The 60,948-nt window shown below is 35.3% G+C and overlaps 1 protein-coding gene across 2 annotated transcripts; it reads left to right on the forward strand.

The window, feature by feature from the left end:
- The first annotated feature begins 28,869 nt into the window (after window positions 1–28,869).
- On the forward strand, window positions 28,870–53,281 carry nrtn (neurturin). Of its 2 annotated transcripts, XM_051122070.1 has the most exons (3): window positions 28,870–30,096; window positions 49,625–49,898; window positions 51,357–53,281. In XM_051122070.1, the coding sequence occupies exons 2-3, from the start codon at window positions 49,652–49,654 to the stop codon at window positions 51,782–51,784; spliced, it is 675 nt and encodes a 224-aa protein (XP_050978027.1). In that variant the 5' UTR covers window positions 28,870–30,096; window positions 49,625–49,651; the 3' UTR covers window positions 51,785–53,281. The 2 variants fall into 2 exon arrangements, with proteins under 2 accessions (XP_050978027.1, XP_050978028.1); XM_051122071.1 differs by lacking the exon at window positions 28,870–30,096 and having other exon boundaries at window positions 49,569–49,898.
- The last annotated feature ends 7,667 nt before the right edge of the window (window positions 53,282–60,948 follow it).

Below are 60,948 nucleotides of genomic sequence, written 5' to 3' on the forward strand. Positions count from 1 at the left end.
CCAAGGAGATCGGGTCTGGACGTGCCCAAAACAGCTCCGGCCGATCCCTCTAGGCTGGATGATTGGTTTCTGGGGGGGCTCCCGCGGCACCGCCGCGCTCTCCCCAGTGCCTTTCTTCCCGGAGGTGCATGAGGAGCTGGTGAGGACTTGGCGAGCCCCGCACTCTTCTCGTCCACGTCCCAGCTCCTCTCCCCGCCGCCTCTCTCGACGGCGGTGCAGCCCGGGGTTATGAGGCGGTCCCTCAGGTCGAGCGCGCTGTCGCGGTGCATCTATGCCCGCCCGGCGCTGCCACCTGGCGGGATCGGCCCCATCTCCCCTCCAGGGCGTGTGAGTTCTCGTCCGCTCTCGCGGGCCGGACTTATCACGCCGCTGGACAGGCTGCCACCGCCTTGCACGCTATGGCCACCTTACAGGTGTACCAGGCCAAGGTGTTGAAACACCTGCACGAGAGGGGTTCTGACCAGGGTGCAATGGAGGAACTCCGCGCCGCCACCGACTTCGCCCTCCGGGCTACGAAGGTGACGGCGCGTTCCCTTGGTCAGGTGATGTCCACCATAGTGGTCCAGGAGCGACATCTATGGCTGACCCTGGCCCAGATGGCAGATGTCGACAAATCACGGTTTCTCGACGCTCCTATCTCCCAGGGCGGCCTATTCGGCGACACCGTCGAGGACTTCGCCCAGCAGTTCTCGGCGGTTCAAAAGCAGACGGAGACGATTAAACACATTCTGCCCCGCCGCGACATTCCAACCATGTCCGCAGGGCCCCAACCTCCGCCTGCTCGTCGCCGAGGGTGCCCCCCCGCGGCTTCCAAACAACCAGCTCCGTCCCCTGCTAAGGTACATGACACCAGATTGGCAGCCCGACGTCGAGCTGGCCGTGGGAGAGCGGCGCCGCCCGCGTCTCAGGGACCCGTCACCCGCAAAAGATCTGCGAAGCGTCCCTGACGTGCGCAACCCGGAGGTGGAGAGAATCGCTCTTTGGGGGATGACAACATCAACGTCCCCACTCCCGGTGGAGGGCCGGGAGCTGTCACAGGAAGAGTCAATTCTCTCACCTCCGGGGTTCAGGCCCCGAGTTCCCTCTTTGAGCAGCGCCCCAGAAGTGTCTCCTCGGATTCGGACTCGGAGCCTGATGTCGCCAGCGCGGGAACCAGGGAAGAAGGTAAGCGCTGCCCAGTGCAGTCTGACTTTTCTCCAGGACGTTCTTCCTTCTGGGATCAGTCCCCTTCCCCTTCCCCCCCAGGCTGCCCCACTGCGGTCACGTCGGTCAACGTCCCTTTGATACCCCTGGCGACCAGGCTGGGAGCCTGGCTTCAGCTTCCCAGCCCCTCGCGGTGGTTGATTCGGACGGTACGTCTCGGCTATGCGATTCAGTTCGCCAGGCGTCCGCCCAGGTACAGAGGCGTCCTTTCCACTTCTGTCCATTCGGACACACATGCCGCTGTGCTTCGTGCGGAGGTTGCAGTCCTACTGGCGAAGGACGCAATCGAGCCTGTCCCTCCAGCCGAGATGAAGTCAGGGTTTTACAGTCCTTACTTCATCGTGCCCAAAAAGAGCGGTGGGTTAAGACCCATCCTGGATCTTCGAGCCCTGAATCGGTCCCTTCTCAGGCTGCCGTTCAAGATGCTCACGACGAAGCGCATGCTAACATGCATTCGTCCCCAGGATTGGTTCGCAGCCATCGACCTGAAGGACGCGTACTTTCACGTCTCGATCCTGCCTCGACACAGACCCTTCCTACGGTTTGCTTTCGAGGGTCGAGCGTATCAGTACAAAGTGCTTCCATTTGGCCTCTCCCTCTCTCCCCGCGTCTTTACAAAAGTCGCGGAGGCTGCCCTGTCCCCTCTTTGGCAGACAGGCATTCGCATCCTCAACTATCTCGACGACTGGCTTCTCATAGCTCACTCGCGAGATCTGTTGTGCGAACAGAGGGACTTGGTGCTCCGGCACCTCAGCCATCTGGGCCTTCAGGTCAACCGAGAGAAGAGCAAACTCTCCCCAGTGCAGAGGATCTCTTTTCTCGGTGTGGAGCTGGACTCGGTCAGTATGACAGCCCGCCTCACCAACAGGCGCGCGCAGTCAGTGCTGAAGTGTCTGGAGTCATTCAGACACAAAACAGCGGTCCCTCTCAAAACATTTCAGAGGCTCCTGGGGCATATGGCAGCCGCAGCCGCAGTGACGCCGCTCAGCCTGCTTCATATGAGGCCGCTTCAGCGCTGGTTACACGATCGAGTCCCGAGATGGGCATGGCACCGTGGCACACTCCGGATTGGCGTTTCCCCGCAGTGTCGCCGCCTGTTCAGCCCGTGGTCAGACTCGGCCTTCCTTCAGGCCGGAGTCCCCCTGGGACAAGTCTCCAGGCATCTTGTGGTATACACGGATGCCTCTTCCACGGGTTGGGGTGCTGTATGCAACGGGCAAGCAGCATCGGGCTCCTGGACAGGACCTCGACTGCAATGGCATATCAATTGCCTAGAGTTGTTGGCTGTGCTTCTGGCCCTTCGTCGCTTCCGACCGACGTTGCGTCACAAGCACGTGCTTGTTTGTACCAACAGCACAGCGACTGTAGCCTACATCAACCGTCAGGGTGGTCTACGCTCCCGTCGCATGTCACAACTCGCCCGCCATCTGCTCCTATGGAGTCAAACGTGGCTGAAATCACTACGTGCCGTTCACATTCCAGGAGAACTCAACCGTGCAGCCGACCAGCTCTCACGGCAGTCCACCCATCCTGGAGAATGGCGACTCCACCCCGAGACAGTCCAGCTAATTTGGAGCCATTTCGGGGGAGGCCCAGATAGATCTGTTTGCTTCCCCCGAATCCTCCCACTGCCAGCGGTTCTACTCCCTCAACGAGGCTCCCAACAGCCTCGGCAGGGACGCACTGGCACACAGCTGGCCTCCGGGGCCAAGTACGCCTTTCCCCCAGTGAGCCTCCTTGCACAGACACTGTGCAAGAGCAGGGAGGACGAGGAGCAGGTTCTGCTGGTTGCGCCATACTGGCCCACCCGGACCTGGTTTCCAGAACTCATTTCCCTCGCGGCAGCCCCTCCCTGGAAAATCCCCTTGAGGAGAGACCTTCTTTCTCAGGGGATGGGCACAATTTGGCACCCACGCCCCGATCTGTGGAACCTGCACGTCTGGTTCCTGGACGGGACGCGTCAGACCTCTCCGGCCTTCCACAGGCCGTGATAGAAACTATCACTCAGTCCAGAGCCCCCTTTACAAGGCAGGCTTATGCGCTGAGATGGGGTCTGTTCGTCGACTGGTGCTCCTCTCGCGGGGAGGACCCACAGAGATGTACGATTGCAGTAGTGCTTTCTTTCCTGCAAGAAAAGTTGGAGCGCAGGCTGTCCCCTTCAACTCTCAAAGTGTTCGTTGCTGCCATTGCAGCATACCACGAGGCAGTGGATGGAACATCCCTAGGTAAGCACCAACTCATCGTGAGGTTCCTGAGGGGTGCGGGAAGGGTTAATCCCCCCCCAGGCCGCACCCCATACCCTCTTGGGACCTCTCCGTCGCCCTCCAGGGCCTGCGGGAGGCCCCATTTGAGCCACTTGTGTCAGTTGAGCTAAAATATCTGTCGCTTAAGACAGCGCTCCTGACCGCACTGGCCTCCATCAAGAGGGTAGGGGACCTACAAGCTTTCTCTGTCGACGAAGCGTGCCTAGAATTCGGGCCCGGCGATTCTCATGTCATCCTGAGACCCCGGCCTGGTTATGTGCCCAAGGTTCCCACCACGCCTTTCCGCGATCAGGTGGTGAACCTGCAAGCTCTGCCCCTGGAGGAGGCAGACCCAGCCTCTGCGCTGCTGTGTCCAGTTCGCGCTCTGCGTATATACGTGGACCGCACTCGGCACTTCAGACGCACCGAGCAGCTCTTCGTCTGCTTTGGAGGTCAGCAGAAAGGGAATGCTGTCTCCAAACAGAGGTTGGCCCATTGGGTGGTAGATGCCATCTCCCTGTCGTACCAAAACCAGGGAGAGCCATGCCCCTTAGGTGTTCGTGCCCACTCCACACGGAGTGTTGCCTTATCCTATGCGTTGGCTCATGGCGCCTCACTAGCAGATATCTGTAGAGCTGCGGGTTGGGCGACACCTAATACCTTCGCCAGGTTCTACAACCTTCGCGTAGAGGCCGTATCCTCCCGTGTCTTAACATAGACATCACAGGCGAGCGGGAGTCCGGCTGGTGTCGGCTTGCTGCGCCATTCCTAATGGATCCGTGCGCTATTTCCCTCAGTTGTTTCCTCCGGCGAACCTGGGTCCTCCATGCCCCGCAGTCAGGCCTAGTGCGGAGTAGTGCTTGTCTGTGCTCCGGTTGGGTCTCCTTCGCCCAGCAGGTTGTGGCAACATGTTTCAGTATTTTTCCACGGTCAGCCAGAAGGCCGATGTTTCCCTCATATATCCCTAAAATCTATGGATATATTGAATTTCTTGTGTTCCACATGTAGAGATTTCATGTGCTCCGCCCCCCCAACTCCTGCTTCAGTACAACTGGCATCCCTGTGGGGCCCCCTATTGGCCCCCAGGGCGTTGGGAAGGTTACGCTCATATCCGTCTGCTGACACGTCCGCCTGTCGGCACGCGGTGTGTTGCGTAACGCGACGTCTGGTTCGTGGCCTGTTCCATGGGTCTGTTCCCATATGTAACGTCGTAGTGAAACGACTGAAGGGGAACGTCTAGGTTACGTACGTAACCCTCGTTCCCTGAAGGAGGGAACGGAGACGTTACATCCCCTGCCACGACCTGACGTCGCGCTGACGCCGGGCTGCAGCTCGGCTCCTCAGCAAAAGCCTGAATGAGTGGTTGCACGCCGCCTTCTTATATACCCGTATATACGGGGGAGTGGCTCGGCATGCAAATACCACTCGCCAATGTTCATGAATGTTCATTGGCCTTTTGAATAAGGCTTGGAGATGATTGGACTCTCAAGCGAGTTCCCATATGTAACGTCTCCGTTCCCTCCTTCAGGGAACGAGGGTTACGTACGTAACCTAGACGTTTCTCCGGTAGTAGGCGGAACTAATGTGCAAACAGCAATCTCATTGGCTGGCGCTCACCTATTATCGTCCCTGTTTTGATTACAGCAAATCAGTTCGAGCGAACGCAGACAACGTGACTAATATTCATGAACCCAGCAGCTCATTAAACCTTAGTGTGTTTAATATTGTTATTAATAGTAGAATTCGTGGTAGAAACAAGACGTTCGTAGAAACACTAAATTATAAACAATATCACCACCAGTCCTAAGTTCAGTCAACATGACAAACATGCATTCATACATGGTTATTCTAATTACTAAAGTTCTAATGGCTAAAGTTGAATGCTAATTATAATTATAATATTATATCAGATATTTAATATTAGTCTGGTGAGTAAACTAAAAATTTAATTAATTTCATTAAAATTTCATTCATTTAACATATTTAATATTGGGGTCATCCAAGTTATTTAATATATATATATTTTTTTTTAAAAAGCAACACAATAGTTACTTTCCCTGGTAATTAGTTATTTTTGTAATGATGTAACTCTGTTACTAACTCAGTTACTATTTGTGAGAAGTAACTAGTAACTATAACTAATTACTTTTCAAAGTAACATTCCCAACACTGCCCACAACAACATTAAAATAGTGTAGATTAGTGTACACTGTTTTATATTTATTTTATAGTTATATTAAATTAGATTTTTTTAAAGTAACGCAATAGTTACTTTGCCTGGTAATTAGTTACTTTTATAATGATGTAACTCAGTTACTATTTGTGAGAAGTAACTAGTAACTATAACTAATTACTTTTTTAAAGGTACGTGCCCAACACTGGTAACTATATATAGAAATTGATTTCTAAATATAAACATTCCACTGACAAATATTCCCAGAACAAACAACTATTCGTCTCCACTGTATAAACATAAAACATAAAATACATGTTCTTCATATTTAAGCCCTCTTCCTCTATCTCTCACTCGCATGCAAACATGTTGGTTACTGAAAAATTATAGCTTATTTGGAAAGTTACTTTAGTCTTGTTGGTGAGCATTGTGAACTGGAGTTCAGCGAAATGCCATGCTGTAACAGTATTTATTTTTAACATTTTAATCATTAACCTACATGAAATGGGCTTTTACTGATTCGTAAAAGTAATGAAAAATGAAAAGTTTGGATGTTTACTTCAATAGAGTAAGCTGACATCATTGCTCAATGCACAAGTACAGTATGTACGTTGTGGTGAGTTCTTGTTGTAGCCACAAGGTGGAGCTGGTAAACCATTGTTTTTTTTAAGAGGCAAAAGCTCTACTATAATTTAGCTTACATGACTCAGATAATTACTTGCATAATTCACCATCTCATATGCATAAATAAATTCATATTTTGGAATCTGAAACCATTACAAACATATTCCTGAAAGACATCACACAGGGCCCCCCAAGTTAATCTGTTTGAGAAGTTTAGTTCATATTAGGGGTCTGGGCCTCAAATGGATTTGTTTTAGCAGTTTCCATTTGTTCTATTCATGGAGTATTTATAATCACTGCTTTCTGGGGTGGTCTCATCTGGCACGGAGACATGTGGCAAACTCATAGCTGGAAATCCAACAGTAGTGCCTGAGAATCTCCTCATATACATGTGAGGTATTACCAGCACAGCTCTATTATCACCGCAGTGAAGACTTTTCCAAGGTGTTGGATTTTTATTAGAGACCCGTTGAGTTCACTGGAGCGTATTTACAGGTGATTAGCACAGCGGTTACTGGGAGGCTTTTAAATAATTAATGAGATGTGAGAAACATCTGTTTTCAGTTTATTTGGTTTCGGCAGTTGGAACAAGCAGGGAAAACACAAGAATCTTGGAAATTGATTTGTTTGCTTTGGCGTTTTCCCTGTTGACAACCACAGACAAACAAGAAAGTGTCAATTATATCCACGGGGCTAAAAGCCAAACGGTGTAATTAGCAGACGTGTCCTCATCTGGACCTTCAGTCTTCTAACCATTTAGTCACGACACTGAAATTTCAAAACAAATTATGTAAAGATCAGCAAACCTGTACAGACTGTACAGAAAAAAATATTTATATATTTATAATATTATTTTAGATACTGTTATAGTTTATATTAAAGTTTTTTGTTTTTATATGTTCTGTTTCTTTATTATTTTATTTTCATTTCATTTATTTTCATTCGGTTTTAGTTAGAAATAAGAATTATTACCTTTTTATAATTTTATAGAGTTGTTTATTTAGTTTTAGTTACACACACTGAGTTCGAGAGCGTAATTTGAGAAAGTTTGAGAAAGTAAGATTTTTAATGTTTTTGAAAGAAGCCTCTTCTTATTTATTTGTTTGTTTGAAATCTGTGATAATTTTTTTAGGATTTCATAAATAAAAAGTAAAAAAGAAGAATATATATATATATATATATATATATATATATATATATATATATATATATATATATATATATATATATATATATATATATATATATATTTTTTTTTTTTTAAGTAATAATAATAATTATTATTATATTTTAATTTAGAAATATATATATATTTTTTTTTTAACAATATACACTACTGTTTAAAAGTCTGCAGTCATTATTTTATTTTATTTTATTTTATTTTATTTTTATACCTTTATCCAGCAAGGATGTGTTAATTTGATAAAAAGCGATAGTAAGGACTTAAATTGTTTGAAATTATTTCTATTTTTAATAAATGTTGTTCATTTAAACATCAAAGAATCCTGAAAAATATCACAGGCCCCAAAAGGTCCCAAGGATCATGTAACAAGTAATGGCTGATAAAAATTCAGCTTTGCATCACAGAAATAAATTATATTTTAAGGTATTTCAAAAAAATAAATTAATTAATAATAAAATTAAATTAAATTAAATTAAATTAAAAATAATATTTCACAATATTACAGTTTTTTTTCTGTATTTTTGATTAAATAAATATCATATCTTGAAATGAGCTGTGTGGTAACAGTAAATGAAAGCATGAATTAAATTCGTCAGAGCTGAAAATAAAGATAAAACACAAAAGAAATGTTGAGAGGCCTGTCAGACCAGCTTCCGCTCATGGGACTAATTATGGTTGTTATGTGAAATTTGGCTGATGGTTACATCATGTGACTAAACTAATGAGCTGGAAATTGTTGAGTTCCAGTTTTTTATTGAGCATATTACAGTTCCAGCAGAATTCAGACCAGTGAAGTGCATTTCTCAAGAGTCAAAGACCAATGAGGGTTTTAAAGGTGAAGTGTGTGATGTTTTAAGTTAAATGCTTTCTCCCAGGATGCTTTTTGAAGCCAGATGGTGTAGTTACGACATCTTCCACCAGGGGTTTTCAAACTGTTTGATGTCAAGGACCCCTAAATATAATGATCCCTCCATCAACTATCCCTTTTCAACACACTCTCATGGCAATATGTAACTATTTCACTCTTTTTTCTTCTTTTTGTTTTTTTTTTTTGTTTGTTTGTTTTTTTTTTGGCAAGTCGGTGGTGAATTTGTATGAACTTGTATGATCTCATTTGTTGATCTGTTTTCATACAATCTGCTTATTTCTGACTGGAAGTTATTTTAGGGGTGAATCATCAATGGGAAATAGTTTTCTCATGAGATCAGGTTGCCTTTTCCTATACAGAGGTAACTTTTCGTGTACCAGTTTATACAGTTTGAGAAAAATAGTAAATGTAATTAAGGTAACTGACATAAAAATTTCAAATCTTCATAAAGTTTTGTTAAAAATAATTCAAATTTATTTAATATTTATGTTCATTTGTATTAAGCATTCATTCGTTTATTTATTTATTGGTTGGTTGGTTTGGCAATTCACCAGGGGTAAAATGGCACTACACTTTGTAAAGTATATGCTATAGCGCTGGAACAATATATTATTTGAAAAAATAGAAAAATGCTAGACTTAAAAGTAGATATACAATGATTTACAACATTCATATATTTTCACTGAAAATTTTCACTTATACAGAGGGCAAAATATATTTTAAAATGCTTTTAAGAAATATATATTTATATTTATAAAATATATTTTCAAAAATTTACAAAAAAGGACAAAAATATATTGGTTCAAAACATATTTAAGCAAATATGTTTTTTTAATATTTTAAAATATATATATATAAGAAATATGTATTTAATATTTTATATTAATTTAGGTAATTAGGTAGTTGACACTTATATTGTTCTGATGCAAAACAAACAAACAACAACATTCAACCCCAAGTACTTTATAAAAACAAATTAATAAATAATAAATACAAAAAAAAAATATATAAATAAAATAAGTAAATTGGATTTTTGATATTTCGATTTGTTTCTATTATTATTATTATGATTATTATTATTATTATTACTTTGACAGCTGTAGTTTTTGTAATAATATTGCATTTTATAACAATGATAATAATTAAATAATTAAAATAATTACCCTTGACACAGATAATAATTAAATAATAGTAAATAAAAGTTAAAAACTTAAAACAATATGTTTTAACTCATTTCCCTAACTTTCTGCTTTCTTAAAATTTGTTGGAAATAATAAGATTAATTGTGATTATATTATTATTATTATTATTATTATTATTACAATATTATTGCAAAAAAAAACTACACATGTCAAAGTAATAATAATAATAATAATAATAATAATAATAACAATAATAATTTTAATACAAAAAGTACAATCACAATTTTTTTCTTTTTTTTTTTTTGAGCAAGCAGAAAATTAGGGAAATGTGTTGAAACATTGTTTGTTTTAAGCTTTTAACTTTTACTTACTATGTCCAAAATTTGGGGATAGTCTTTGGGAGAGCTTCAAAAAAATCATTTATGCAGTTTAGTTTTAGCACCTTAAAGGGGTCATCGGATGCAAAGTTCACTTTTACATGTTGTTTTAACATTAGTGTGTGTTGGCAGTGTATGTACAAATCTACCCTATAATGATAAAAATCCAAGCAGTGGTTTTTAATTAATATGTAAAAATAATATCCCCTTTTTCAAATCGAGCCATTCTCAGATCCCTGTCGGTGTGGTGTCACACTGACAGAGGCCGCTCCCACGATAATTGATTGACTTGAGCTTTTACCTCAGACCCGCCTTAAATCAGCTGTAACAGTCCAACCTCCATTGTTTCGATGCCGGAGCACGGATGTAAATTAAACAAGAATATCTCTGACTGAGCGATTGAGGTGTTGTGTTGCTGGATGTAATTATGAATGTAGTGGTCGTCATTTACTCCCGACATCTGAGCCGCTGAAGATGCAGTGGATTACGTTTGTTTGTGAATGGAATGCGCCTCTCGATCTACATATTTGTGATCCATAACGTGCTAGTTAGCAGGTTTAGCGGCTAAATGTGGCTAAATGCGGCTAAAGTAAACAGGCTCGTCACTCCACAGAGAGAAGAGAGGGGCGGGGCGAGCAGAGCTCATTAACATTTAAAGCAACCTCGACCAGAACAGTATGATTTTTGCAGAGCTGATTTTGACAAGGTAAAAAGAGTGTTGTTTTACATAACCATTGAGAATTTTAACCATTGAGAAGTATATTATAGACTTTTCATTAAGACCCTAAAGAATCATATCAACTTGTGGAAAATGGGCATCCGATGACCCCTTTAAAGGTGCAGAAATGATCGGTTCACCCCGATACAAAAAGCCGTCTATAATATGAAGTACATAGCTCCTGCAGTTTCTTCTGGCCTCTTCCTTTCTAATGAGTTTGCAGGAAAAAGAAGCTGACGTGAACTTTCTTCTGCCACTCTGCTTGTATTGATTAGCTCGCTGGCTCGATTTCCTTCCGATCGAAAGCATAAGTTGAAATAGCGGTTCATCTTCGTCAGGAGTGCTGAATTTCAAATCAAAATGCTACTTGGTTTGGCCCAAGAAAGAAAAAAACAATTACTAAAGGCTGTATCCATATCCTGGTGCGTTCATATGGCAGCCACTGCATCAGTAGATTCGAGAAAACAGCTCGCTCAGCATTTTAACTACAGAAACGCCTTCGGTCTCAGCGGAAGCCCAAAAACAGTTAGCATCGACCCAGCGCTCATGTGCGTCAGGGGCATCATTCTTCTGTGTCAAGGGTCCGATTCTGCAGTTCCTGACTGCAACAAACCCCTCTGTGATAAATGTGTGGATCAGAAGAGAAAGAGTGGCACTCACAGAGCTGTATTCTTCATAAAAAAGCATGCAGCAGACAATCTCTTCAACTCTGACCTAAGATTTATGCCGTCGGCTTTAATGGATGAGATCTTTCAGAAATGTTTCTGATATCAGAGCCTGTTAAAAGCCTCTCTCCATTAGAGCTGGCATGCTGATAAGGCACTCAAGGGCCTGTTGGACGGCACATGCTTTGTTATAATGGCAGGACTTTTATTTGGCCGGGTCCTTAAAGTCCTAGATGTGACTTTAATGAAATGTGTGTTGATAAACAATGAAGATTTATAGCTGCTTATGTCTGCTGGTGATGGTTCAGAGTGGGTGTGTGATGGACAGAGTTATTGATGTCCTCTATCTAGTTACTCTAATGGACATTATGAACTAGATGCCCAGTGTAATGACGTCCAGAGCGTACATTTAATGAAACCATCAACTATAATCATTTTCATTTGGAATAACTTGCCACTTAGAATTCCTTATTTGTAAGTTCATTACTGTAACATTTCAGTTTGCTTTTACAAGCTTAGCTGTGAGACAGAATTATTTTATATATATTTATTTATACTATGGGGCCATTGAATTTTTGAATCTGATTAGCTGACGAACGTTCTAAGGTGTGCGATTATTTTCAAGGAAACGCACGGCGAATGTAGTTCCAGGCAGCTCTTGACCGCATTACATGTCCATATCACTTCGCCACACGATTTTATTTATTTCAAAGGTCCTTACAGCCTAAAACAACAAAATAACCAAAAACCACAATGACACTGGCCAAACAAATACAGTAAACAATAGGATAAAAACTACAGATTATTTCCATTTCTTTTTTTTTTTTTTTTTTAGAAAAATTAAGTTTTATTATGTATGGAAAGCACATACTCTATTTCTCCCACTCTCTCTCCCTTACAGACTCACACATAGGGCTATTCGATTCCGAAAATGTTGGAATCGAGTCCGATACCGATTCCTGGTTCTGGAATCGATGAGATATGATTAGATTCCAAGAATCAATTCCTCACTGATTCTTTTTCGATTCTTGTTTTTTTTTTTTTTTTTTTTTTTTTAGAGTGGAGGAACCTAATTTCGCCATGAGTCTAAGGTCTTAGAAAGTAGCCTTATCATAATACAAAGCTTTATTTTTAACAATTATGATACATTTCTGTATTTAAATTGTAATTTTGTCTTAGCGCACAGCACAGCAGTGGACATGCGTTTATTGCATGAATTGAGCAAGGCACAATTCAGCTGAATCATCGATATACTTCATACTTTAACGGTATGCTTTACGCAAGATTAACAAACTGTACACTAAAACAAAATAACCAGAAAATTAAAAACAACACTGATATATATCCCTGATAGCACACGTACATCTCAGAGACATGTATTTGACATCTGCATTTACATTTGCAAGACGTATTTTTTACGTAGTTTGCTCATCTGCAATACATTTATAGGACGTTTCCTATCAGCTGTCCAATAGACGTCTATTAGATGTCTTTAAGATGTTTATGATTTAGAATGTATGTAAAACTGAAATCAGATGTCTGCCAGACGTTTGTACACAGCAGATGCTTACCAGATCAAGAGATCTTTAACAGACATCTTGCAGATGTACGTGTGCTATCTGGGTAAGCTTGTGGTTTATCTGTCAATCACATTTTATTTAAGATGAAAATAGGATCAAGACCCTCGATCACATCATGATCTATTCTGTTGTGCAGTGCTCAAAACTGTGGACAATATAAGGCCGTTCCACTGTAAAATAACTTCTGAATCGTTTTTGAACTGAACAATCCAAAAACCTTTTCGTGGAAACGAATCAGACTTTTAATCACTATTAGCGAGCAAGGCTGCATCCTCAAACTCAAACGAGCTCAGTACCAACTCTTTGCTTCACTGTTTATTAACTTTTGTTTGCAAAATCTAAACCATGTTGTCAAAAAATTAATGATATTTATAGGAGGATAATTCATGATATTTGCAAAAAGACATGTACATGTATTCACGGTGTAAGGAAAATATGTTTTTGTTTTATATACATTTAAATATATATTCAAAGTCATACAATAGAAAAAAAAAATTCTTCTGTAATATTTTTGTCTAGTTTATTGTTACAAGACAAAATCCGTCCCACTCTTAAATTACGATAGATTTCTGATAATTATTTACAATATTACGTCTTGTTTTCTCAAAAATAAAATAAAAGATATGATAAAAGAGATTTATTTTTTACGGAAAACAAGACTTATTATCTTCGTCTTTTTTGTTTGTTTTGTTTTGTTTTTTACTACAGTAAATATAACCTGATTAAAAATATATATCAATATTTGTACTGGAAAACAAGACAAAAATACTAATAAAGTTATATACACTACCGTTCAAAAGTTTGGGGTCAGTAAGACTTGTAATAGTCTTTAAAGAAGTCTCTTATGCTCATCAAGGCTGCACTTATTTGATTAAAAATATAGAAAAAAACAGTAATATTGCAAAATGTTTTTACAATATAAAATAATGTTTTTTATTTTAACATACTTTAAAATAGAATTTATTCCTGTGATGAAAAGCTGAATTTTTATCAGCTGTTACTCCAGTTACTCCACTCAAGTGTCACATGATCCTTCAGAAATCATTCTAATATGCGGATTTATTATTAGAATGATCAGTGTTGCATAATATCAACAGTTGTGCTGCCAAATATTTTTTGGAACCTGTGATTTTTTTTTTTCAGGATTCTTTCATGAATAACAAGTTTAAAAAGTACAGTGTTTATTCAAAATATAAATATTTTATAACAATGTAAATTATTTATTATTAACTTTTAATAAACTTTTAATTATTAACTTAATACATCCTTGGTGAATAAAAGTATTAATTTCTTAAAAAAAAAAAAAGAAACAATAAAAATGTACTGACCCCAATCTTTTGAACGGTAGTGTATGTATATATATATATATATACATATATATATATATATATATATATATATATATATATATATATATACACCAAAGTAAAAAAAAACAAACAAATCTATCAATCAATATTTGTACTGGAAAACATGACAAAACACATTTTTTAAACCTTATTTTACCAAAGTAAATGTAACCTGATTAAGTAAGACCTCATTTATGTTTATTTAATACCAGTGTTTTAAATGACTCAGTAGACAGCACTGTGGGCAAGCTAAGATAAGAAAGCACAGTTACTATAAATACCAGCCTAAATTGACCATTCATTAAATTTAGACCATTCTGTTAGCTAAAAGAAAACATATTATCATTTTAATATAACCTCAGGAACTCGAGCGTTCGCACTATAGTAAACATTAGCATACTTGCGGCATTTGTGAATTTATCTTAGCCTGTGTTGTCTTGTTTTACTTACTTTAGGGTTTAGTGTTATGCTACCATTGATTTACGATGCTTTTAATTACACTGCTTGTCCAAAGGACCGAAATAATCCACATCTCAGCGTAAAAGATGAGTTTGTTTAGTGGGAGATAAACTCAGAGTGAGAAATATATGAAGTTGGTCTTTAGCTAATAAAAATCTAAACCGAGCCAGTCCCACAGCTGAATAATTTACGGTGTGCTGAGTGGAGGGAATCCAATACACTGAAACCAAACTTCTCAAATTTGACCACTCGCAATCCCCACCCTAATGAACGCACACATCCTCGCACACAAACATCTGGGATGCAACGTCTGCAGAAAACGATGAGGCAGAAGTCCCCACGGGTGATATTATGGCTTTTTAAAGGACTCGTTTCTCAAACCTCGACATCGAAAAATGGATCATTTGTATATATTGAGTCCTGAAAGTGAACTTTCTTCTCTCTCTGTACTTTAACCTTTCTGCAAAATGATATTCAGTATATCAGATATAAATGATTCAGTGCAGGGAAGTCACCTTTTCAGGGTGATTTTCAGTCGAATATAATTGGATTCTATTTTGGCTGCTTGGCAGCATGAGCTTGTGCTTACTCTGAAAAAGCCAAGAGGATCTTTTCTGTGTATGTAAATATTACGGTGAATTGAGAAACATAGTATAAATCTCAGAATATTTGTCAATTAACGGGAGCGGGAATATGGTACAAAATGTTCCTGAAGCAGAGCAGATGTTCGTTTTCAGTTCTTCTTTATAATCGCCACACTGGTGTCCAAAAATGGTTTTAAAGATTCATTTGGTCTGAAGAAATGCCTTAATAAAACCGGCTAGCATTGAGATAATTATAAATCTGTCATCATATTCTCAAGTGACAAAGCAATTCCATAATACCAAAAACATCTGTTTCGTGCTGTTCACAATAGGACTAACACACAGACTGTTTGACCCTTCGAGCAACACAATATCACTATAAATCTGACTTTATCTCTGAAGACGCCTCAAGTCTGTTAAAGATGAATAGCTGAAGAACATCTTTAGATATAATCAGGATATCCTGAGAAAGTTCTCATGGTTTTGTATGATAAGCTGTACATCACGCTCCATTTATTTCTTTTGGATAGGTTTATATGTATATATAATACTGAAAAAAATACTAGGGAACAAAAAGTACAAAATTCAGTTTGAAACGTTTTCAGTAAAAATTGCTAGTAAATTTCACAAATAATTACAAAGAAATGGCAAGGAACACACTAAATTAAACATGAAATTTTGAAGTAGAAAAGCTTGAAAAAAAAAAATGAAGAAACCACTACAACATTATCATCAGTTTTTATATTTATAGGCATGTGTAGTAAAACTACTGATGATATTCCTTCTAAATTACAATTAAAAGACTGTCATTTAAAGCATTTATTTGGTCAAAATAACAAAAAAATGCCATATTTTCAGACCTCAAATAATGTGAAGAAAACAAGTTTTTATTATATATTATATATTTTAAAAAAAAAAAGTGTGTGTGTATACTGTAAAAAGTTTTCACCAGTTTCAACTTAAAAACTTAAAATATTAAGTCAACTATAAAGTGATATATCAACATATCAACAAAAATAAGTAGATACTTTTAAGTTGATTTAACTTATACATTTTAAGGCAGCTGCTAAAATTAAGTTTTTAAGCTGAAACTTGTAAAAACTTTTTACAGTATAGACGTACAACAGGTCTTTCTGGTCCTCGAGTCTGACTGGCTGAGCAGTATTCGCTTACAGTATTTCTCACAGCGAGTGTCATGGCGGACACCCAAATCCACTATAATTTTATAAATAATACTGTTTTTGCATTATGGAATGTAGGCTTAAGAGTTTTTTTAGGCGACAATGTACTTGTTTAGACTTCAAATATGCGGTTTGTTAATAAAGATAACATCTATTTGAAAATTTGCTTCAACATTTTCGGAGATATGAGCTCAGCGGCCATTCAGTGCTCATGAACCTGCCGAGAGCAGCCTCACCTCAGCCAGATCTTCTGGAATTTACGGCTGGCTGTGATGTCTCTATAGTGGTTAAATATGAGATATAATTTGTTTGGGGTAAATCTAACGGCTTTACGCAAAAAGCAACTAAACGTTCCTTCGTTACTAGTTTGAAAATTTATGTTTTCGAATTAGTAATGGAGGCTTGGGCTGTTAAACTGTCAATTTACACACTCATGTATGCATTTGAAATGTTTACAAGTATGTATTTATTATAATTTTTATAGAATTTATATTTTATATAAATAAAAATACTTTGTACATAAATAACATATTTCTCTTAAATATATACATGAATGTTCTTGATTAATCGATTAATCGTTTGCCAGCCCTAATATATATACACATTGTAAAACACATTGTACACACATTGTTAAATATATAGTGAAGCTCAATAAATTATATATATATATATATATATATATATACCAAATACATGTCAAAACGTATGTCAGAGGCAAGAAAATACATTTCCAATCAGCCTAGATTCCTTTTTAAACAACACAGTGCTAATGTTTTACTTCAGAGGCGTTCACAAAAGACCAGTCTTTATATGTTCCACATATCAGTCAAGTCCAGTCAAGCCAAGCCAAGCTTGTTGTTGATGTTCACTTTCATGTTTTGTGTCTTGTCATGGGTGGAGGGTGAACCAGCTCCTGGGTAAGGCCAATAATCTGTTAACTACGCACAAACATCACAACCCCATCTTTTTAGGCAAGTACTGGATATGGGTGTGATGTCATAAACTATTTTTAATACGACTCAATGTATTGTGAGTCATTTAATGTGGCTCAAGTTTGTATCAAAACAAGTTACTAATCTTAACACTTTTATTTTTACAGTTATTCTAATAGCGAATAAATTATACAGAGAAAATGAGCAAAGAACATTTACATCTGATCAAAACTTCAGCGTTTAGGTGATGACTCATCTGAATGTCTCTGATTGGCCACTGCATTCATAAAATCAACAGAATGTGATTGGTTATAATGCGCAACGCTGTAAAAATGTGTAAAAAGAAATATGATGGAACAATCGGATATGTGGATAGTTTAATTTAGCCTTCACCAGCCTTACACATGCTCTAGGATTCAATACAGCTTGTTTCACGCTTTGGATTATCACCATTGTGACAAACTACACCTGGGTTTACTACACCATTGTCCTTATCTGCTCCATTGCAAGATACGCTACAGGTCCTTGTTTTTATAGTCCACTTTAGATATTCTACTTACTATCAGATAATATCTGATATCTTTAATATCTTTAATTTGATGGTTCTCCAACAAACATTCTACTAACTATAAGTAACCTAACTTTCCATATATGTCAAATAACTCTTATTAGACTATTAGTAGGCTGTAAGGTTAGAGTTAGTGGAATAAGTAATACTCTAATGACTGCTAGTTGACGTGTAGATGCAAAGTTACTTAGATTCAACAATATCAAAAGTGGTCTATTGAAATGCAGCGTTACTTTCATTTTTTTGCCTCAGAGTTAAAAAAAAAAAAAAAAAGGACAATTGTAAATTTATAAAGTGCCATTCAAAAGTTTGGGATCAGTATGATTTTTAATGTTTTTAAGTTTCTTATGCTTATCAAGGCTGCTTTTATTTGATCAAAAACACAGAAAATGTTATGTTGTGAAATATTAATACGATGTAAAATCTTATTAAAATCTAATTTATTCTGTCATTCATTTCTCCAGTCACATGATCCTTTAGAAATTATTCTAATATGCTGATTTATTATCAGTGTTGGAAACAGATGTGCTGCTTAATATTTTTTGGGACCTGTGACATATATTTTATATATATCTATAAAATGATTCTTTAATTAATAAAAAGTTTAAAAGAGCATTTATTCAAAATAGAGAACTTTTCAAACACTACCATTCAAAAGTTTGGGGTCAGTACATTTTTATTGTTTCTTTCTTTTTTTTTTTTTTTATTTAAGAAATTAATACTTTTATTCACCAAGGATGTATTAAGTTAATAATTAAAAGTTTATTAAAAGTTAATAATAAATAATTTACATTGTTCTAAAATATTTATATTTTGAATAAACACTGTACTTTTTAAACTTGTTATTCATGAAAGAATCCTGAAAAAAAAAATCACAGGTTCCAAAAAATATTTGGCAGCACAACTGTTGATATTATCCAACATTGATCATTCTAATAATAAATCCGCATATTAGAATGATTTCTGAAGGATCATGTGACACTTAAGACTGGAGTAACAGCTGATAAAAATTCAGCTTTTCATCACAGGAATAAATTCTATTTTAAAGTATGTTAAAATAAATAACATTATTTTACATTGTAAAAACATTTTGCAATATTACTGTTTTTTTTCTATATTTTTAATCAAATAAATGCAGCCTTGATGAGCATAAGAGACTTCTTTAAAGACTATTACAAGTCTTACTGACCCCAAACTTTTGAACGGTAGTGTATATATATATATATATATACAGTACTGTGCAAAAGTCTTAGGCCACTAGTATTTTCATCAGCTAAAAAATGGTTTAAAGTCAGTTAAAGTCGGTCTTTTGCTGTAGTGTATCAGTAGGGAAATATCAGTTTACATTTCTAAACATTCATTTTGCCATTAATTGTAATAATCCAGTGAGATTTTTGTGTGGAGCACAGGCTGTTGTCAGACTCCTTGTGCAAACAAAAATCTCACTAGATTATTACAATTAATGGCAAACAGAATGTTTGGAAATGTAAACCGATATTTTTTACTGACACACTACAGCAAAAGATAGAAATAACTTACTTTAAATATATATATATATATATATATTGAATAAATGTTGTGTTTTTTTTTCTTTTCTTTTTTTTTCTCTTTTTCATCAAAGAATCCTGAAAACAGTATGACAGGTTCCAAAAAGATATTAAGCAACACAACTGTTTCCAACACTGATAATTCTAATAATAAATCAACATATTAAAATGATTTTTGAAGGTTCATATGACACTTAAGATTGGAATAACAGCTAATGAAAACTCAACTTTGCATCACAGGAATAAATTATATTTTAAAGAGCATTAAAAAAGAAACCGTTACTTTATATTGTAATAACATTTCGCAATATTACTGTTTTTTTCTGTATTTTTGACCAAATAAATGCAGCCTTGATGAGCATAATCGACTTCTTTAAAAAATCATTACTGATCCCAAATTTTTAAACGACAGTGTATCTCACAATTGCAACTTTATTATAATTTAATATCTTAGAATGTGGAAACAGGCTTTTAAAGTTCTATCTGTGCGTTATTTTTTTGTTTTTTCATCATGACATGACCCTTAGAAACAGCATCATTTTGTGCAGAGATCGTATTTAATTATGTATTTTATTTTACAATGATGTTTGTTTTAACTAAACTAGAAACAATGTGAGCACAGAGCTCGATGAACATTTATGGAGACGTTTAAATAGGCAGTAAAATAGCCTCCCACTAACAAATGACACTATAAGCAGAACAATTACTGTTGTAAAGTAAATGAAAATGAGGGCTAATTAACTGGAAATTGTATGACATGCTCTCTTTTCCTCGTTATAGAGAATTTTCTCACCATATTTAAGAAAAGAGAGTGACATCTTAAAGGGATAGTAACCTGAAAATGAAAATCACTCACCCTCAAGTTGCTTTCTTCTGCTGGATGCAAAAGACATTTTGAGAATAAATACTATGGAAGTAAATAGGGACTAGAAACTGTTCACATTCTTCAGAATATCTTCTTTTATATTCAACTGAAGAAAAAAACTCACACAGGACCAACAGTAAATAAAGACTAGATTTTTGGGGTGAACTGTTCCTTTAAATATAAGTAAATGGATGTTTTCTTGGCATATTGCTAGGATGATTCTGCATCTTTTGTTGTGTTTCCAGCTAATTCTGGATTGAATGTTGCAATACATGCTCAGCAGCTTTCTCTCTCCTGTACACACATCTCGCAAACATTTTCAGAGTCTAATGGTAACGCTTATATCATTAGCAGGTCATACACACACTCATGGCGGCGACTCAATGTTCCATTTTTCTGAGCGCAGATGTTGAGTCCTGCACAGCTGTGAGGCCGCTCTCATGCTTTACTGCTGTGTTTACACCACTACGGCCCACTTCATAGCCTCACCTGCTCCCTGTCCTCTGGCCAGCGCTCAATCTGACCTCCCATTAGAGAGAGGGAGGTCCGTCTCTTCATCTTAATAATGGATGATAAACTGACGGCGGTGATTAAGAGTGTTGGAATGTGAAATTGTTCAGTTCTGCTCAGGCCTCCCGCTACAGCGGCTCTTTTACAGCTTTTGCTGTCCAAAAAAAAAATGGAACAAAAGTTTGGCCTCTTGTGTTTTCTGTGTTTCGAATCACAGTGCTTTTATTTCCTAGAAATCCAAACACAACGTGACACAAAGAAGACTGTGGGGGTCATTCTGCGAGTGCCTCGTCCAGTTCATTTTAGAGAATTTTTAAAGTATTTGTTTGTAAAATTTTAAACAATCTATCAGTAAAAAATATGTTTAAACACCGTGGCATCTTAAACTAAATATTTACATTTTTTAATATTTTTGGGTATGCTTTCAAAGGTAGACTCAGCAAATATATTTATGACTAAATCTAAAAAAAAAAATGTTTAAGTTAAGTGTTTAACATTAATTAATAAACTTAATGCAATGCATATTTTGCAGTCATATGAATGACTGGTAAGAAACAGGTCAGATTTCTGCACTCAAACATATCATAGTTTATTGTTCCCTATAATTGTTAATTGTAAAAACAAATAATATGAACATAGTTAAAATATAGCAATAGCTGTGGAACAAGGAAAATGAAATTAACTAAAATATATGAGATGAAAATATTTTGTATTTATTGATGATAAATATATTATTATTGTGCATTTAAAATGCATTAATTTAATTAATAGTATTATAGAAATCGGACATGTTTCATATATACGCATACCAATAATTTTATTAGTTTATGTTAAAACTGTGCAAATAGAATTGATGAGAATTTTATATGCTTTGCAAATACATAAATTCTAAAGTTAGGCCTAAATATGTTTTTTAACAGCAATGTCAACATTTTTACAATTTAACTTGACATTACCAGCCTGAAGATTATAAATAAGCAAAGAATTTAATGCTGATATGTCAAGCAATTATATGTGATTTATGTGTTGTTTGCAAATATTTTTATATTATAAATTCTACACTTATTTTTTTTATTTTATTTATTTATTTACTTAAATGAATAAATTTAGTTTGTTAAATTTATAAATAAAATAAAATATACATTATATTTGTATTTTAAATAAATGTATATTTTAAAATTATTTATATTCATAAATTCTAAATTTAGACCTTTTTTCTTACAACAAGGTTGACATATGTCAAGCAATATTCAGTATAATATATATATATACATATATATATATATATATATATATATATATATATAATTGTATATTTATATTTTACATTTATTTATATTTATAAATTCTAAATGTAGGCCTAAATATCTAAATATGTTTTTAAACAACAAGGTCGACATATGTCAAGCAATATTCAGTATAATGTATATATATATATATATATATATATATATATATATATATATTCTAAATTTATTTATTTAAATGTATGTGGAATTTTATATTTATATTTTACATTTATTTATATTTATAAATTCTACACGCATAAATAATTTTATATTCTAAATTCTGAATTTATTTATATATAAATGTATACTTATATTTACAGTTGTAAATATAAAAAAATACGTTATATTTGCGAATGTATATAAATAAATGTATATACATTCATAAATATATTATATTTAATGTATTTATATTCATAAATTCTAAATAATAATTGTATTTATATTCATAAATTCTCAATTTAGGCCTAAATGTTTTTCAAACAGTAAGGTTGACATTTTAATTTAATTGAACATTACCAGCCTTAAGATTATAAAAGAGCAAAGAATTTAATGTTGATATGTCAAGCAATATTCAATATAATGAAATATTATTATTATTATAATTATTATTAAGTGATTCATGTGTTGGTTGCAAATATTTTATATAGAAGGACTAGTTTAACCAAAAAAAAAAAAAAAAAAAAAAAAAAAAAAGAATCTGTCACTATTTACTCACCCTCAAGTTCTTCCAAACCTGTATGAGTTTCTTTCTTCTGTTGAACACAAAAGAAGATATTTTGAAGAATGTGTTAGTCCCCATTCACTTCCATTGTAGGAAAAAATTACTATGGAATTCAATGGCTTCCAGCAACTTTCTGGTTACCAACATTCTTCAAAATATCTTCTTTTTTTAACATTTTTTAACATATTCATTTTTGGGTGAACTGTCCCTTTAAATAGCCACCAAAGGAGAAAGTTTATTTTTAGATCCAACATCTTGAGACCACACAGAAGTTGTTTTTAGATTCAAATTGAGATTAAGTTCACCCATACAATCCATAATTGCTTTTCTGCTACAAGTCTTCCGTGAGGTGCGGGCTTAAATTGAAATTGTTATTTGGTGAAAATCTCATACACTTTCATGTGTTCATATGGCAAGTCAGGGTTTGACGTCAACGATCCATGACCATCACTGATGTTAAAACCGGTGCAACACGTCTTGACACGTGTAAATTTCTTACAGCTCCTTGACACAAAGAAATCCAAACAAACTAATCCAAATCAAGTGGCTTCCGATATAGAATATCATCAAATGGAACATGTTTATGGAGTTTGACATTCAATCCCAAGCAAATCCAATGGGTTTTGCGCAACATGAGGATTTTTCATTTCAGAACTATTTGTTTAATTTGGAAATGGATTCCTTTAGTCTATAAAAGGGAAACATCTGTGGATCCTATATGTGTCTGATATCCATAAACAGGTCAGTGATGTTCCCGCACACACAGCACTCCCAGTACCACAACCAACCCACAGCTTTACAAGAATTTCTGAATGGACACGACTCACAATGGCCTGCGTCGACCAAAATGGTTTAACGCCACTCCCCGGAGATCAGTCATCGGGCTAAATTAGTTTCTATGGGAACTGTTATGAACAACCGAGTCTCTCTGTATAGATTGTATCCGATAAATAATGATCTAAACATGTTGAATCAAGACTCCTCTGGGAGAGAGTGCTGACTTAATCCACCTACATATACCATGTCTGGAGTGTCTTATAGCGTAGACCTTAAACATTTTAGGGATTTGACTTTCCCTGTGTCAAGGTTCAGAGGCTGTCATTCACCCTGACATTATGATTTTTGTGGCTTCAGGAAGCTTAGAGTATATCCACACAGTTGCAACGCCCCTCATTAGGCTGTACACATCCTTCACCCCTGTGTGCTTGTTTATTTAATTATTTCATACAGTGCAACAAATGTATTTTCTTATTAGTATTAGTCTTGTTTTTCTTTACAAATATCTAAACATTCTTCAAATCAAGATATGTTTAAGATTTATGATGTCAACTTAAAATAATTTGTAACCTGGCTGCCTTAAAATTTTAAGTTCAGTCAACTCAAAAAAAAAAGTTTATTCAACCTGAAATGTTAAATTATACTAAGTGACAACTTAGATATTTGAGTTGAATCAACTTCAAATTTTAAGGCAGCTGGGTTACTTACCCATCTGTTAAGTTTAGCAAAAACAAATATCTAAGTTGTCACTTAGTACAACTTAACATTTCAAGTTTAATAAACTTATTTTAGTTGACTGAACTTAAAATTTCAAGGCAGCAGGGTAACAAATTATTTTAAGCTGACTCAACAAATTGTGCTTTTTATATTTTTAAGGTGTATGCTTAAAACAGGTCAAATATCTGTCAGCAGAGGAAGAAAAAATGTAATTCAATCAGTTAATAAAGGGAAAAGATGATAATTTATGTTGTTTTAAACATAAACTCATTTCATTTGAATATTTTTTGTCTTTTTTCAGAAAAGACTTAAAATATTAAGCAATTTAAGGGTTCTTTTATATTTTGTATGTAATGTTTGATATTTATACTGAAAAACAAGACAAACCTTTTTTTTCAGTCCAATGCTTTTAACTACAAGTAAAACTGTACTCACTCTATGTGACATATTTGATTAAATTTGAATACCCTCTTTCCATATTTCCTCTGGTTTTCTTTCACAGTAAGCAGGGAAAATATGGAAAAAGTGTTCAGATTCATTGATGCATTAATGGTAAGATTTGTTTTTCTGATGTAGCTTAAAGAAAATGTATAGCTAACATGTCACAAATTTGCATATTACTACTTACAGTCTCCTGCACTGTAAACAATAAAAAACACAATTTGTTGAGTCAGCTTAAAATAATTTGTTACCCTGCTGCCTTAAAATTTTAAGTTCAGTCAATTTAAATAAGTTTAGTCAACCTAAAATGTTACGTTGTATTAAGTAACAACTTAGATATCTGTGTTTGCTAAACTTAACAGATGGGTAAGTAACCCAGCTGCCTTAAAATTTTAAGTTGATTCAACTTAAATATCCAAGTTGTCACTTAGTATAACTTAACATTTCAAGTTGAATAAACTTTTTTTTTGAGTTGACTGAACTTAAAATGTTAAGGCAGCCAGGTTACAAATTATTTTAAGTTGACTCAACAAATTGTTTTTTACAGTGTGGAAATAATGCAGAATCTTACATATTAAATAACAAAATATTAAATATTAAAAGTATTTTTTTAAATCTGTTTTTCAATGTTTAAATTTAATTTTAAATCCTTTATTATGGGCTATTCTGGACTGTGTTCACCTTATTTTTAACGTGAGATAACTTTAATGTGCAATTAAGGTTTTGTCGCTTTGAGTTATTTTAGCTGTAATAAATTAAAATTGTACTGAATGTAATTCACCTTGACAGTCACCACTGATAAACTACTCCTAAATGTACTGTAACTTTAATTTTCTGTGAAGCTGCTTTGCAGCGAGTTGTATTGAGAAAAGCATTATATAAACAAATGTGAATTGAACTAAACTGTACTAAAACAGGCTGTTATGCTGCTTGATTTTGGCATTTGTTATGTTAAGTTATTATTTGAATCACAAACAGTATTTGTATACTGTAAAAATTATTTAATCAATGAAAATAATAATCAAGTTTTTTCTACTTCAGAAGTTCATGTTTAATTCAGTGTGTTACTGTTTCTTTGCAACTGTTTGTGATATTACTAGCAATTTCTGAATGGAAATGGTTTCTACAGAAGTTATTTCACAGTACCACAATTTTACCATTTACTGAACTTTGTTATTCATCTAGTTATTTACCTATAGCAGCAGTTATAGGAAGTCTTGTACATTCATGGGAAATTCGTGGGAAAAACACTAAACAAAAGGTCGTTCTCACATGTTCCAGATTAGTGATATGACTTCAGCAGAATTTAAGCATTTCCTGATAACTTAAAAAGGTTTTACCAGTTAGGGGAGATGCATACTTTCTCTTAAATGAGAATTTCCTTATATGTAAGTTGCTTTGAATGAAAACATTTGGCAAGTTATCAAATGTGAATGTAAATTAGATTAATTAAAAAGATCTTTTTTAAAGAGGTTTTGAAAAGATGGTAAATAGCTTGGTTTAAGTATGTAATATGAAAGATGAAAAGGGAAGTAATTCGGGGCAGCTTTTTAGAGATTACAGGTAAATTTATAGCAAAAATACACACATTGTGTGTTCTCTCTCTCTCTCTCTCTCTCTCTCTCTCTTTCTCTTTTTTTTTTTTTTTTTTTTTTTTCATGCTCAGATAACTATCTGCTGGCCATAACTATCTACCTCATATAAATAATGAAATAAATAACAATAATAATAATAATAATAAAATAAAATAAATGTCAAATCGTTTGATTTATTGGAGCTGTGAGACTTTGGAAATGCACATGCAATAATATGATACTGATATATTATATAATATATACAAAATATAATACAAAGGTTGACAAAAAATGACTTTTTTACTTTTTTTTTGTAAAATGTTCATACTTAATATAATAGTAACTAACATTAAAAATAGCACATGTTCAAAGAGAGTTTTGACAGATCAAGACAAATGAAGATGAACTGCATGAATTGAAACACTTAAAGGGGTCATCAGATGCCTATTTTCCACAAGTTGATATTATTCTTTAGGGTCTTAATAAAAAAGTCTATAATATACTTTGGTTAAAAATTCTCAGTGGTTGTGTAAAACAATATCCTATTTACTTTGTCAAAATGAGCTCTGCAAAAATGATCCGATTATGATGGATTGTTCCTTTAAATGCAAATAAGCTCTGCTTGCCCCGCCCCTCTCTTCTCTCTGCTGAGAGATTGTTTACTTTAGCCGCATTTAGCGCGTTTAGCCGCAAAACTTACTAACTAGCACGTTATTAGGAAAGGTGATTGCAGAGATTTAATAAAAAAAAACCTTATACTCATGCTGTAGGTGAAGCTGGTCACGAATGATTTGCGCGAACATAGATGGATATATGTAGATTGGGAGGTGCATTCCCTTCACAAACAAATGTAATCTACTGCATCTTCAGTGGCTCAGATGTCGGGAGTAAATGACGACCACTATGTTCATTATTACATCTAGCAACACCTCAATCACTCAATCAGAGATATTCTTGTCTAACTTACATCCCTGCTCCGGCATCGAAACAATGGAGGTCGGACTGTCACAGCTGATCTGAGGTAAAATGACGCCACACTGACAGGCATCTGAGAACGGCTCGTTTTAAAAAAGGGGATATTACTTTTACAGATTAATTAAAAACCTCTGCATGGATTTTTATCATTATAGGGTAGATTTGTACATACACTGCCAACACACTTTAATGTTCAAACAACACGTAAAAGTGAAGTTTGCATCCAATGACCCCTTTAAGGTTAAAGCTGGAATACACTATATGACGTTTGCCCAGATTTTTTTCCCCCCAATCCACAGTCTGTCTGCAGATTTTGAGTCGACAGATTTAATAGAAAATCATGCAGTGTATGATGGTTATAGGCTCTGATTTTTATTATTTTAACTAGTTAACAAGGCAACACTTCTCATTTAGTTTAACTTGATGTACTAAATTAACTAACACAAAATCTGAGAGGAAAAAACATTTAGACATACTTAAAAACAACAAAAATGAACAAAAAACATAATACGCTTAATGAAAACAGTTTGGTATATCCAAAAGCCAGAATGCTCGTAAGATGATCTGAGCCAATTTAGAAAATTAGACAAACCGTCCAAGTTTGTAAAAGTAGATTTTTCTGAAAGTTCAAAATTTCAAAAAAATCTTGACTCTTAGAAATCTAAATTTTGGTGTACATTCGAATCAATATGAGCAAAAGAATCAGAGAGGGAAAAAATTTTTGCTTCTACATCTTATGGTTTAAAAGTTATAAGCAGAAATATGAGTGCAAATATGGCCTGTTGGTGGCGCTAGAGAGTTTGAGATAGAGACTCCAAATTTGCTATGGTTAATATTGAGACTGCCCACTATCCATGTGCCAAATTTCATAACTTTCCGCCAAGCAGTTCTATGGGTTGCTATAGACTCCCAAAGCAGAAGAAGAAGAAGAAAACTATCAATACGATAATAGGTGCCTCTAATTACAAAAACAGTATTACCAAAACCAAACCTAACATGCACGCAAAAAATATAAAAATACTATTGGATTTAAAATATTAGTAACAAAAACTAGTATCTCACTGCTACCAAAATCAAACGTGTGATATTCTGAGCCGATTTTACAACACATATTGTTTTTGTTTGTTACACGCCTCTTAGCAACAACAGTTTGTGAATGAGTTTTTCTGTGTTCAGAACAACTTGACAATCTGGTAGTGTGTGATCCTCAGTTGTTTAGTGTACGATGCCCAGTTTTCCTTCCGTAACCATTTAGCAAGTAAGCAAGTGTATGTTTGAAAACATTTTAAAAGTCATGTATTTTCAGCCTTTAGTGCTTTAGTTGTTCCAGACCACAGTGTTTAAGGAATATCAATACAGCTTCACACTGTAATTAAGAAATAAACAAAATAGTATGTTTCTGGCAGGACTCTACAGTCTTGTTTACATCTCCAGCATAAACCAATATCCAGACTGAAGGTAAATGTCCACAATGGACAGGGGGTGGAGCTGGTGTGTGGTATAAAGAGGGGGATGAAACACATGCCACCCGCCCTCACAATACCCCCACCGTAAACCCTCCCTCTCCTCCAGTCAGCACACCAAACTCATCTCCAATGCCACAACGCTGTTCTCACTGTCAGACACTCTCATCTTGTGCAGTGGAAACAAACACAGTGCCTGTTTAATTCAGCTGAGTTGTCAGGGCCGCTTCATTACGTGGCGCACCAGGTAACAGCTGCCAAAGGCGTCTAATCCTCTGGTGTGGAAAGGATCAAGGAAAAGGTGGCGTTTACTCTCGCCGAGAGGACAGGACACGTCGGACAGGTACCTGATTCTGGGATCGTAATTTCCATCTGTAATGAGGCGTGGGGCCCACATCACGCATCTGAAAGCTCAGCTCTCAAAAGCGCTGGGATTCGGATCGGGACGTGTTTGAGGAGATGCGTGCGACTCTCTCAGAGCGAGCGTGATGGGATTTTGGCTTCTGTAGGGACTTGCCGTCAGCTTTTCCTCACTTTTATGAATCATTACAGAGGAATCTGTTGGATAAACATCTGTTTGAAGCTGTTTTCCAAGTGATTACTTCTTTCTGAGTTGTGTATATAAAGGATGTAAGACAAGAACCTGCACAGTAAACATTTAAAGAACTGCACATGAACAGCTGCTTTTGTAAACAGGTGAACAAGTGCTTCCAAATGCTATTCAAACATATATGTATGTATGTATTTTGATGAGTAATAGTTTGCAGGTGTTTTGAGTGACAGATGGTTGGCATATCCTATAATTACTCATTTTTGTGTGAAAGTGTAAGGCTGGCTGAGAGAACAGCTAATGGGTTTCTCATTATTTAAGGCTGGTTGCTCATCACAGTACAGATTGAAAGACATTCCTCTATATTTACATTTTTCCATAGTTCGAGCAAGTAAGAAAGTAAAACATGACAACTCATAACTGAAGAGTGATTTTTGCAGGACTTGGAGGCTGGTTGCCTTTCACAGGGTTGATTCTGAGGACATTTTCTTCCCATTTTCCTATTTTGGCAAAAAGTCTCCAAAGTTTAATAGCCTGCAAAGGTCTTAAAGCAGAATGAGGATATTTGGATATTTTACACCCTTGGCATCCCTGGATTTCTGGAGAATCCTGTAACTGAGGAATGCAGTACGGATCCTAGACGAGCGTCTGATTTTTCATAAACACTGCGCGGGATTCGTCTGCATCACATAAAGTGAGAAACCACAGCACTTCTTTACTCTTCTAAAGAGAAAGAGTTGGAATATTGATCAATGCCATTTTTACCCGGGGGTCAGCTGAACAGACGCGCTGTGGAGTCTGGATAAGCCGGGCAGACGGTAAGAACACATCCTGTTCTCTCAGATTAACTACAGCTTAAGTGCTGAGATTTTCTCAAACACAATAATGGGCAGAAATCTTGCGAACAAACGCAGTTAGGTGTGTGCAACGAGGCTGTTACCTTGTTTGTTTAGTATAATTAAAAACATGCTAAATATAAAATAACGGTTGCTCTTTACTTAATATGCCTTTGTTATAGTGTAATTATACATTAAAGCACTGAATAACATTCTTTGACAGCATGTACTTACTGTAGGTTTAGGGTTGGGGAAAGAGTTCAGTTCACGTAATCATGCATAATTTGCTATTACTACAGTATGTACATGTAAAGTGTAACTAAGACACTGTAAAAAGAAAATAATATACAAAACCAGAATTACAAACACAAACTGAATAAGGAGACATTAACATGGCATGCATTTGTGTGTTCAAAAACATTTGGATGGAGTTCAACGGGATGCAGGGATTCATAAAAGTTCTCATTTTCAATGCTTGTCAGAGCATCTTAAAAAGACAGTGCTCATGGCGTAAGAAAATGAAAAACAAAAAGCAACACATATCTACAATTAAAAAAATAAAGTAAACGTCATTAAATCTGTCAAAAAGACTGATAATGATTGCAATATATGGAATATTTGTGTCATTTTAATAGTTTTGATATTTTAAAATAAGTTATATAATATTTTGATTACATTTATTTCAGTTTTAGCTATTTTAGAACATTAAACTAATGAAAACTCAAAATGTAGCCTTGGAATCTATTTGAAATATATATATATATTTTAATGGTTTTAGTTAACTAAAATAATCTTTTTGTGGACTGTAGGCCATTTGTAGTATAAAATGATTTAGAAACAAACAATATATTACCTTACATATTGACATTTTGTAATGAATTTTCAATGCCATACACTCCTGCCACAATAATGCCTTTAATGTATTTCTATTAATTAATCTTATTTATCTGTATCTGTGCATTCTGTGTTGGCAAGAGCCTTTCACTCTTGGCTTATCTGAGTTTCTTTTGCCATCAGAAGATGCCAAATGAAAGAGAAAGTGACAGATTGAGGTCTGTCATCTGCATTACTCCTACTAAAGTGCACAGACATGAACATCCCAGAATAATTGTCAACTGTCCTTGCATTGACGTCAGACACAACTTGTTCTTTCATAAAAGCACTGAGATGTTCAATTCTTTCTAAAAGGCAGATTCTGTAGCGTCAGCTTTATGAACTGCTGAAAAAAGATGAAGCAGCCCATCTAACCCATCTCTCAAGTCCTGGTATTATGACTTGTCTCAAGTGTTTCGATCACAAGGACAGATGAGACAAATCACCATTTGAAAATAGCAGTGTTACGAATCTACTTATGATTAATCTACTCTTTTTTGTAAACAACTTACTATGTTGTGTGTGTTACTGCAGCTTTTTTAAGATCCGGGAATTTAAAACATTTAGCTCTGCTCACATAGTATAAGTTTAGGACAGATAACAGTATTTTCTAACAGGTGTGATTGTCACATTAAGTGACGGATAACAATAAAAAAAAAAAAAAAAACTGACCAGTTCTGCACTATTTCGGGCATCTCTCGCTATTTTATCCTTTTAGATATGCAGTTACTCTCATTCTGTTTAGTCTCTTGAAACTAACTGAACTGTATCTGGACAGATCTGTATCTGGCACTCCAAACAGGACTGCCAATGGTAATGCGCAGCTATGTGAAGGTAACCTTAATTTGCAAAGATTTTGTTAGTGAACCATGTAATCGTGTGTGCGCTTCTGTGATTTAAATCCAACTACATGAATTGTTCAAAGAAAAGCCTAACTGAGTCATTCAGTACTTCAACAGATCTTATCCATCACTACTATCATAATTATCTGGATAAAACAAATCTGTTTAGATAGATGTTTATGACACTCTGCCAAAGGAAACAGAGATTTCTGGACGTCCGTTCAGAAGACAGAACTACTACAAAATTACAAGCCTGTTCAGACTAGGGTGGCTATTTATTTAACAGCAAAACAAAAGACACTGCGGGATTTAGCAAAGCCAGTATATAAACAGAAAAATAATCCAGTGACATTTCTAGGAGTGATTTTAAAGAGCATTATTTTACAGCTTAAATTTGACTTCCAGTGGCATTTTATTTATCTTTATAGGGCAAATTTTCTAACCTTAGTAAATGATGTATCATCTATAATGTCAGTTCTTTAATTTTCGTAAATCAAATCAAATGCAATTATTATCAAAACAATCCATCCTTGCACTGCAGAAATAACAAAGAAGCTGCATCTGAACTGCCATTTAGATTTACACACTGTTTAATGTGGATCAGAGATGCCATGAATGCATTTACACTTCATTAAGTAATAATGTTAGGAGATTACTGTGTTAAAAAAAAAAAAAAGTAGATTGAGCTATTAAATGATACTTTAAATGAAGCTAAAACCACCAGGTGTCGACAAATTAGTGTCTTAATAAGTGAATCACTGATTGCTAATTCAGATGATTCGTTCAAAATGCCTGATTCTTTCAGGAATGAAGCTGACTGGAATGACTTGCTGCTTTACTAGCATCTAGTTCTGACATATGCCAAAATAGTAAGATAATGATATGAAAAAGACATTAAAATTACGAAAAAGATATGCTAAAGATATTAGGAGTAGTATACTAGAATGCAGTTTTAAATGTAGCAACTGTCTGTATGAATGGCTTATTGAATCATTGATTCATTTGATTCATTCAAAAAGGAGTCATTCAGGAACAAAACACCTCAAAACACGCTCAAATGGGCATCTGGCTTAATGTATGTACATTATATTTCAAAACTGGACCTAAAACCAGACAGATGATGGCCACCCTACTTCAAACTCAGGGTTTAGGTGGCTGTATAGTTTCAGGTTTTAAGGTTGTATGATTGCATGTCTGTTGTGGTAACATACAGTATGTCCAGTGGCAAAACTTCACCTATGAATTTTTGTTCTGTTGAAAATAGCCATGCCCATTTGATCAATGAAAGTCAGTATGTATACAAATCTGAATACTGTGTTCGGTAGGGGTGGGAATCTTCAGGCACTTCACGATCCGATCCGATTCCGAGTGCAAATAGATCTTTACAACCTTACATTTTAATCAAAATTGCAGTTTCTTTGCTTTTTGTTTATAGTTGGAATCTGCCATCTTAAAAGTAGTGGTGTGAATCTTCATTGGTTTCATCATTCAGTTCAATTAGAATTTCATTGTCAGCTCAATATCTCTATGAATCACATTCTCAGTTTTCAGTATTACTGCACATGGCTACATTTTCATGTAAATTTTATATCAAATGTATTTTGTGCAAACTTTACTTTATTTTTTATTATATGAACAGGCTACTTTTTAAAACAATCGCTTATTTAAAATAAGTGTTCTTTAAGTATCCGAAAGTTTTCAGACAATAGTTATGGGCTTTTCTTTTTTCCTCAGCATTATTGCTGTTTGATTATTACTGATAAGATCATAAACAGTGGCAGCTTTAACAGACTGTATTCACACTAATACACAGATCCATTTTGATATATTATTTTGATATATTGCGGGGGAAAAAAACATTCTGAAATATTCAGAATCGATTCAGAATCGTTGAAGAGAAAATCGCGATGCTTCGGAGAATCGATTTTTTTCTCCCACCCCTAGTGTTCGGAAAGCAAATGACGTGTACCACGGAGCCCCTAAAAGAAGTAAATACGAGATCGGAGGAAAAAATATATTTCAATGCTTTCTCTTGCAATTGGGTGGTTATACAAGGCAGGGCTTTTCACCTCACACATGGAGTAAAAGGCTTACCAGCATTGGGTAAAAAGGCACACAGTATTGATACAAATACTTTAGCTAAAATAATGTTTTTTTTGTTTGTTTTTTTTTTTTAAATAATGTCTAAGTTAATACTAGTTCAAAACAATCACTTTAGCAAAGTTTGTATAACTTTCTGCTTATTTTGATAAATAAAAAAATATATTTTTTTAAATTCAATAAATATATTGTCATTAAAGTACGTTATTATAAAACATATATTTTAAAATACAGAAACAAAATCATTTTAAAATGTAAAGATTCGGAAAGCATTGAAGGATATCCCATAGTAATTTAATATAGACTTACAGTAGTAACAACAAATTATTTTGTATTATATGATTAATAGCATGTTTTAAATATGATGGTTTCTTTCTAAACATGGTTATTATCTCTAAGATGGACACCCAACATAATTTATGTATTATAACCATCTGAATGTAAAAATATCATGTTAACAAAATGGAAAAGTCAGCCTTAAATTAATTATCAGGGGCGCTTTTTACCCCAAATGCCATACTTTACATATTCTTTCATTATTTAAATGATTGTTTTAATTATCTTAAACAAAACTGAAAATCATTAAGAAGACCTTTGTCTCAAGATATATTTAACATCTAGTTCTGAATATGAACTCACTATTCGTTCACATTTCTTAAAATCAGGATTAATCTCAAATCAAATTAATCTTGTGTTTTAGAATTTTATTACTCAATTTTAAATAAAAAAAAAAAAAATTTTAAAAATCATTAATATTCTTTTATTAAATTAAATTTAAGTCATTTATGGTTCCCATTTACAGGGAAGGCTGCTTTTAATCAGTTGATTGATGTGGACAAATGAAAGCAATCACCTAAAGGCACTTTTCCTTGTGTCAAGGTCCGTTGAGAGTTTTTAGTGTCTCCACATCTTCAAGATGTTTAAAAGCCTTTTTCAGCTCCTCTTTGGAGCTTCTGAGATTCATTGTGTTAAAGACTGCAGTATGAAACATCTCATTCATGCATGTCTCATGAATGTTTCACGCATTTGCAATTCATAAACATGATCAGCACAAAGCTCTTATGTTACACTCCCATCCTGCAAAAATAAACAATGTGCTGACTTTGAGCCATTCATAATATAGCTGATAAACATCAGGGTGGTTACGTTTAATTTAGGAGGCATTTGTTCATTTTCGGTGAGTTTTATACTGTTGTTTAGTGTGTAGCGATCAATGCCGCTGAACACAACGCCAGAGATGAGAGGAAACCTAACACAGTCGTGCACATCAGAAGAAGACAAGCCGAGAGCAGCAGAGTGATTGATTTTGTTCTGCTTTTAGCACCTCAGCTTCCTCTGACTCCGCAGATAAAGAGAAGCATCCACCCTTTGTACAGTCATTTGAGTTGAATCTCATCTTGCATTACTTAGGATGGAGGCAGAGCTTCATCAGTCTGAATAACATTTAGCAAACAATACACTATAGAGCATATTCATCTAAATGCTTCGTTTCTACACGGACTAATCATAGTATTTAAAAAGTGAGGTGTGTAATTTCTGGGACACTAGCCTCACCAAACACAATTGCAAAAGTAATAAAAGTTTCCAAAAACTCCTCCTACGTGCCATTGGTCAAACAAAGAGATAGCCTCGCCCCCAAATTGATGTAATTGCTTTTCGGGCTGGTCGAGCGCAGTGACTTTGAGCTCCACCTGCGAACGGATAAACTTATAGTTGTCTTTGCATAATAAGTTGTATTACTAGAAACTATTTTGTTCCAGTAAAAATAAAAGTTGCTTGTGGCTTTAAGTCAATGTATATTTACTTTTAAGTCATCTGATCGTGACAACAACAACAACAAAAAAGACCAAAAATAGTAATGACTCATGCTGCACTGCTCAGATTTCTGTCCAATGAAATGCTTTCTAATGAAATATGTCCCGCCCCATAATAATGCCTGCAACCAAGTAGCAAGTAGCTAATCATGGCTGTGATGTAACTAAAACCTACTGGCTCTTTAAAAATATCCTGCCCACTTCCTAATGAAATCTGCAATCCAGGTTTTCATTTCTACAGTATGATATTACCTTGCTTCTTGCATATTTTGCAACACTTTTAAAGTGAAATGGCCAGTGAGTGGTGCTAAAAGCATGTTCAGATTTATCCAAAACTGATGAACATGAATTTGGCAATTTTTAATGATGATTGCTGTACTTATTGTGGCAGTTTAGAAATGAATTGTCCAGTTTATGCTCTATTTAGTTTGAAAAGAATGTATATATATTACATTTCATTATATATTGCATTGTGTGTGTGTGTGTGTATATATATATATATATATATATATAGTGCTGTACCAGGTATATATATATATATATATAGTGCTGTACCAGGTGGGCTACTGAGCAAGTTAACAATTAGAAAATCCTTACAAATAGAGCTGATTATGTGACGCAAATGTTGAAATTAATTATATTTTGTATTATTTTGTATAATATTTTAATATTAAAATATTATAACATGGTATTGTGCATGAATCTGGCAATGTTTTATTACAATGGTTGTCGTATGTATCATAACAGTTCAGAAATGAATTGTTCAGTTTTTGCTCTTTTCTGTTGGAAAATAACATATTACTTACTGTACACTACCTAACCAATAGTGTTAACAACAGCAAATGGGACAATAAATAAATAAACAACCTTAAAGCAACTATGCTAACATACTAACATGTTAACAACAGCAAAGTGAGATTTAAAAAAAAAAAACGCTAAAGCAACCATGACATTTTACCTTGCTTCTACAAGTTTGTTTGTTTGTTTGTTTGTTTTTTTTTAATCGTGATTTAGTTTTACGGGACTCGTAGCAAAGTGCTCCACATTGCAAGTGTAATGCTGTACTAGGTGGGCTACTGAGCAAGTTTACAATCAGAATGTCCTTACAAATTGAGCTGATTATGTGATGCAAATGTCAAAATTAATTAGTTTACAAAACATCCACCAAGGGAATTTTTTTTTTTTTTTTTTTTTTTGAGATTATTGTGCATGAATCTGGCAGTGTTTTGTTACAATAGTCGTTGTATGTATTGTAACAGTTCAGAAATGAACTGTCCAGTTAATGCTCTTTTCTGTTGGAAAATAATCATATCACTTACTGTACACTACCTAACCAATAGTGTTAACAACAGCAAATGGGACAATAAATAAATAAATAAATAAATAAACAACCTTAAAGCAACCATGCTAACATGCTAACATGTTAACAACAGCAAAGTGAGATTTAAAAAAAAAAAAAAAAACGCTAAAGCAACCATGATATTTTACCTTGCTTCTACAAGTTTGTTTGTTTGTTTGTTTGTTTGTTTTTAATCGTGATTTAGTTTTACGGGACTCGTAGCAAAGTGCTCCACATTGCAAGTGTAATGCTGTACCAGGTGGGCTACTAAGCAAGTTTACAATCAGAATATCCTTACAAATTGAGCTAATTATGTGATGCAAATGTCAAAATTAATTAGTTTACAAAACATCCACTATGGCAAAAATATTTTGAGATTATTGTGCATGAATCTGGCAATGTTTTATTACAATGGTTGTTGTATGCATCATAACAGTTCAGAAATGAATTGTCCAGTTAATGCTCTTTTCTGTTGGAAAATAATCATATTCCATAACTGTACACTACCTAACCAATAGTGTTAACAACAGCAAACGGGAGATAAATAAATAAATAAAAGCAACCATACTAACATGTTAACAACAGCAAAGTGAGATTTAAAAAAAAAAAAAAAAAAAAACACTAAAGCAACTATGACATTTTACCTTGCTTCTACAATTTTTTTATATATATATATATATATATATATATATATTTATCATGATTTGGTTTTCACGGAACTTATAGCAAAGTGCTCCACATTGCAAGTGTAATGCTGTACCAAGTGGGATACTAAGCAAGTTTACTATATCAGAAAATACATACAAATGGAGCAGTTTATGTGATGCAAGTGTCAAAATTAATTAGTTCACAAATTATTCACTATGGCAAACCAGGCAAAAAGAAGAAGTCTTTATTAACACATATTTACAGTATGTCCATAGTTATAATTTATGTGAAAGAGAATACAAGGTGTGGGTGTTTTACTGCCTTTAGTGTTTATTTCAGCTGAACAATGCTGTGAATAGTATGTATAGGTATGTTTTGGAGTTTTGCAAAAATATAGGTAGAGATGCATGGATGAATTGCTTAAAATAACACCTATAACATTAAACAGAATGTTAAGGTGAATTTTAAAGGGGTCATCGGATGCCCATTTTCCACAAGTTGATATGAATCTTCAGGGTCTTAATGAAAAGCCTATAATATACTTTGGTTAAAAATTCTCAATGGTTGTGTAAAACAACACCCTTTTTACCTTGTCAAAATCAGCTTTGCAAAAATCATCTCATTCTGGTCGAGGCTGCTTTAAATGCAAATAAGCTCTGCTCGCCCCAAGAATGAGAATAGCTCGATTTGAAAAAGGGGATATTATTATTATAGATTAATTAAAAACCACTGCATGGATTTTTATTATTATAGGGTAGATTTGTACATACACTGCCAACACACATTAATGTTCAAACAACATGTAAAAGTGAACTTAGCATCCGATGATCACTTTAATGTAATGCATCTTTCTCATCATATTTAAGGAGGTTATATATCTGTACTATTTTATTCAAACTTGAGCTACACTCTTAAAAAATAAATGTGCTTTGTGATGCCAGAAGAACCTTTTTTGTTTAAATGGTTCCATAAAGAACCTTTAACATCTGAAGAACCTCAAAAGAAGGTTCTTCAAATTATAAAAAGGCAAGAAAGAGATAGTTCTTTAAAGAACCTTTGACTAAATGGTTCTTTGTGGAAGCAAAAATGGTTCTTCTATGGCATCGCTGTGAAGAACGTTTTAAAGCACCTTTATTTTTAAGAGTGTACTCTGATTTGTGATAAAACTGTAACTTATTTTCTATAAAAAAGACATCTTTGGTGTATTGCTAAGGATCACACCCTCAGGGCGAAGTAGTAACTGTCGTGCACATCTATGCAGCTCAATGGGTGTTATTAGCATTAATACCTCCATGAGCTGATTCGACTTGTTTTGCTTTGATAAAACTTGCTTTAAAGTTTTTTTAAGCTTTAACAAAAGCAGTGTGGTTCACATCCTAGTTTTCTGTTTTGATTGTGAAGTTTCCTACATATTCTCATATTCTGTATCAAATCGGGAAATAAATCTTTATTTTTAAAAGTTTGTTATTGACATCCATGCAGAGTTAAAATTAAAAACCCCTAAAATGGTCATTTTCCAGATCAAAATCAGGTAAACATTAATCAGTGTTGTTAAATCTAAAGCTATTAATAACATATTTGGTAATTAAAATAAAGATGAAATAAAGCTAAAATAAAATAACATATATTCGATAATTAAAATAAAGCTGAAAAAACATAATATAAATATTTATAAATATAAGATTAGATTTTATAGATAGATAGATGTGTAAAAATATAAATAAAATCACAAAAAATTACTAAACCTTTAGATTAAATTAAATTTAAAAACACAATCCAATATATTAATAAATAATTATTTAAATAATATTGAAATAACTAACTGTAATACACATCCAACTTGAAGTTGAGGAAAATTAGTTCTAACAATTATGAATCCAAACCAAGTCAACTCTCAAATTAAAACTTCATTTTATTCATGGCAGCTGCACATCAGTGTTAGTAAGTAGGACCTGCTGGTAGACACTGTAACTGCAACATTATCAATAAAAAAATAAAAAATAAAAATAAATAATAATAATAATAATAATTAGCCATTTTGACAAAATAAAATTTCTGGAAGCAACATATTATGCTAATATTTTATTATAGTAGTATAAACTTTCCTAAAAAAAAAAAAAAAGAATATTTTTTAGACCATTGAAATGACAAAACCTGTTTTAAAAACACTAGAGCTTGAGGATCCTAGTGTATACAAGATCTGAATATATTATGACTAAAGTGGAAATTACATCAGCGGAACCTCAACAATCCAACAGACAGAGTCTAAATATCAGAACATGATGGAGGTATTTCTATTTTCTCTGAAGCCTGAGAAACGCGTTCTTAGGAAAGGTGGCTCTTGGGATGCTATTGTAGCCATCTTGTTGTTTTTGAGTGCCCACTTGACTAGACAATTTGCTTTTGAATGTTCCATAAACACAGATCTGCTTAAGTCCACTTCCCTTGCAAAGAATACACATTTAGAACACCATGCCTCCAAATGGGCGCTCAGAACAATCGTCTGCTTCCTAATAAGGAGACAGTGTGCTTAATAGTGTGATTTGTGAGGGGTGTATCCTGGCTGGAGACTATGTCTGATGCCTGAGAATAAAACAAAGGCAGTTTTTCTAAATTTCATTTGAGGGTTATTACTTACGGTTTGTTTACACAAGACTGAAAGAATAGTCTTTCTTTCACTTAGTGAGAGTAAGCAGTCTCATGAACCACTATAGACTTCTTCCATTTGCATAGCCGTATCCTTGTGTTCTGCTTTAATAATAATAAGTTTCAGTTCAAATTATATTTGTGTGATCATAATATGAATATTTTAAAAAAGGACTTGGTTGCTTATATTTATTAATTGACTAGAAATACATTACAAAATCGATATAACTTATATAGTTATTCACATTAAACATTTTTCGTTTTAAAAATTTTAAAAGCCTAAAAGTTGTATATCTAATAAGTAGAAGATTTCATTTATTGTTACTGTCCAACCATAGCTGTATCCCTTCTAGCCAAAATTGAGAATGAATAAGGGGAAAGTCGATATGATTGGATATGACTGGTTATGTTCGACTGTGATTGGTTCATGCGTTAAATCCCGCCTTATGTGTTTGTGCTTGTCTGCATTTGTTAATCAGTCTGAATGAACAATATAATGGTGTTAATGGAAAGACTAATTGAGAAATAAGTAACAACTTACACATTTAGATATAACCACATCGTTACATTAATATAAGACTTAAAATGACATGAAAACACAATCTGTGTGAGTTTTTAGTGAGTAATCAGATTGGTGAAACTTAAAGTAAATCTCTGGGTCTGTGACCAATATTTAACGAGCTTTGTTGACTGACGATCCAAAAAAAAAATCAAAAATATTTTTAGCAGTGAACTATTAGAAAAGAATAGCTGAAGTTCACAAATGAAATATATTGTTTAAATTGTTAATGCCTTGAGTTATTATATTGGAATAATTGTAAAACGCTCAAAGGAGAACTTCAGTTCCAGAACAACAATTCACAAATAATTTACTCACCCCCTTGTCATCCAAGATGTTCATGTCTTTCTGTCTTCAGTCGTAAAGAAATTATGGTTTTTGAGGAAAGCATTTCAGGATTTTTCTTCATTTAATGGACTTCAATTGTGGCCCCGATTTTGAACTTCCAAAATGTAGTTTAAAGTTTGTAGCTTCAAAGGGCTCTAAACGATCCCAGCCGAGGACGAACGGTCTTATCTAGAGAAGCGATATGTCATTTTTTCGGAAAATAATTTTTTTTATACTTTTTAAGCACAAAAGCTCATGTAGCACAGGCTCTGGGATGCACGTTCACGTACTATTGAATAACATCGAAAGGTCACGCGGAACCACAAACCCAGTGTTTACGAACACGCAAAGACTAAGAAAGTGCAAGTAAGTCAAACGCTGTTTACAAACAAAAAGGTACAACAATGTCGGATGATTCTGAAGTTGTACGAGAAAATAACGGAGTTTTTCGACATACTCCACCTTTCTGAGCCGGACTACACAGACAATGAACTTGTGGTGATTCGAAGACGTGGTTCATAGTAGTAATGGGAAGTTCGGATCATTTTAATGAATCTTTTTTCGAGTCATTTCATTCATTTTAGCAAAATCAGCATCACGTGACAGCCCCATAAGATAAACGAACGACTCGAAAAACCTGAAGACTTGAAACAGGTGAACTAATTCCAGTACAGAACCTAATAGGATGTTGCGCATGCGTGACTGAACAAATCACTCCCCGAGATGACTCGTTCTTCCTGAGTCACATTAAAGATTCGTTCACAATGAACAAATCGTTCAAGAATTCGTGGATGCGCATCCCAGAACCTGTGCTACACAAGCTTTTGTGCTTAAAAAGTATACACATTTTTATTTTTCGAAAAAAATGACAGATCATTTCACTAGATAAGACCCTTCTTCCTCAGCTGGGATCGTTTAGAGCCCTTTGAAGCTGCATTTAAACTACATTTTGGAAGTTCAAAATTAGGGCACCAATGAAGTCCATTATATGAAGAAAAATCCTGAAATGTTTTCCTCAAAAACCATAATTTCTTTACGACTGAAGACAGAAAGACATGAACATCTTGGATGACAAGGGGGTGAGTAAATTATTTGTAAATTGTTGTTCTGGAAGTGGAGTTCTCCTTTAAAAACACTAACTTGATGAGATTCATACTTGGCTTTTATAGTTACACTGTAAATATATAAAACGGCTTTATGACGCTGGAGTAATGATGCTGCAAAAAATTATGAAAAATATATATATATTTAAACAGAAAACTGTTACTTATAAATTTTAAATTATACAAATATTTCACAGTATTACTGTTTTTACTATATGAAAAAATACAGCATTGGTGAGCATAAGAAACTCCATTCCAGACAAAGATGAACTGGGGTTATGAATCATCATTACTCACATTTACACACGCACACAATAACTAGTAGCTTATATTTTTTTTTCACAAAGGCCTCCCATTAACTTCTGCTGTTCTTAAATTAAGTTCATTATAATCACTATAGACTACTATCTTTATGGCAGAAATAGCAAGAGTATATGTCATTATGCTATTTCGTTTGCTGACGTTTGCTGCAACGCATTCTGACATATGCATCCGCAGACCAATGAGACTTTAAGAGAGTTCACCTATTGTATTTTGGAAATCTAGTTCACTGTATTCCCGTTTGATATCAGACTGACTGGTCTGTTTCCACAGCTCAAAACAATAGAGTACATTCAAATACAAGTGTTTTGTACCTGCATCCTTGGAAACTAGATTTTAGATCAAACAACTAAACAATTTTGGTATTTTAAAGGGATAGTTGTCAAGAATGTGAGAAACCAAAGACTTGCTGGTAGCCATTGACTTCCACAGTATATATAAAAAAAAAATAGTATAGAAAAAAAGTCCATGAGGACCAGAAAGTGTTTGGTTACTAACATTCTTTTGTCTTCGGCAGAAGAAAGAAACTCATACAGGTTTATAACAACTTGAAGTTGAGTAAATGATGACAGAAATTTAAATTTTAGGCTGAACCATCCCTTTAACATGAAAACAGACATTATTTAGACTCTTTTTGCCCCACAAAAGTATTATGAAACAAGTCTTACAGCTGATTGTAATTGAAACTGACTCTTTATTTATGTTTTGGCATGTTCGCTGTTACTGCTATATGATATTTTGGTACATAAAACAGCAATGCATTGGCAGGAAAATCATGGCACATCTACACAAATTCCTGTCATGTACTGGTCCATGCATCTTTCTCTTTCCATGTTCGTCTGGAGCAGAAGCAGAGTGTAGTATTGCCCAGTGCACTCTAATAACGTCTGCTGAAGCGTTTGAGTCAGTGTGGTCTGGTTTAGTTCTTAGTCTGCCCTAGGCATTTCCTGATCTCAGCTGCTGAATTGTTTGGTTCCCCCAGCCGAATCATATGGGAACGGAATCAATAACTATCATTCCTATAAGAATTTAGTGTTGTGAAGGCAAGACAAGCAATGGCAGATCCACTGGCGGAAACATTTCCAAGCATATGGAGTTAATGTTCTGTGTGACAAGCAGAAAACACATCTGTGTATTTATGGTTTGACACATTTATTACAGAAAGAGACATTTCAACATTTCAATTTTAACAATAAAAAACAAATTATATACAGTAATGTACTGACATTTATTTCTGTGTGTAAGTGGATTCAGGCTAATATTTAAAGAAAGGAATATTTTAAAGAAAAGAATATTTTAAAGGGATAGTTCAAACAAAAAATGAAAATTCTGTCATTAATTACTCACCCGCATGTCGTTCCAAACCCGCAAGACCTTCGTTCATCTTCAGAACACAAATTAAGATATTTTTTGATGAAATCCAAAAGCTTTCTATCCCTACATAGACAGAAATGCAACTGACACATTCAAGGCCTAGAAACATAGTAAGGATATCATTAAAATAGTCCATGTGACATCAGTTGCACTGCTGTCTATGCAGGTTTAGAAAGCTCTCGGATTTCATCAAAAATATCTTAACTTGTGATGAACAAAGTTCTTACAGGTTTGGAAAGACATGAGGGTGAGTAATTAATGAGAGAATTTTCATTTTTGAGTGAATTAATAAGTACTCTTTGAAGTGTCATTTAAATGATAACAAGGTAATCATTTAATACAATTACACATGTAAATGTACCATGGTATTACGATCTGATGATGGTACCACCACTGCACATATTCCAGTCCTGTAACAATAAGGCTCTGATCCTAAAAAACTTAGCATAAAAGAGGACAATGGTACAAGATGAATGCAAAATTATTGTTTTAAGTGTGAAAATATAGCAGACGTACCACTGACATTCAAAAACAATGGACTTGTGACAAAGCTGAAATAATCAGGTCTTCACTTTAAGTTTTCATTTAGTGATGAGTGAGTTTTTGCTAGAAAATGAGCAGGAAAAATACTGTGCAAGAGTCTCAGAGCAGGCAAAAGCTATGAAAAGAGACACTTTATCTCACAGAGTTTGACACAGCTTGCAGAAGTGACATGGATGGTTGCTGTCACCACTAGAATTACCTACTGTAGCCAAAGCACAATAAAGTCATTTAACCTCTTTTAAAGTCCATATTTACAAAATATAGACTTCTGGGAATCCATACTCTTGTCTCAAGAGACCAAGTCAGTCATTTAGAATCCAAAAACATCCAGAATGTTCTGGTGTTGCTGGAGGAGGAGCACAGTGAGAAGTGCCTGGTTCCCACAGTGACGTTCAGTAGTAAAGCTCTTATACAGGGATGTATGAGTGCTGAAGGTGTGAGGGATTTGTGCTTTATCAATGCTGTCATGAATTCACACAACACTGTGTGATGTAATACAAAAACTTGAAACAAGGATGTTACTCCATGTTATCCTAATTCTCTGCATGTTGGGCATTTTCTCAACATGACAATTAAGATATTCATTCTCCCAAGGTAAAAATCCTTCAGTGGACATGTATTTAACACAATCTTAACACTTTTGAGCAGCTGTGGGGGATTTTGCAGAGATGAGCTGAGCAACACTCCCCATTAAGGATCAGGGCATTTAAGGAGGTCGTCCTCCAGGAGTTAAACAGGACAGATGTGGCATTTTGTTATGAACTTGTATACTCAGTGCCAAGAAGGGTCAGAGCAGTACACCTAATGTTTTGGAGGACATACTAAGTACTAGAATATTATACATTAGCTGAATTAAATCTAGGGTGTACTCATTTCTGCAATCCTTCATTTAAACCAAACTAGCTAATTTACTTTTGGCATTTTTTGTTTTTATTAAGGATAATACATTTCAATTTTGCCATCTTCCCATGAATTATATTAGTGATAATTAAGAAAATACATCTTTTATATTTATTCAGAGGGGGTTTACTCATTTATACTGTGCGCTGTATGTTTAAGAGAGCAAAAAAAGGAAAATAAATCTTAATGTGAATGTAGGGAAATGACTGAAGAAAACCTACTAATATACTTCTCATGTGTGTATTGTGAAGTTGCCAAACTTCAGAAGCTTGTGATCAGCGTAACACTGCAGCCCAAGTGTAAACGCAACCTGTTTTGCTTGGAACTTCCTATTTTATCCCCATCTGATAGATTGAAAAATAAAACATTAAACAAGAGCGCTTTGGGAGCATGTGACAGTTTTTGTATGCTTTGGATACAGACAATTTGGGCCGCATGACACGGCTGGACAATCCACACCTGTGCACTCAGAGACCTGCGACCAGAATGAGATCAACAGAGGAGCAGAAAAGCTGCGGATGGCGAAACCACTTGTGCAAACATCTGCGAATGAAATCTTTGGAATAACAACTCGGTTTGCATGAGGCTGCTTGTATATAGCTGAAGGATTTTGAATACACAATCTAAGATGTTTTAATTTGGTTTGGCGTTTGTTAGTGCAGCCGGTCTGTAATTGTTGGGCTGCTGTCCTTCACCGTTTTTGAGAATAACAACTGTATCAAACATCAGTGTCAATCATTAGTGCAGCTAAAAAAAAAATAACCAAAGCAACAAAAAAGTGAATTATAATGTGCTTATTTGAAAAAATTTGTGGAATTTAAGGTAAACAATCCACCCAAGTACAAGAATTAAACATCATTGCTTTAGTAAAATGTGTCAACACGTTTTGTCTTTTTAATGTTGGCACAAGTATAGTGAACATTAAGCACATTAAGGGCCAGATTCAATAAACAGGGCAAATTAGCATAAAAACACAATCCCGTAAAACCACAGATGGGAGTGGAAAGTCCTGCGGATGTGATGACAATACAGACAGACAGATCATTTCCATAATAACCAGGACAATTTACCAAGAGCAGCGCAAATTAACTTAGGATCACAACCAAGTAGAGATGATAATCAGGTGCTGGGATCTACTAACAACACAGATGCAAAATGGTGCATGATTTTTTTTTCCATGTGATAAAGGTGACATACCATGAAAATTAGACTTTCCGTGTTTAAATGCTATAATCGGGTCCACAGTGCATCTACCAACCCATAAAACGTGAAAAAGAACAACCCAGTAACTTCGGTAAGCCTTTCTCTGCAAGCATGTGAAAAAATGAGCTCAGATTTTGCTCCCCCCATGATGTAGAAAGGGGATCTTATTATAATTTTACTGCCCCTTAAAGGAGAAGTTCACTTCCAAAACAAAAATTCACATATAACCTCACCCCCTTGTCATCCAAGATGTTCATGTCTTTCTTTCTACAGTCGTGAAGATATTATGTTTTTTTATAACGGACTGGTTTGGTTCCGATTTAGAATTTCCAAAATGTAGTTTAAATGAGGCTTTAAATGATCCCAAATGCGGTTGTAAATGATCCCAGCTGAGAAAGAAGGGTCTTATCTAGCATAATGATCAGTTATTTTCATAAAAAATAATACAATTTATATACTTTTTAATGTCAAATGCTCATCTTGTCTTACTCTGCCTGGACTGTTTTTTCTGGTTCATGACAGTTAGGGTATGTCAAAAAACTAACATCTCATGTTCTCCCTCAACTTTAAAATCCTCCTATATCGCTGGTTTACCTTTTTTGTTAATGGTGTTTGATCTTCTTTGCATGTTCACTTTGCAAAAACTGGGTCGGTACTTCTGCAGCAACGTGGGATGATTTTGAAATGATTTTTGAAGTTGGGGAAGAAAATACGATTGGAGTTTTTCGACATACCCTAACTGTCTTGAACCAGAATACACAGAGCAAGGCAGAGCAAGACGAGACGAGCGTTTAAGATTAAAAAATATTTAAATTGTATTTTTTTTTTTTTTTTGCTAGATAAGACCCTTCTTCCTCGGCTGGGATTGTTTACAGCTGCATTTGGGATCGTTAAAAGCCTCATTTAAACAGCATTTTGGAAGTTCAAAATTAGGGCACCATATCAGTCCATTATATGTAGAAAAATCCTGAAATTTTTTCCTCAAAAAACACAAAGTACGCTAACTGTTTTGTCATTGACTGAGAGCAGAGAGCAATAGAGACTTGGAATTACTGAATTATTTACTGTATTTTATACTGTTACCACACAGATCTAATATAAACATGTGGTTTCTTTCTCAACTGTTTACCTTCACAAACATAACCAACTTATAAACTTCTGTGTATTTGACAGTTTAAGTCGAGTAACACATGAAAGTAGGGCTGGGTATCGAAAATCGATTCCAATTCCACAACTGAATACTTAAGGTGAGGAATCCGATACTTCTTGTGAAATTAAAATTTCGATTTCGCCTATCGATTCCTATATACGGTTCTTTTTTTGTCATCTGTGAGGACCCAACCTAGCGATCTGCCAGGACCTTGCTCGCTAATCTAAGCACATAGCGCTCCAAAGTATGGCTACACTTGCGATCAGAAGTCAAAAAAGCAAAGTATAATATTTGTGATAAGCTAAACATGTTGCAATAGAGGTGTCACCACCAATATGACAAAGCATTTTAATTTAACAGATCGTTAAAGATCACAAACACGATTCAAATACCAACGTGATTCTGTAAATTACAATGATTCATCTGTTTGATTCCTCAACCTTTCTTCCATGCAGTGTACGATCATACTAGTGTGATTTGAACATTCAAGAAGTACTGGGATAAAAGTTCATAGTCTGGATATAAACTCTGATATGTACAGTTGAGATCAAAATGGAGTAAATCATTCTTTTGAAAGTTAATTTGACATTCCAAATAATGTTAAAGATTTATCGATTACGTTGTTATGCCAGTAAATGGCGAAAGGGGGCTGTTAACAATGTATTTGTCTTTGATCATTCATTCAAAAACACTGATTCATCCAGTAATGAACCAATCTTAAGTGAATCACTGAATCATTTACTTAAATTAGGCCTATGTGTGATTGTGTTTAGTTGTCTAATTTTAAAAAACGTTGCGGTCTTATTGAGACCAATTGAAAAAAGAACTGTTTTGATGCAGACGCAGCCTTATATTACATATTGTTCTATAAGTGGCATAATAGGGCTCCTTTAAATGAAATATTAAATGAAGTCATTTTAGCTAAACTAGCTTATCGCTGTCCGGGTGTTGAGATTGGGTGACCGTACATATTGCCTAAAATATCCAGGTTCTGGCTTTGTTTGCGTTGCACAGACAGATCGTTGTATGACATTAAAGTAATATGAGAGCTACAGAGAGCAGACGCCTCCTTACGCTTTCAAAATGCTCTCGTGGTACTTTGATGTACATCGATCGGTCTGCACAGTGACACTGTAAGTTGAACACACCTAATATTTACGCATATTTGTATTGCTTTGACCATTCTCTGTAGATCCCACCTTTTCATGCACCACGATTGGTCGATTATGTAATGTCTGCTTGTAATTGGTCAATTTACTTTTCGATTATGACCTTCAGCAAGTATGAAAAAACCTGGATATTTTAGGCAGCACAGAAATCCTGGCCAGGCATGTCCTGGAAAAAGGGCATGTATGGTCACCCTAGTTTAGATTTTCCTGGCTAAATCATTATTAGACTATTATGGGGACAGAAAGCATGGTTACATTTTATTTTGACAGTCCACGTTAGACATTCTAGCTAACTGTTATTAATTTGCAGCACAGCTGCAACTCTCAGCTAACTCTCATTAGAGTATTAGTAGAATGTCTGTTGGGGTTAGCAGATATTAAGCAGACTACTAATACCCTAATGACTGCTACTTGACATGTAGACACAAAAGCATATTTGATTCCACTGTCAGCCACTTAGTTGTAGCGTATATTCTGCCAAAATTAAAATGTTTTAGCTTTACTTGTCTAAATGTGATGCCAAAATCTCAGTAGAATAACAACCAGTCAAACTGTGTTTGTTTTTGGATTTGACTAATGGATGTTTGGTTGTTTTGCAGGGGCCCAATGCTTCTCCTCATTCTAAGATGAAGTTATGGAAGTTTGCTGCCATTGGCCTGATTCTCTGTGGTGCTGCACTTCCCCTGCTCGTCCTTAAAACCGCTCCCTCTTCTCGAGCCCCGCCCCCTCCTCCCCACCGCAGAGCTTCATCCTCATCACTTGCACCTCCATCATCTTCATTCGCACCCAGCAATTCGTCGACTACTGTTGCGGCTGGTGGGCGGCAACGGAGGGTCCGATCAGCTGACGGAGGAAACTCTCTCGTATCAGAATGTAAGATCACGACAAACCCTTGTGTTCTTTTGTGTTGTGACGGCGGTTTCTTATAGCGTAGCCTATCCTTGTTTACATCAGATTGCATTTAGCATGCAGGCCTCCCAGACGTCTCAACTTCAATTCCATGTGAATTTAACTCTAAATCTGATAACCAATATTCCCTGCCGTTTCAATTTAAACTTCGTACATTCTGCGGCACTGTGGTAAACAAACAGAAGTGAAAAAATGATTGTTTTCAAACAGGTTTTTCTTATATGAGTATTCGTATGTATATGACATAAAATGTGGTTGTACCACATGTACATTTGTGCACAATTAAAGTGTCGCAGTGAGCAAAGAACGCCAAGAGCTCTTTAGCTCCGCCCACTCCCATGAAGCACCATGAACGACGTTACTGAGTCAAGTTTTTTTTAATGAAATCCGAGAGCTTTGTGACCCTACATAGACAGCAACACAACTGACACGTTCAAGGCCCAGAAAGGTAGTAAGGACATCGTTAAAATAGTCCATGTGACATCAGTGGTTCAACCGTAATGTTATAAAGCTATAAGAATACTTTTTGTGCACAAAGAAAACAAAAATAATGACTTTTTTATTTAACAATTTCTTATATATTTACTACATTTCTGGGCCTTGAACATGTCAGTTGTGTTGCTGTCTATGCAGGGTCAGAAAGCTCTCAGATTTAATCAAAAATATCTTAATTTGTGTTCCGAAGATGAACAAAGGTCTTACAAGCTTAATATGACATGAGGTTGAGTAATTAATGACAGAATTGTCATTTTTGGGTAAACTAACCCTTTTAAATGTTGGAGTATTTATATGCATTGTTGGCAGAAACTTTAAATATCCAGTTTCGGTAGATACAAGCAACAACTTTAAATGAATAGGTTTATATTTCGGTATTTTTTTATTTGATTAAGTCATTTGCAATGCTTCATGGGATTGTAGTTCCTTCCCTCACTAAAGCCATTAAGCAGGGTTGCCAAGTCCTCAGTTATACTGCGGAATTGGGCTACCTTTACACTGTTGCTGTGGGTTATTTTTGAAGTCCACAGGTTAAAGCGAACTCAAAACCCAACTTTGACAGAGGAGACCGTGGTAAAAACAAGACTGGGCTACTTTTGATTAGCAATTAGGCTGGTTTTGTTTTGCAGGCATGGCAACCCTGCAGTTAAGTGCACAGTCTTGTCCGTTTTTGTCCGATTTCCATACTTTTTCTGCTTTGAATCAAAGTTAATGTTGTGATTTTCCTCATACCTGATTGGTTTGGTTCATGGCCATTTACACACTCAACACTTTGACAAAGACTTGTTTTTAGAATTCTCTATGGGAAAAACTAATACTTCTAGAACGAGCACCACTGAAAAAGTGGACATGCACAATTAACATAATGCTGTTTTTGCCATGCTAATGCTAAAAAATAATTAACCCTCCTTTTTTTCTTCATCTCAGTCATGAAGATGTTTCAGAGCTTCACAGAGGGTGAGTTGAAGCAGGTCATTGGGACACTGGTGGAAAGGAAAGCCCACAGAGATGCCCAGCAGAGCAAAAGGACTAAACGGGCTAAAAAGCGAGCCAAACCCTGTTCGCTGCGGGAGGTGGAGGTGACAGTCAGTCAGCTGGGGTTGGGCTACAAGAGTGATGAGACTATAGTCTTCCATTACTGCAGTGGAAGGTGCACTACTAGTCGCAGAAACTATGATCTGTCGCTGGCGAACATGAAGCGCTTGCAGCTGCTAACAAAGGACCAGAAGGACAAGGCTCGCCACAGCCCCTGTTGTCGACCCACTGCATATGAGGAGGACATCTCCTTCCTTGATAACGACAATAAATACCACACAATCCAAGAAATTTCAGCTAAAGCATGTGGATGCGTCTGACATTAAGGGTCAAAACTCAGAGCACTCAAAACTTTTAGGAAACTGATTGATTCTGAGAAGAAAGTCTTCTGGGCTTAAAGCACTGAGGCGAAAGCGAATGTCTTGCATTGCCTTCACGAAAAAAACACTCGGCTGACAGATTCTCCTCAAACACCTCTGCCAGTCCTGATGAAGAGAAACCCGACAATACATGAAGTGAATAAGTAATTATTCTTATGTTTACTCGTTGCTAATGAGATGCTGCTGTATATCTTGTTTCTATTGCCTTCTTGGGTCTATTTCAAATAGCTTGAAATGTTGGGTGGATGTTAAGCTCAGAGTTTCAATGTAAAAAAAAAAAACTCTCAAAAATTCATTCAGGGCTTCGGAAAACAAAGCAAGTTCACAAAGGCACACCCTACGCTGAACAAAACTTCCTCATTGTGTAACCGACCTGTAAATGATGCCAACAGCTCTGAAAAGGTTTCAACTCTGACATTTCAAAGTCAAAAAACATTCCCACAAATCAAGTTCAAACAAACGTATTAGTTATACTGAACATCTACCTCAGCTTTAATCTAGTAGACATTTCTCTGTAAAAGAAAACCCAATATTTTGTCAGATGTTAAAATGTGTGGTATCATACAAATGCAGAGTAAATAGTAACAGAAGAAAAACCGAGGATCACATTCTACCAAGACGTTACGAACACAACAAATTTACAGACAAATCATCAAATGTGTTCTAAAATCGACTCAAAATATCAAACATGTTTGATATTCTCCAACTGGAAGAAATAATAGTCTGACGCTAAAAATATTATAGTATGTGCCCATCATACACTACGCGATTATCCTGTGAAATCTGTTAAATCCAACTGCCCAAAAATACACAGACAGGCTCTGAGTTTTCGGCAAAATTAAGGCAAAAATCTGGACAAGTGTATATTCCATGGCGAATTGGTGGTTAATATATGTGAATTTGTGTGCATTCATATGTTTTCACACAATGTGCTTGTTTTTTATTTTTATTATTATCATTATTATTTTGGTGTAAAATCGTTTTGAAGGAAGATTTTCCTGCTTCACATTGTATGAATTCTTATGAAGTCGCCACCTTGTAAAATACATTTTCCAATAAGATCCGGTTGCACTGTCTCCACAAATTCTCCAAATCTTCCAATCAGGTTTGGTTTAGAAGGAAATTTCTTCGATTTTTGTGCATTGCAATATCTAGGGCTGGGTAAAAATATCGCTTTCTCAATTTTATTTGATTCTCCTTTTTACGAAAAAATCTTAAATCCCAAGTATCTATTAGTCTTATTAGTCAGTTAATGAAAACGTTGTAGCGCACCTCCCAAGTAATAAATCGCAAAAAGCTTTGTGAATTGTTACTTCTGATATGAAACTAAGTCTCAGGTTTCAAATTCTGTCCATTACAATATTCACAGAATAAATACAGTTTTGGTGCTGTTTAATGTGGAGTGACAGATCGCCTCAGTTCAAGAGAAGCAGCATGTGAACTGATCACCTCCTCCGATTTAAAACCGGTTTCAGCGCAAAAAAAAACATGATTAAATAACCGAAGGTATGTTAAAAGAAAGAGTGCAACTTACTGAAATCCGTATCATTTCTCATGTAGACATCAGTATAACAGCTTGTAAACAATGTCACATACCGTCACATTTACCTCAGGAAAATTAAAACATATTCGGTGACTAAACTCGTTAGTCACCTAAAAAAACATAACTCTAGAGAGGAGCATTTTACTAAATATATGCAACATACAACATATTCATTACATTTTTTCTGTTCTTCAGGATTTAGGGTTGAATAAACCTGTCAAGGTTTTATGACAGACACCATATAAGTGTTTAGATTTCAAAAAACGAATTGGAGTAGAAATATAATCATGTGATTTAAAGTTAAAGATAACTTTTAGTTTAGTTTTATGATTTTAGCCTTCAATATTAATACAGTACCAACTGACTCTCATATAGGCTATATTCTGCAGCATTAGTTTTTTCCTTGTGAAAATTTGCCATGTAATGTGCCTGATATATATCCAAAATAATCTACATTCGACATCAAGTCGAATCGCTTTCAGAACTGAATCAAATCAGAAGCTTGTAAAGCATAAACGAATCGAATCATTTAATATCTGTCAAAACCCAGCCGGAACAATATCTATGATTGGTCTGGACTGCTGTCATAAAGGTCATAGGTTCCTCTCACTGTCAGCTGCTTTTCATTCTTCTAGATTCTTGCAAGTGTATTAGAACTGAAGGTAACCTCTCAGCAGCAGCCGGTGTCGGGATATCCGTGCCTGAGGTCTTCCCTTAGTTAACCTGAGCAAATCCACTTCATTTGTGTAAATCCTATCACAGAAGAGTCTAATCCACTTTAGCTCTTGTCAAGCCCTGGCCAAAAATACTGAGAACTAAGGTGGGAAGAACCAACCTGCAAAAGCATCAAATGAGTCTCTAAATAAAACCACGTCCCAATTTTATCCCTAAACTCCACCAAAATAATCTCCTGTAATCAGGCATTAACCAAGCACAGATACTAGTTAGACTAACTCCTTGTTTCGATTTTCTGTAGTCAATCAGGTTTGCATTGACAAAATAATACTTTATAATAATATTATATAATACTATACTTAGTGGATTACAGCTGCAAAAAGACACGTACGTACACATGATGTCAGCAGATTGCATATGCATTAACAGCATGTAACAGTCAGCACAGCTTTTTTTTTTTTTTTTTTTTTTTTTTGGGGACTGGGAAGAGAATTTGGTATATAAATGAAGTATGATGAATTGAAATGAGAGTTGAAATCAACATCTTGTGCTCAGGAAGCAGATGAGTGACCCTTTAAGCCACATGTAAGTCTGATCAGTTCATTAGAGCACTGATGTAATTACAGAAGACTTAAGCCCTAACAAACACCGGCCTTAAAACTTAACAAACCATGTGCTTACAAAGGTGTACAGACTTTGTGCTACTGTAACAAACATAATACAAACTCTTTTGATTTTATTTTGCATATAATTTGTTTTCACATACAGACAAATATATATAAAAACAAATCAAAGATTTATGCAATACACTAATGTAGAAATGTGCATGTATATGATTGTAAGAATCTTTTAGCATGCTGAACTAGAACAATTGTTATGAAACCACCTCAGAATTTCACATACCAAATGCAAAAAAGTCTAAGCTATATCATGCAAGGTGTCGAGTATGATATTGCTTTTATGCAATAATTTAAGGTATAGTTCACTCAAAAAATTGACTCGTCCCAAACCTGCATGACTTTCTTTCTTCTGTGGAACATAAAAGAAGATATTTTGAAGAATGTTGGTAAGTTTCTTCTCTCACACATATCTTCTTTTATGATAACAGAATTCTCATTTTTGGGTGAACTGTACTTTTATCTGATATTTCAGATAAATTAGGGCAAGCTTTTTTGTTTATACTGTAAAAAAATACACTGACTGAACTTATTCAAATCCAAAAATATCTATTATTTCACTGACTCAACTTGACTACGTTGTTACAAATGAAAATATACAGGGCTGGTCTGATAAAAATTGCTTGCTAATGTATTTACTGCACAGTTTCACTTATTTAAGTGAACTAAATAATTCGAAATGATGTCAAGCGGAGTAAAAACAAAACATCAACAGTCCTGTCTAATCGAAATAGTGTTGTATAATCCATTGATATCTAAATCTGTCACTCTGCGGTTAATCGTATTTGTTCTTTTACTTTCTTTGGAGTAACTGCAGTCTCTGAAGAGTTCATCTGTCTGTCCATATGGCCTCAGTCTCTTTCCACCTGCTGCAGTGGGACGTCCTGTTAACCCAGTGCACGTACACACACACACACACAGCCTTTCAGTTTGAGCATTGTTGGACCCTGTTGACCAACTGCAATAAACATTGATGCAATGCATCTATATAACAAATTATGTATATTTATTGAAGAGTAAGTTATGGTTTGTTTATTTATTTAGATGTAGTATCACTGACTTAACGAGAACGTATTTATTAAATTTTTTGGGTGCCAAAAAGATCTCAAATGTATTATATTCGATATATAACATGTTTAATAAACTGTATCAGCTTTAAAACCAACCCAACCCTGTGTGATTTATTGTACTCTCATTGTTTCACTTTTTGAGTTGCATAAGTGCAAATTAAATCCAGATTACATTACTATTTAATTAATAACTGTTGATACATATCAATGCTCTTTGTGTAATGGCAGAAACCTTTACAAGCTATTATGGCACAGCATCTGACGGAAACAATTAAACTGTCAAATAATTACAGAAGATCGTAATCTACGTTTTCCTGCTTTGTCTGTTTATTTTATTAGTTTGTTTTAAGCAGACCAAAGCAATTTTGTGTTGTTAGATTTTCTCAGATGGACCAGAGTTTAAGTGCTTGCCGTGTGAGTTTAAGCACTTGTGTAATCATGCTATGGCGCTGTTGAATGCAGGGTTGCCAGGTTTTCACAACCCGCCCAATTGCTACTCAAAACTAGCCCAATCATTTCAAGGGAGATCCCCCATTAAAAAAATTAATAAAAAAAAAAAAAAAAAAAAAAAAAAAAACGCATTCAAGGGAATAAAATACACATTTTTTGTCTGGGTTCCCTTGGTAAATGACCATTTCAGGGGCTAAATATGACATTATTGGGGTTGCTTCAACCCGCGGACATCAAAAACAACCTGTGGCAATAGTGTTAAAGTAGCCAAATTCCGCAGGAAAACCGCAGACTTGGCAACACTGGTTGAATGCTTGAATGTGCAATTATTCTCAAGGCGAAAGTAGTTCTAGGCATTACATGTCCATATCACTTTGCCAAACTATTTCAGTTATTTCAAAAGTCCTTGCAGCCTAAAACAGCAAAAGAAATAACCAAAACCCACAACAAGACTGACCAAGCAAATAAGTATAGTAACCAATAGAATAAAAATAACAAATTATTTCCATGTTTTTGCCACAAACATACATATTATGATGTATGGAAAGCACATGGGTCATTCTATAATTAGGGGTACATTTAGAATTTGACAATGTAAAGAAAAAAGTTTTCCTGTTTCCCAAAAACCCAAACATTACCTTACATAGCTGCTTTAAAACAATCTATACTGTATAAAGTGCTAAATAAATAAAGGTGATCTGTAGGAATATGTGCATAAAATACCATCTATATTTGCTACTGTCCATGTTACCTTTACTGGGTAACACAGTTGACATTTTTAGTGTTTTGGGCCTATACTAACACATGGAAGCCTAGAACTACTAAGCAACACTGCTGACAGTCAATTAATTCACTCTTGACACAGGTTTGCTAGTTTAACCAATTTTAGAGGAAGGAGAGAGAACATAACTTCTAGTGTTTCATCCACATGCTTCTAGAGGAAATATCATCATACTTTGCAAATTATGTGAGAATGGAACAAACCATTCCTTTTTGAGGAAGGGGGCGGGGGGTATAGTGGGTAACTTAGTTGACAATGGTTTTTCGGATACAAATAAAAAGTTATATCACAATCAACACTTATTATTTTTGAAGCGCACACCCAAATGTCTTCATAACCTAATTTAACTGAAGGTAAACTTATACAATTATAAATTATATTAAAAATATTTGAAGTAATTTTAATGCTTAAATGCAGAGTAGAATGAGCAAGTTTACAAAAAAACGGAAAGCTGAATACCGTTGAATTGGTCTATCAGAAAATATTCACACCTGAGGTGTAACCGTCACTCCGCTTCACGTTGCATCACCTAGGGTGTGCATTATTTTCTAATAATTCAACGGCCCATGTCAATTATTCCTTACTTATTAACTGCACAAGTGTGCAAATAAGAACATCAGTGTCATTTATGCTGAAGCTTTCAACCCAAGCATTACAGCTGAAAATGCACCTTTAAACCATGTCAAGTTTTAAAAAAAATTCAGTGATTTTGCTTGTTTGTTTGAATTTTCATTTGTCTGCTGAAATCTTGAATATTTCATGTGAGGTTTTAGCAACAATGAGCAGCAAACTTAATTTCCAGCCTCCTCTTGTCCTCACTGCTGGATGATAGATCCAGGTGGAGAAACATGCCCCTCTTGAGGACAACATATTACCCATAATCCCCCCTGAGTGTCAGTCCACAGTGAACAGCCATGACACACATTCATTACTGTCAACAGCTCTGTGTGGACGTGAATAAATGTCGGTGTAAATCTATTTTACACACACACATTCTTAGGAAACTGTACCATTTGTCTTCATGACTTCCAAGTTCATAACACATAGTAACACAAGACATAATTCTACGTATTTTCAAATGAATTGTCTAAAATAATATTTGAACAGGAATTAAGTGTGCTTTTAGATCCCCAGTTGGATTTTTAAAAGGGATAGTTCACCCAAAAATTACAATATTGTCATCATTTACTCACCCTCACGTTGTCCCAAACACAAGTTTCTTTCTTCTGTTTAACACAAAAAGTTCCCATTGACTTCCATTGTATTTATTTATTTATTTATTTATTATTCCATATAAGGAAGTCAATGGGGACCAACAGCTGTTTGGTTACCCAAGTTCTTCAAAACATCATCATGTTTTGCAGAAGTGAGAAGCTAATGCAGGTTTGGAACAACTTGAGGGTGAGCAAATGATAACAGAATATTTGTTTTTGGGCAAACTGTCCCTTTAAAATGTGGAAATTAACATTTTCTGCTTTCTGTACAAGCCTTCCTGGTGCTTTCAAACTTTCAATAAGCTTCTTTCAGAAATGTTCTCCTCATTTAATTTGGAATAATCAATATATTATCAGGTCAGAACGCAGAATTTTTCCCTGATTACTTTAATAAGGGTGCTGTCTTTATGCTTTATGCTGTCTTTATGACTTTCTAATTAACAGTGGGATATTTTATTCTTATGACATAATACAGAAAAATATAAGGCAGATGTACTTAAACATGACTATATTAGGATTACAAATATTATCCCTCATAAAAAGTGTATATCTCTCACCTATTTATTTTTGTTCTTATACACATTTTTGGCTTCAAATGTCAGCATCTTTGTTTTTTGTGTTTTATCAGATCAGCAACATTTGTGTTAATATGTTTCTTTTCCACTTTGACAGTTCTGGCAATAGGGAGCTGGACGATGTTTGGATGATGGGTAAACATTCACAAAGCAAAATATCTTAAATTTAAACAAAATTGTAAAGTACTTGACTCAGATTTATGTTTACTAAATCACTTTTAAAAAAACATTCTGCATTATTGACCTATTTTTTAAAAACTGTTACAATTTATTTCTCTTATAACTTAACTCACTTGTTCTAGTTATCTGCAATGTTGTATTATTGATAAAGTAACTTCAACCAGAGTAAATAATTAATTAGATCATAAAAATATTTCTAAAATCAAATAATTATACAAACACAAAACATCATATTTTTATATCATTAATACTGAGCTTAGTCACATTATTTAATTGAGATTAAGATTTAATTGAGTTCTGCATGTAATGCAGTGTAACCAGTTTCAAAATGAGTTAAGCTAAAAATTTTGCTTTTATTTAATTTAAAATATCACGCTTTTACAAGATGGATTCCTTATGTTTATGAATCTTTATGGCCCTGTTAGTTTGGGTCTGATGTGTGAAAATATGATAGATTCACAGAAACCTTTTCAAAAATAATTAATTATAAAAACGTTTTTCCAGAGTTTGTTCAGGCACAAACGGTGCCATTCCCTGACAGATGCTTCAATAGGCAGCCATGATTTAACTTTAAAGCCTGTAAGAGCCTTTCAAGACTCATTTATGACTTTTCTATTTTTATATCACTTATCTAATCATAAGATTAGATTTCTTCCTTCCCTTATGTGGTTCTTCCTGTTTGCTAAGAGAGTCTAATGCAATGGAGCCTGTAATCTGTAATATAAATTAAACAATCCAGGCTTTATTTCCAAACATTTCAAACACGAGTTGAAACAGCCTACATATAGTGCTGTTCTGCCTGTGTGTTGTGCGCCCTCTGCTGTTCAAGTGCATGATAATAGGTGGCCACAGGCTTGTTTGACTTTGAAATGAGGATCCATGTTCACACACTACATCCTGGCGAGTCTACAAGGTGATCACACTAAGCAAATACAGCTCTGCTTTGAGGAATCGATCACTGTAATTTGGATGGTAAACCACTTTGACCCGGGAGAGTGTTACGTTATCTCCTCAACACAAACATCATCTATCACTGCCAGGCCTTTCTGTTTGCCTTCACTCTATTCTGTCATTATACAATGTCTGAATCTCACTGGCCATTTGAATGGGTCACGCGGGTGAAGCCAGACAGACTAAACACGTCGTGAGTCATTATTTCCGGTGAACGAGCTGGTCTCGATTACCTGAAATCAAGGCTTGGTGCTCGGTTTTCTTCTCATGTTAAAGTGATCGCTGATTTGTGCTGTGCATGAGAATGTTTTCAACCGAAACACTCTCGTTATGAGCTCAGATCGTCTGATTTTGTCTCAAGAGGACTTCGGCATGAAAATTATGTAACACTACTTAGAAACGTTTTGTTATTGTGTGTTATTTCTTTACGCAGAAAGTGTTTGTCTGTTACAGAGCCCTAAAGTGCGAAGCTCCTACAGGGGGACAAAGTGATAGAAAAAAAAATGTGATCTCAAGAAAAATTTTATTTTAATGCATTTGTTTGCAAAAGTATTGTGTTCCCCTGAGAAACTTTTCATTTTCTCGTAAAACGCTTGCATTCTCTCGCGGAAGTACTGCATTCCCAAGGAACTTTGCATTTTCTCACAAAATGTTAGTGTTATCTCGGAAAAGTACTCTGTTCCCCTGAGTAACTTTGCATTTTCTCGCAAAACGTTTGCGTTATCTCACAGAAGTATAGTGTTTTTCTGAAAATACTTTGCATTTTCTCACAAAAGTATTGCGTTACCCAGAAAAACTCTGCATTGTCTTGCAAAACATTTGCGTTCTCACACAAAAATACTGCGTTACCATAATAAAACTTGCATTTTCTCTTGCAAAACTTGCATTTTCTCACAAAAGTATTACGTTACCCTGATAAAACATTGCATTTCCCCACAAAAGTACTGCGTTACTCTGAGAAACTTTGCACTGTCTCACAAAACGTTTG

This window comes from Labeo rohita, chromosome 11 (genome assembly GCF_022985175.1).
Source record: "Labeo rohita strain BAU-BD-2019 chromosome 11, IGBB_LRoh.1.0, whole genome shotgun sequence".
Taxonomy (NCBI): Eukaryota; Metazoa; Chordata; class Actinopteri; order Cypriniformes; family Cyprinidae; genus Labeo; species Labeo rohita.

Bases quoted from the DNA above. Each gene is read 5' to 3' on its own strand.
- nrtn (XM_051122070.1), top strand. From the start codon at position 49,652: ATGAAGTTATGGAAGTTTGCTGCCATTGGCCTGATTCTCTGTGGTGCT. The intron at 49,899-51,356 runs GTAAGATCACGA...TCTTCATCTCAG, and splicing joins AAACTCTCTCGTATCAGAAT to TCATGAAGATGTTTCAGAGC.